The sequence below is a fragment of the Ruditapes philippinarum genome, unplaced genomic scaffold (genome assembly GCF_026571515.1).
Source record: "Ruditapes philippinarum isolate M1 unplaced genomic scaffold, ASM2657151v2 ctg518_1_1_1_1, whole genome shotgun sequence".
Lineage (NCBI taxonomy): Eukaryota > Metazoa > Mollusca > Bivalvia > Venerida > Veneridae > Ruditapes > Ruditapes philippinarum.
Window position 1 is genome coordinate 343,962 of NW_026866182.1, and position 72,089 is coordinate 416,050.

Sequence of the window (72,089 nt, forward strand, 5' to 3'; positions counted from 1 at the left end):
AAATAAATCAGTTGATAACGCCTCATAGTTAAATGACCCTTGTTAATCTGAAATATTAATCATCATCACAAAAATAATGATATTGAAAACGGTCGTCATACATCATATGATTTTTATATATGTAACTCGCGTATTGACATCGTTCAGTCATTTAAATATCTTGGTGTTCATTTGTTTAAAAACGGGAATTGGAATCGCACGCAACAGAGAATCGCTCAACATGCTCAGTTTTCACTTCACAATTTATTTATTGTTTACAACCAATTAGAACTACCTGTATCCCAAAAAATATATCTTTTTGATTCTCTTGTAATGTCTACTCTTAATTACTGTGCGGAGGTATGGGGTCATCACGCTGGACCAGATATTGAGATTGTACATACGAAATTTTGTAGGAAAGTCCTATGCGTAAAACGCTCAACAAACGTAGATGCTCTATACGGCGAATTAGGGAGGACACCAATGAATGTGTATCGAAAAATTATATTGATAAAATACTGGGTTAAACTAATTACTTTGGATAATCAATCACTACTATTTAAAACTTATAATATGTTGATGAGGGATGCTGAATTAGGAAATACATATAATGGTAATAACTGGGCTAGTCAGATTAAAGAAATACTTTATAATCACGGTTTAATGTACTTATGGCAAAATCAATTTAACATTCAAATTAACGTAAATATGATTAAACAACGGATATTGGATGTGTATTATCAACAGTGGTACTCATCAATAAATAACTCTCCTCGTCTCGAAACGTATTGTTTATTTAAACATGAATGTAAATTAGAAAGTTATCTCGACTTTATTCAGGAAACAAAGTTCAGAATATCTTTAACGAAATTTCGTACATCCTCACATGATTTGGCAATAGAACGCGGACGCTACATAAATATTCCTAGGACGGAGAGAATCTGTTTAAATTGTAATTCTAATATGATCGAAAATGAATATCATTTTTTACTTATATGTCCAAAATTTAGAGAACTACGTAGAAAATATTTAAAACGTTATTATTATACCTGGCCTAACTTACAAAAATTCAAAAACTTGTTAAGTGAAACTAACCGAAAAATTATTCAGAATCTATGTAAATTTATGCTAATGTAATGAGAAACTAACAAACATTCTTTTATGTAATAAGCTCTTCAGAAAACTTTTGTTAATACTTTTTTCTATAAACATAGGTAAAACCCATACATTTCCATTGTATTTTATATATTTTGTTTGCTATAAATATGTCACATGTTTTATGCAATAAATATATTGAATTGAATTATAAATACCCCAAATTATCATATTTGATGCCACCCAGGTATTCTTAGGTACCACATGACACAAGCGTACGTGATGGTCCCAATCTTTGATTACCTTTCAAATAAAATAAAATCAAAATTTATTTATTTCTGGCATATATATTTATAACATTTCACAAAACATAAGCTATGTATAGCTTTTGACCGACATACTTGCATATAAACATTAAACTCATAAAAAAGCACAAATGATAATCTTTGACAGACAAATGGTAAAACAATTTAAATTAATCGTAATACTATAATGTGGGATATATGTAGACACTACATGTAATAAATAATAATAAATAATATTGACATTTAAATTACTGTAATATAAGTGAATAAAATAATATATATCTAAATAAAAATTGCTGAACACATTATATTTTTTTTAATTTAAGTTAAGCGTCTTCAAAATTTGAGGGATATAAGGTCTGAAGGGTGAAGTGTCTTGTTCCTATTTGAACGAAACTATATTGTGATAAGATTGGATCAAATATTGATTTTTGTTGGAACTTCACGTGCTACAAAAGCTGAAAGTGCATTGGTTATATTTAATAAGGTGTGAAATAGCATAGCACTAATGATTTGCTATTTTTAACTTCTCAGTTTTCCGCTTATTGAAATATATTGTGTTAATATAAACAAGCGCCTGGAAAACTAAGACCTTCTCATTACATCAAATTCCACTTTCGATTTTGTGCAAGCTGTTGATACGAAGGTATTGTATTGCATTCTGTTGGATAAAATTAATGATTATGACATATTTTCAACCTTAATCATGAGCTGACAAAGTTTGATATTTTTATGAAATCCATTTATTTTGTATGTCTAGATTTCAATATTTGGATAGAACATTTTCGGATAAGTTGCAAAGTGAAACCGAAAGAAAAACAAACCATTGACTCAAATTTCTTAGACCTCTGTATCTGTTTGAAAATATATGTTATACAACATACTCTTTTTATGTTTAATTTGTAAATCCAGTAAATAGGTAGGCGCTGCTGTAGATTATATTTTTTTAATTTCTTTTTCTTTGTTTTTTTTTTATTGTGTGTTTGGGGGGGGGGGGTCCCATGACAGTTCACACATAGATGTTTCACGTCCCAAAGTTGCAATGAAGCTTCTTGAAGACTTTTCACACCCTAATTTTATGCCAAAAAGAAAATGTTATTATATGTAACATTTTATTTTATACAGTTGAGTTCAAACTAAAGACTTAAGTTCCCACCCTTGTGCTCATGGTGTGGTTATTATAATGGATATCAATAAATTTGGTTCATACTTGGACAAAAAGAACACATGTACATGTATATGACAAAACAAACATGTTGAATTATATGACCTTGACCTTTAATTGACCTATGTGCCAAGGTCAAATTATTGAAATTTGCTTGAACTGTCATAGCTTTGTTATATATCTATGGGTTTGATTCATTCTTTTACAGAATAACAAATATGGCAGAACCCAATTTCATGGTGATTAATTGAATTGTGACCCTGACCTTTAATTGACCTTGAATGTCAATGAAAAACATTTAATTTCAATTTTATTTCTTACAAAAAATGTTTTGTAGGAGTGTTCTTTACTATAATATTCTTCCTCTGATGTGTTTGACTTGAGCAGGGTCTTTCAAATAGAATGGTCTGGAAACACGCTATGTAAACCCTTCTCGCTACAATTAAACATGTCTCGGTATAAATCAATATAGTTTGCTATAAACAAATTATGTAAGTGTTCAAGAAAAGGGCGAATATTAAATACAAGAGCAAAAATGAAAATTTTAACGACATGATGTTATTTAAAAATCTTTAAACTTTTGAAAAAAGGATAAATATTTCAGGAAATGATGTTTTTTAAAGCCATATTTGTTAAAAAACATAGACTGTTTGCTCAGAATATTTGCCGATAATCGGCGCCATTTTGAAAATGCACCAAATTAAACATCAAATATTTGCAAGTAGTATCGTGAAATATTATAATATTTTTACATGATACGATTAAAAAACATTTTTTTCTCTGTAAAATCAATTTCTATTTTGTCATTGAACAATGCATAAATTAAAAAAAACAGCTTAGAAAACTCAATCAATTTTCAAATATGATCAGTTCATTTTCACGCGGGGACGGAAAAATCCTAATTTCATTTCAAGTCTATGAAATTGTTACTTTTTAAAGTAAAAAACTGATAATATAATGTAGTCAGAGTTAGTTTATAGTAATTTCTTGATTGATTTAACAAAACATTATCTTATAATGTGATTTTTGAATGGTGATGTGCTATGCCATATCACGGTCGGTAGATAACCCAATCACGTGACTCAACCGAGACAGCATTTTCGTAAAATTGGTCTGTCTCCAGACCATTCTATTTGAAAGACCCTGACTTGAGGGATAAGAAAAAGTTGAGTGTGGCCCCCCTCTATGCAATGGCTCTTGTTAAATGACTAAGAATAAGTAACAAGTGCAAAGTACAAGTTTCTTTGAACATATATGTAATATATGTAATTCCATATCTGAAATACTTTATGTTTATATGTTTATAAACTCTGTCATGTAGGTTTTCTACAACCAGTTTCTACATAATGTATAGTAAGTAAATCCAAGTCAATGTAATGGAAACGGCATACCTATAAAATTGATGGGGTAGGGTTTGCACAAATTGAACATACAAAAGTAATTAAAAGGTTAATTGTAAAAGAATGAGTTACAACAAATGACACATACACTCATTTTCAATAAGCAGGTGCATCAAGGAAGTATCAAAGACAAGACAATCAGTGATTTAGAATGCTTTATTTAGCATTTTAATCGAAAAATATAACCTTTAAACAACAACTTTGTGAAATATTTTGAACATAACATAAGTTATTGTTGCCATATCCTCATTTGACGAAGGAGAGTTGTGATGTACAAATTTTGTCATGAAATGTTCGCTACAATAACTTTAAATGGTCACTTACAATAAATGGTTGGTAAAAAAACACATTTAATTAGTTTCACTACAAGAAACAAAATGTTATTCTTTAGAAAATTTAGAAAAACATTTGTACGAAATAACAATATTTAATTGTTATGTGCTTAGTTAAACTGTGTATAATTTTGTTCAAGTAAAAAATGTGATCTATTATAATAAAAAAGATTATAAAATTTTTTTCAATCTGTTCCTCGTTTATTCTTCTATTTAAATCTTACACCTGAGCCTTTTCAAGATTAAATGCAACCAAAGTATTGACCAAATGTGGTTATTTCACAGGAATTGTATCAAAAATACAAACAGAATGATATATGAAATGTTCGTTACTAATATTATAACCAAATCAAAACAACAATTATCTGTCTTGAAAAGGCAGATATTTAAAACTAAGCAACTATTTTAACATCATAACAAGTGTTAAACACGAAACACACATAAAAATGATATTATGTTAGTGTCAGTTGTTAGTTAAATCACATGAAAAGTAGTTTTTGTAACATGCAGTGTTTCTGAAATATCCGTTACATAAATGTCATTTTTACTTTTTTCAACTGAATACATGTCTATATAACGCCAGAAGTAATCATCAAATGCAACTTGTATTATATGAACAATAAACTATCAAAAAAAAAGATGAAAACAATATCAACAGCCACCTCAACGAAGATGCTGGTAACGGACATGTCTTTTTGAATCATTACTAGTTTACTTGATCAAACACTTGTTCAACTCTTTCAAAGTCACCATCTCGTAACACTAACATGCGTTTCGACTTGCCGCTTGCCAAAGGTGTTGAAACCTTGCATAGAATGTCCTCGTAATTCACCCAGATTTCATCAGGTCTTGTCGGCCACTGAAACATCCGTTTGCGTTTTTGTAAGAAAGTTATTTCGAATGTGTTGTCCTCATCATCACAATTGATGATCTTGCCAATGTACCAGTGGCCTAAGTATGAAGCTGCGACGTAGTCGTCAACATGATAGGTTTCTTTTGGATCAATATTGGGTTTAGCGACAGAAATGTGTTTAACTGTTTCAACTTGGATATTTGATATTTTATCTGTGTTTGTAGGTTTTGAAGACTTTGGGACAAGTGTTTCTTCTCTCCAAGTACCGCATGTTTCACTATCATCAGATACGCATATTTTACAGAAGCAACTAGTGTTTCGAACTGAGACGCTATTGTTGCCATTTCCCAGTACTGAGTGTATTTTCATTGTCCCAGTTATAGGTTTGAGATGCAGTTTACCTGTTTCTACAGCTTTCTTCTCACATTCTTCCGAAGACACAAACACAAAGCTAATGTTCTTCATGGAACAGTTTGATGATTGTGACCAGGCATAAAAATCAACGGGATCTTGAATGCCCACTTTGCCAGAGTTAACCGCCTCGTCTGCCATACTCTTAACTCTACCACCTAGACCATCGCATGGCCCCTTACCATGCCCCGCTTCCCAATAATTCCACCTTGCATGAATACCATGTATATCGTTGTGGTTTGCTATAAAGTTGAAGATAACCTTATTTCTATACTGCGATGTAGGACTGTCAGTCCAATAATGTACCCATGTTACCCCTGGGATAAGATCTTTAATTGTTGGTACAAGTTTGTCAGTGATTGCAAGGACTGTATTGGCATTATGACCCATCTCATCGGATATAAAGACGTAACTCTTGTGCTGTATTTCATCAGACCCATCTTTTCTATAGTATACGATCACAGGGTGAAGAGTCACGGCGGTCTGGTTCCAGTAGGCTGATTGTATCTCCTGAACCGACTTACATGAATAGTTTTCACTAAAGTCCATGTGTATAATACAGTGGTTATCAGGTAAGTTCTCTTTCAGATTCTTCATTTCAGAGTATTGGGTCTTTATTCTTATTACATGTTGGTCAAAATCTTCTATCTGGGTTTTAAGGTGAGACATGAATTCTTCTGGTTTCATTGTAATGTTCACAACTTTCATTACATTCTTCTTTTGACCTTTCACCTCTGTCTCAACACGTTTCCATTGGCCAACAGCTATATCACTTGACAATGCTTTCTCAGTTTCTTGTATCAGCCTTTCCTTTTGATCTATCATCTTTTCTCCGTTGATTGAGCATTCAATATTCACAGATTTCAGTGACTTAAGTGTTAGAGACATGTTTTGATGTTTCGTGCATAGACAGGTATCTCAAGTGATCATAGATGTTAGACGTATTCTTGCCGGTCTGATTCTAGTGAAAGAAGTAAATGATAATTTGGCATCTGGATTTTCGGACATGAACTTATGATAAAGTGATGATAGATAATCTGTTAACACACGTGTTTTTAGCTCACCTGTCACAAAGTGACAGGGTGAGCTTTTGTGATCGCTTTTCGTCCGGCGTCCGTCCGTCCGTCCGTAAACTTTTACTTTAAATGACATCTCCTCATAAACCACTAAGCCAATTTCATCCAAACTTCACAGGAATGTTCCTTTGGTGGTCACCTTTAAAAAATTGTTCAAAGAATTTAATTCCATGCAGAACTCTGGTTGCCATGGCAACCGAAAGAAAAAACTTTAAATATCTTCTTTTAAAAAACCGTAAGAGCTAGAGCTTAGATATTTGGCACGAAACATCTTCTAGTGAGTGTCTACCAAGTTTGTTCAAATATAAGCCCTGGGGTCAAAATTGGCCCTGCCCCGGGGGGTCATTGATTTTCCCTATATACATATAGTAAAAACTTATAAAATCTTCTTTTAAAGAACCAAAAGAGCTACAGCTAAGATATTTAGCATGAAACATGTTCTAATGGGTGTCTACCAAGTTTGTTCAAATAAAAGCCCTTGGGTCAAAATTGGCCCCGCCCCAGGGGGTCATTGATTTTCCCTATATGCATATAGTAAAAACTTAAAAAATCTTCTTTTAAAGAACCCAAAGAGCTATGGCTAAGATATTTAGCATCAAACATGTTCTAATAGGTGTCTACCAAGTTTGTTCAAATAAAAGCCCTGGGGTCTAAATTGGCCCCGCCCTGGGGGGTCATTGATTTTCCCAATATGCATATAGTAAAAACTTAAAAAAATCTTTTTTAAAGAACCAAAAGAGTTAAAGCTAAGATATTTAGCATGAAACATGTTCTAATAAGTGTCTACCAAGTTTGTTCAAATAAAAGCCCTTGGGTCAAAATTGGCCCCTACCCCAGGGGGTCATTGATTTTCCCTATATACATATAGTAAAAACGTAAAAAAATCTTCTTTTAAAAAACCGAAAGAGCTAGAGCTTAGATATTTGGCATGAAACATCTTCTAGTGAGTGTCTACCAAGTTTGTTCAAATAAAAGCCCTGGGGTCAAAATTGGCCCCACCTGGGGGGGGTCATTGATTTTCCCAATATACATATAGTAAAAACTTAAAAAACCTCCTTTGAAGAACCAAAAGAGCTACAGCTAAGATATTTAGCATGAAACATTTTCTAATGGGTGTCTACCAAGTTTGTTCAAATAAAAGCCCTGGGGTTAAAATTCGCCCCGTCCCGGGGGGTCATTGATTTTCCCTATATGCATATAGTAAAAACTTAAAAAATCTTCTTTTAAAGAACCAATAGAGCTAGAGCTAAAGATATTGAGCATCAAACATGTTCTAATAGGTGTCTACCAAGTTTGTTCAAATAAAAGCCCTGGGTCAAAATTGGCCCCACACCAGGGGGTCATTGATTTTCCCTATATGCATATAGTAAAAACTTAAAAAATCTTCTTTTAAAGAACCAAAAGAGTTAAAGCTAAGATATTTAGCATGAAACATGTTCTTATAAGTGTCTACCAAGTTTGTTCAAATAAAAGCCCTGGGGTCAAAATTGGGCCTGCCCCGGGGGATCATTGATTTTCCCTATATGCATTATAGTAAAAACTTAAAAAATCTTCTTTTAAAGAACTTAAAGAGCTATGGCTAAGATATTTAGCATCAAACATGTTCTAATAGGTGTCTACCAAGTTTGTTCAAATAAAAGCCCTGGGGTCAAAATTGGCCCCGGGGGTCATTGATTTTCCTTATATGTGTATAGCAAACACTTAAAAAATCTTCTTTGAAAAAACCCAAATAGCTAGAGTTAAGATATTAAGCATGAAACATCTTTTAGTGAGAGTTTACAAAGTTTGTTAAAATAAAAGCCTTGGGGTCAATATTGGCCCCGCCCCGGGGGTCATTGATTTTCTTTATATATGTGTATAGCAAAAACTTAAAAATCTTCTTTGAAAAAACCCAAATAGCTAGAGTTTAGATATTAAGCATGAAACATCTTCTAGTAAGTGTCTACAAAGTTTGTTCAAATAAAAGCCCTGGGGTCAAAACTGGTCCGGCCCCAGGGGTGTCATTGTTTTTAACTATATGTGTATAGTAAAAACTTAAAAAAAATCTTCTTTCAAAAAGCCCAATTAGCTAGAGCTTAGATGTTTAGCATGAAACATCTTCTTATGGGTGTCTACCAAGTTTGTGCAAATAAAAGCCCTTGGGTTAAATTGGCCCTGCAACGTTGGGGGTGGGTGGGGGTTGGGGGCCTATATACAGGTGAGCGACCTCAGGGCCATCATGGCCCTCTTGTTTTTTTTTCTCCAGTTTCTGACTTTGTGAAGTCACCTTTTCCAGGCATATTTCTTGAGTTTTCATCTCCTTCAAGGAATTCGATTACTTTTTGTCTCATCTTTGTGGTTTCTCGTATACGCGTCAGACTTCCGTTGTTCACACTCTTGCTTCTTACTTTAGATAACTTATTACGACTCATGCCTGTTTTTTCTCCAAACTTCTGTAGCAATTTGTACTTTTTTAGAACGTTACCGGCTACCAGATTTTGCAAGATTTTTCTTCGCTTTTACAGGGGCTTTATGGGCGGCAGATCTTATTTCATCGCATTTAGCGTTAGCAAATACCAACTCTTTTCGCACGCTTGTACTTTGCTCTCTTGTTAGATTCAGCTTTTCAACCAGTCGTTTAGCTTTAGATTTTGGGGTATCTTCTTGTTTGTCAGTTTTCTTGTTCTTTCTTTGGATAGACCGCATGGTGCTCCTATATTTGCGTTTAAGGTTTTCATGGGTTTCTTTCAAAGCTTTCAGTTCTTGTTTTGTCTTTCTAAGTTCTTTAGCAACTCTCATTTTAGGTCCGTTGGCTCTGTTGTGGAAGTTCAGTCTCACATTCAATCTGTTTTGTGGTTCAACATGTGCACTTTCATACCCACTTGATTCAACAACATCTTCTTGATTTCTATTATTTTGCTGCACTAATTCTCTCTTTCGTTGCCTGTACAGTCTCAAATACTCTCTATTTTTCTTGTTCCTCTCAGCTCGTTTTTCTTCTGATAGTAATTGGTTTTCTACATAGGTTCTTCGTCTTCTCTCTCTTTCTTTAGAAAGGTACTCATTGTTGTTCTTTTCTTTAAGCCTCTGACGATATGCTTTTTGAATTTCTGCCCTTGATTTCACCATACCTATAACAGAAAAGAACAAAACAAATGATGAAATGTTCGTTACTTATCTTGACATGTTCATTACTCAATATTCATGAGTGTATCACTGCAAAAAAGAATAATGTTTTGAAACGGGTTTGTGCGCTGCTTAGCTATATGTCCCTCAGTTTTATTTTCCTCACATGTTTCTTAAACTAACCTAAGACAGGAACAGAATATTTATTATTTGGTCACACAGGGGTATGAAACAAAATGAAGGTATAATAGAATAAATACGATTTCTAAAGAAATCATGCTTAAGGTAACTTTAGACATTGATAAAAGGTGAAAATAAGGAATAAATAATATACTTTAATTGGAAAAACATCTTAGTTATAAGTTTGACTGGTACAGTGACTCGCAAATGCAGCATACATGTTCGTTACTTTTTAGTAACGAACATGTCATTCTTTTGTCATGCCCAACATTTTGAACCCATGTAAGGCATCAAATAATACACACAATATATTCAAATTTCACTCCAATGTCAAAAGATTTATAAAAAAAACATGTTAAAAAAATAAATTTTAAGCAAATGTGTGGCTTAAAGAAAATGAACTCACCGTCGTTTTGCAAGATCTCCTTTTAATTTTTAAAACATGGAAGTTGATCTTCTCTGGTAGCCATATTGGGAGTGATGTCATCAAGTTTAATGACGTCACAAACGGAGAGATAAAAAAACTGCGCCCCAACCGTTAAATCATGCAGTATCGATATGTCAATAACAAACATTTCAAATTACGATTTTTTATTTGATAATCTTTCAGTAATATCAAATGAATATGACGTTAACATGTTCATTTGAGATTACAAGCGGCATTAATCATTTCACGGTAAGTTAATGTCTCACAAACGGTACGGTATTTTAGAAACTTAATGTAACGAACATGTCAATTAAAAGTCAATTTAGAAAAAGTGTTTACTTTTTCCTTCTATACTGTCAAAAGTACTCGAGTTCATTATTTGAATTGAAGTATTATGAATTATAATAAGACTAATGTCTATGATGATAATCAAAACGATAAATTTTATGTGTTTTTCTGTGAAATACTGCCGTGTAAAAACTAAATAACGAACATTTCGTACAAAAAACAATTTCATAAACCTACACTTTTTATAAGCTTAAAACGATAATTCACAATTGAAAGTTGATGGGAACTATATATGATATATTTAAGTAAGGTTAATTTTCCTTAATTACACTTAAAAAAGTGAACTAAATTGTTTTATTTAATTTGCACATGTGTTCAAATGCACTGCATATTGATCGGCGACAGTAACGGACATGTCAAAAATATATTTTATATGTTAAAATTTTCGCAAATTTGATGAGATAACATTTTTTTTAAACTGTATTGTAGTCGGACTACCGCAATGGTATATTGTTAGGTTGATAGACCAAACTTAATATCTTAAGGGAACGAGAATATTAACCAGCGACATGAATGCACCTGCTTATTGAAAATGAGTGATAATGAAATTTTTGATCAAAGCCATTTTGAGAAAATGGGAATATCTGTTGATTGGGGATAGGTCTGTTTACAGGACCTGCCATCAGAATAGAAATAATTGTTACATACTTGAAATAAAAACAAATTTAAGAATAGAAACATTGTCTAGCAGTTTACAATAATTTCTAGTATTTCTATTGTTTTCTCTTAATCAGTTGAATTGAAAGAATATTGATTTTGTTTAAAAGCAACAATATTTTAACTGGTGTTACAGTTTAAAAAAGGAATGCCCTTTCTATGAAACAGAGACTGTGTTCATTTTACATTTTTTGTACTAAACATTAGCCATCATTTCTAACCTTAATCGCATTCACAGTCCTTAGTGAAATAACATGGAACCAGCATAGAAGAATTTTTATGTGTGTGTGTTTTTATAGGGCAGTTGCAAAAATAACAAGACCTATATTAAATGCTTGATGAAAAGTTATTAATACATTACAATTTTATTTAAATAAACAGCATTATTCTATTTCATTTATAACCCTTGCTCCTATGTTGTGGAATGGATTTGTCCTCGTGTATTTTTTTTGTCCAGATAAAATCTAAGTGAAAAGCTTCTTTTTCCTGCATTTATTTTTTCTAGCATGAAAGACTGAACTAAGTTTAATTGCTTTTTGTTGGACTGTTCTCTATTGTCTGTTTAGTTTAAAAGTTTTCTTGTGTGAAACTTTTTTATCCTATCCTATCCTACATGTATCTTATTCTTCTATCCTATCCTTCTATCCTCTCCTTCTATCCTATCCTTCTATCTTATCATCTCCCTCTATCCTTCTATCCTATCCTATCCTTCTATCCTATCCTTATATCCTCTCCTTCTATCCTTTCCTTCTATCCTATCCTATCCTTCTGTCCTGTCCTATCCTTCTGTCCTATCATATCCTTCTATCCAATCCTTTCCTTATATCCTCTCCTTCTACCATCTCCTTCTATCCTCTCCTTATCCCTCTCCTTCTATCCTCTCCTATTCTTCTATCCTATCCTTTCCTTCTATCCTATCCTATCCTTCTATCCTCTCCTATCCTTCTATCCTATCCTATCCTTCCTTCTATCATATCCTATCCTTCTTTCCTATCCTATCCTTCTATCCTCTCCTTCTATCCTATCCTATCCTTCTATCTTCTATCCTATCCTTCTATCCTATCCTTCTATTATATCCTTTCCTTTCCTTCTATCCTATCCTATCCTTCTATCCTATCCTTCTATCCTTCTATCCTATCCTTCTATCCTCTCCTTTCCTTCTATCCTCTCCTATCCTATCATTCTATCCTCTTCTTCTATCCTATCCTCCTATCCTATCCTCCTATCCTATCCTTATATACTATCCTATCCTTCTATCCTATCCTATCCTTTTATCCTCTCCTAATCATATCCTTCTATCCTATCCTATCCTTCTATCATATCTTATTTTATCCTTTCCTTCTATCCTCTTCTTCTATCCTATCCTATCCTCCTATCCTATCCTTATATACTATCCTATCCTTCTATCCTATCCTATCCTTTTATCCTCTCCTAATCATATCCTTCTATCCTATCCTATCCTTCTATCATATCTTATTTTATCCTATCCTTCTATCCTCTCCTTCTGTCCTTTCCTTCTATACTATCCTATCCTTTCCTTCTATCATATCTTATTCTATCCTATATTTTAATTCTATCCTATTCTTTTCTATCCTATCATATCCTATCCTTTTATTCTATATCTATCCTATCCCATCCTTTTATTCTATGTCTATCCTATCCCATTTTTCTGTCCTATTCTATCCTATCATTTCCTATTCTATGAATAAAAATAGAGGTTAAAAAGAAATATTAAATCAAATGGCATGAATATGCTGACGGATTTTGAACTGCATTGGTAGCATGAGTAGATTCAGTTGCTGTCAGCAGGCTAAGTTTCCATTACACAAGACAATTTTCAAAAGCTTAAGTGTTTAACAACTTAATGTAAAATCATTCATAATATAAACTTCTTATAATCATATTTTTATATCTTTTTTAGCTCACCAGAGCCGAAGGCTCAGGGTGAGCTATTAGTATCAAAGGGGGATGCTCCGGCGTCCATCGTCCGTCGTCATGCGCCAACAATCGTCTTCTTCTCTGAAACTACTGGGCAGATTTACTTCAAATTTGGTCTGTAGCAACCTTGTGACAGTTACACTTGAATTTGCTCATGTCAGTCCAAATGGCTCCTTTAAGAGGTCAGCAGAGCTAAAAATAGAAAAACCTTTAAACATCTTCTTCTACAGAACTAATTGATGGATGATCAACAAACTTTGTCTGTAGCATTCTTGGGTAGTCTTTTATCAAGTTTGCTCATATTAATTTAATTGGCTCCTTTTAGGGGTCTCTAAGCCTAAAAATAGAAAAACCTTTAAACATCTTCTTCTACAGAACTAATTGATGGATGATCACCAAACTTTGTCTGTAGCATTCTTGGGTAGTCTTTTATCAAATTTGCTCATATGAATTTGATTGGCCCCTTTTAGGGGCCGCTAAAGCTAAAAATAGAAAAACATTTAAACGTCTATTTCTACAGAACTAATTGATGGATGATCACCAAACTTTGTCTGTAGCATTCTTAGGGAGTCTTTTATCAAGTTTGCTAATATTATTTTGATTGGCCCCTTTTAGGGGTCTCTAAGGCTTAAAATAGAAAAACCTTTAAACATCTTCTCCTACAGAACTAATTGATGGATGATCACCAAATATTGTCGACAGCATTCTTGGGTAGTGTTTTATCAAATTTGCTCATATTAATTTGATTGGCTCCTTTTAGGGGTCTCTTAAAGCCTAAAAATAGAAAAACCTTTAAACATCTATTTCTACAGAACTAATTGATGGATGATCACCGAACTTCGTCTGTAGCATTGTTGGGTAGTCTTTTATCAAGTTTGCTAATATTATTTTTGATTGGCCCCTTTTAGGGATCTCTAGGGCTAAAAATAGAAAAACCTTTAAACATCTTCTCCTACAGAACTAATTGATGGATGATCACCAAATTTTGTCAACAGCATTCTTTGGTAGTGTTTTATCAAGTTTGCTCATATTAATTTGATTGGCCCCTTTAGGGGCCACTTAAGCTAAAAATAGAAATACTGTTAAATGTCTATTTCTAGAGAACTAATAGACAGATGATCACTAAACTTTGTCTGTAGCATTCTTGGATAGTCTTTTATCCAGTTTGCTAATATTATTTTGATTGGCCCTTTTTAGGGGCCGCTAAAGCTAAAAATAGAAAAACCTTTAAACATCTCCTACTTCGGAACTAATTGATGGATGATCACCAAACTTTGTCTGTAGCAATTTTTTCTTGGGCAATCTTTTATCAAGTTTGCTTATATTAATTTTATTAGCCTTTTTTAGGGGCCACTAAAGCTAAAAATAGAAAAAAAACCTTCAAACATCATTTCCAACTGAAATAATTGATAGGTAGTCACCAAACTTTGTAGCATTGTTAGGTAGTCTTTTATCAAGTTTGCTCATATTAATTTGATTAACCCAGCTTAAATGCCCCAGGTCATGGCATTTTTCAAATTGTTGTTTAAACATATTCTATGCTCAAGTTTAATATGAGAATATATTGACATTCCAACACTGAAAAGCAGTTGTTTCTGGTGAGCGACTCAGGGCCATCATGGCCCTCTTGTTTATCTTTTCTAATTATCTAAATGGTGTCATATAGTTGGTGATAACATTATCTTTGTTTAAATCTGTTTCAGGCAACATGTATGACGAGGAGACAAATTTTGCCGGAGAATTCTCTGGGTTTTCAGACAAAGAGATACGACTGGGTAAAACTAGATTGAATTTGAAACTAATGCATTGCTGTCAAAAGTTAATTAAAAGTTTTATTTTTTTGTTGAAAAATCAATTTAGTGTTGTTTCAAATTAAGTTTTTCAGTAGTTTTACCAAGGAAAAGTGCATCATCATCACTGTTAAGCATTCTTCAAAACAGCACCCTGAGAACTTTTCATTATTAAACGTGCAGTGATGTTCGTTTTCTAAAAATAGAAGATTGGGAAACAAATCTTTAGCTTTACTATTTTACATATAGAGAGTGGACTGGTAGATTATAGTATCGATGGTTTCCTTATTGTTTATGTATTTTATTGATGACAAATTTCATTTTACACCTTGATTCTTTTGATTTAACAATAATATATGAAAGGATTTATCAAAAAATAACATATTTAACATTTAGAACAGCTGAAGGCCACTTGAACTTTTTGTTTAAATAGACGATAAATTTTCAAAAGTCTATAACAGTTTTCTTCTGTACATTGTATATTTAATTTATATTCTGTTGTCATGACAACATTTTGAATGTCACATATCACACTGTCAGACCCATATATTGACATCCTTTAAACATTGAATGGTTTTTTCATAACCGTAACAAAATTAAGCAGGTTAAGGGTTGAAAAAATGAATATTTAACAATAATACATGTTGCAATATTATAGGTCATACGGTTACCTAGGCTCATATTATTAATTTTTTCTATTTTAAAGGGATTCCACTGAGTTTTTTTGACATGATGGGACTGAAATAGTTTTTTCCAGATAAATGAACCATTTGATGTATGTTTAGTTCTTTAACCTTTGTGCAAAATTTCAGATCATTCGCGCACTTCGTTTTTCCAGAATAATTATTCAAATTGTAAAAAATGTACCAAAATGAAAAACGTTTAAACGCTTTTCACTCAAATTAGGCAAAGAAAGGCATAAAAATACGATTTTCAATTTATTTCAAAGTATATTTCTTAACTATCTTTGCATATATTTCTGTTTAAAGTGCTCCAGCTCATTTATGTAAGAAATTCAAATGTTATGTTTTTAGACTTTTAAACCTCAGTGGTGTCCCTTTAAAGAAAAGCATTCGAATTCAGAGCTAAACTTTTTGTCATAAGTTTTAAACTTTTCTTACATTTAATCACATAATTTCACAAAACTTGGTCTTAGTTGTTATGGCTACAATTATTATTTTCCAAGAATTTTATTGGTTATTAGTACTGTATATGTTTTAACTAGTTTAACATTTTATTCAGGATTTATCAGGAAAGTATATGGAATACTCCTGTCACAGATTGCTGTTACCATAGCAATAATGAGCATCTTTATATATGTGTAAGTTTATCTTTACTAGTTGAAATGTTCTTAAATTAGTGGTCTCTCAACCCAGGTCTCAAGGGTACAAGCTGTATCTTTTTCATATGCTGGTACCAGTCCTGGTTAATACCAGGGAACTAGACTTGACCCTGATTAATGTGAGTTTAAAGAAGTTTTTGCACAATCAGGCTTGTATAATAAGTAGTAATTAATAAGTTACTAATGTATGATTTAACTGACATAAACTTCTTTACACAAGATTGATCATGGGGAAAGCTTTTAGCCTGTATGAATGATTTTGTGTGACGTTTGGTCGCATGGCCGAGTTGTTATCACATCGGACCAGTAATCTAATGATGGCTGTCTGCATGGCTTCAAACCCTGTCAAGGGCAAGCCATTGTTTCCTTGAGCAAAAAAATTTCACATTCATTTGCTCAGGAAAACAGATTCGAGTGTGTGTTCTATAATCTTTAGGCTTCCTACACATAATCAAACTAAAAAAAAATCTGTATAAACTAATGCTTTTATACAAGCTATTTGGGCTAACCAGTATGAGTGTCATATCAGAAAATGTTGTTTGAACCCCAGCAACCAATGAGAATGGCTAAATTTGAAATTTTCTGACAATTTGGATCACATTAACTGCCCTAAATAACATTTATTTTACAATTTACTTATTATGTTGCATCATTAATTTATTGATTTATAAACACTACACGGACCTACCAAAAGTAGTTCAAGAACTAAGTTTGTTAGAAGTTTATAAGATAATAATGAATATTTTAAACAGCCAAAGTTGCTTCTACGTTTATGCATTTGAGCTTTTTAAATCATCAGACCTTACTTATTAATGGAATATATCTTATTTTTAGACCTTATTTATTTTTAGAAGTTTATCTATTTTTTAAAAGACCTTATTTATTTGTAGCAGTTATTCTATTTATAAAATTTCTTTATTTTTAGACCTGCAGCAAAGGAATACTCTTATGCTAATCCATGGCTGATGATTGTTGCTATGTAAGTATTATCTGTCATGGTTAAATATTAATGTCACAGTAGCTCAGTCAATTTTTTTTAACAGTACTTAGAGATCATGTTTCCAAACACACAAGTATTTCTTAAATTCTTCATGTGGACTGAAATATTGTTTTATTTCATTCACCTTATAAACAAACTGCTTAGTTTAGTAATTTTTATGATGTTAAGTGTCTTGCATAGCCTGTTTGTAATTTATAATTGAGTAAGTGAAAAACTGCTAAATCATAACAAATTTGGGTTGTAAATCTCTCTCTATTTCAAAATTGTCACTGTTCATTTATAAATTGCAGAATATGGCAGAAATACATGTACAATATATGTACATGTTAGGTAATTTTGGCAATAATATACATGTTTTCACCTTAACTCATGTAAAATCATATAAGGAGTTAACATGTAACTGCACTAAGGTGATGATGTATATACAGTAACTTTACATGTTTACGATAAAATTAATACCTTTATTTTTACAATTTTTTCTTAAAATTCTATGTGAAAATTATGTAATTATTGCTGTGTTTTTCAGGGTTTTGACCTTTGGCTTGTTGATTGCCCTGGCATGCTGTCCAGATGTCAGACGATCTTTCCCAACCAATTTCATACTTCTTGGTCTATTTGTAAGTATTACACATCACCTTAGAATCACATGCTGAGCAAAATATTCATACATTAAGGTTATAAAAAGGGTATCATTATATAGAATTCGTTTTTGACTTGAGTAGATTTTGCTAGACTTGGATCACAAGAGGCTGTTTTGTATCAAGTGTGATCCATTCTATTAAAATCCACAGGAGACACACAGAAGTTGAATCAAAACACTCACAATTACCGTTTGACATGTATTATATAATTATCCCTTCCTGTTTAAAGTTTATATTCAACTAATGTAACATTGTGACATAGCATTAGCCATATTAACTTAGAACCATCATTCCAGATCATACTTGTATACAATACAGTGTTTTCATTTCATCAGGTCATATATGTATATATATTTGAAACAAGTAGTAAATACAATGTTTAGCTATATGAACAGGTAAATAATGAATATACTTACTTATCACATACATGCCTTTGTGACTGTAAAAATGGTATTGCACAGTTGTGCATGTATTTTGACATGACGTCATTTGCATTATACAAACATAGTGTAAAGATGTGCTGAATGTCAGCATTACAATATAAAAGTGTCAATAAAAAGCAATTCTTTTTACTGTGAACAGTTCCTATTTTGGATAATGTGATAAATAAGATATTATATTTGTGTACTTTGATAACTAAATTTATTGAACCCCTTGATTTATTAAATATGCTCGCCAGAGACTCGCATAATATAACTTTATTCAACTTGTTCAATAAATTAAATATTGAACCTACAATGGATTCTTATTATCAAAAGCAAAATGAAATCAGAATCTAAAATTTCTTAATCAACAAGTATTGCTGCAAATGATATTGCTGTTACATTGAAACATTTGAAGTGAATGTTACCATAAAAGCCATGCTACATGTAGCGTTGGCTCAGTATTTGTAATAAACACTGGTTTAATTGGCATAAGATGTAATTTATTGAATTTACTTCCAGACGTTTTTATTTCAATCAATTTCAATAAATATAATTTATACATGTATCTCCTTGTTAAGCAATAGTGCTTAAGATAGACTTTTTCTCTGCATATACAAAGTCTGTCCTTGGATTCAGGTCAGAATTCTTTTTTGTTTCAAATTTACGCTGTCTCACTACAACATAGTAATTATCTAGTTTATAAAATTCAAAAGGCAATATTTCTTTTATTTCAGACTTTACTGGAAGCCTTCATGTTGGGAGTTGTTTCAAGGTACATTTATACAGGAAAATACATATACTCTAGATTTTAATTTAATTTGAAAATGTATCATTAACACTAAATAATTGTCAGTATTAAAAGAGACTGTGAATTCTAGTGATGGATGGTATAATGATGCCATAAGTTGGAGCCAAGCAAGCTTTCCTATTTATACAGTTTGACCAAGTCCTTAACTGTTAACTGCTTGTTATTATACTTCCATTTGGGTATGGGAATATAAATTGGTGGTCCAAGACTATTTGTAACACTCTGCCATGCTGGCACTCTGTCTGTTTGTCTGTGCATAGACTGATAAAAAAAAATAAAACAGTAAAATGTGAGGGTATCAATGTCTATCAGTGACACATTTCTAGTTTTTATTATCCCCCGCCGATGGAATAGGGAGGGGGATATAGTTTTGGCATTGTCCGTCCGTCCGTCCGTCCGAATTTCGTTTCCGGAGTAGTTCTCTGCAACTACTGGCTAGAATTCAACGAAACTTTATGGGAATCATCAATATCAAGAGGAGATGCGCATATCGTCTGCTTGTTCCGGTCCGACCCTTTAACTCTGAGTTATGGCCCTTGATTAGTAATGTAGTATGCATATAGAGTAAAAATCGTTTCCGGAGTAGTTCTCTGCAACTACTGGCTGGAATTCAACGAAACTTTATGGGAATCATCAATACCAAGAGGAGATGCGCATATCGTCGGCTTGTTCCAGTCAGACACTTTAACTCAGAGTTATGGCCCTTGATTAGTTATGCAGTATGCATATGGTGTAAAAATCGTTTCCGCGCTACTTCTCTGCAACTACTGGCTGGAATTCAACGAAACTTTATGGGAATCATCAATATCAAGAGGAGATGCGCATATCGTCGGCTTGTTTCGGTCAGACACTTTAACTCAGAGTTATGGCCCTTGATTAGTTATGCAATATGCATATGGAATAAAAATCGTTTCCGGAGTAGTTTTCTGCAACTACTGGCTGGAATTCAACGAAACTTTATGGGAATCATCAATATCAAGAGGAGATGCGCATATCGTCGGCTTGTTCCGGTCAGACCCTTTAACTCAGAGTTATGGCCCTTGATGAGTTATGTAGTATGCATATAGAGTAAAAATCATTTCCGCACTACTTCTCTGCAACTACTGGCTGGAATTCAACGAAACTTTATGGGAACCTTCAATACCAAAAGGAGATGCGCATATCGTCGGCTTGTTCCGGTCAGACACTTTAACTCAGAGTTATGGCCCTTGATTAGTTATGCAGTATGCATATGGAGTAAAAATCGTTTCCGCGCTACTATACTGCAACTACTGGCTGGAATTCAACGAAACTTTATGGGAACCTTCAATACCAGGAGGAGATGTGCATATCGTCGGCTTGTTCTGGTCAGACACTTTAACTCAGAGTTATGGCCCTTGATTAGTTATGCAGTATCCATATAGAAAAATATTTGTTTCCTCGCTACTTCTCTGCTACTACTGGCTGGAATTCAATGAAACTTTATGGGATACTAAGAGGAGATGTGCATATAGTCGCCTTGTTCCAGTCAGATACTTATAACTCAGATTTATGGCCCTTGATTAGTTATGTAGTATGCATACATCTCATTGGCATTTCCAGATTTTACTATTTAACACAAAGTTATGGCTCTGTTATTGCCCTGAATATTTATCAAGTTCAAAGAATATTACTGTTTATGCCATGATTAATATATAAATAAAGCCTTATGTATTCAGTTGTTGTGTTAATAATAACCAGTACTCGGCGGGGGATATAAATTCAACGAATTTGCTTGTTTAACTATTTAGAGCAGGGCAAGTCTTTGACACAAACAGTAAAAGTGAAACTATTTAGAGCAGGGCAAGTCTTTGACACAAACAGTAAAAGTGAAACTATTTAGAGCATGGGCAAGTCTTTGACACAAACAGTAAAGGTTAAACTATTTAGAGCAGGGCAAGTCTTTGACACAAAAGATAAAAGTGAAACTATTTAGAGCAGGGCAAGTCTTTGACACAAACAGTAAAAGTTAAACTATTTAGAGCAGGGCAAGTCTTTGACACAAACAGTAAAGGTTAAACTATTTAGAGCAGGGCAAGTCTTTGACACAAACAGTAAAAGTGAAACTATTTAGAGCAGGGCAAGTCTTTGACACAAACAGTAAAAGTTAAACTATTTAGAGCAGGGCAAGTCTTTGACACAAACAGTAAAAGTTAAACTATTTAGAGCAGGGCAAGTCTTTGACACAAAAGATAAAAGTGAAACTATTTAGAGCAGGGCAAGTCTTTGACACAAACAGTTAAAGTGAAACTATTTAGAGCAGGGCAAGTCTTTGACACAAACAGTAAAGGTTAAACTGTTAAGAGCAGGACAAGCCTTTGACACGAACATAGAAGGTTAAACTATTTAGAGCAGGGCAAGTTTATTTCACAAATACAGCAGGGTAAGGTATTTAGAGCGTAATAATTTGAAAGACAAATACAGCAGGGTTTTTTTTAAAGAAAGGGCAAACATCTAAAAGAAATTTTCTTTGGGTAAGTGTAAATTAAAACGCTTTTTGACTTTAAAACAGTCTTTTTCGAAGCTAAATGGATTTCAGTATCAAAATATCAACAGTATATCATAGCTTGTTTAGATGGCATGGATGTGCAGGCTGGCTTGGATCTTTACTGGTACCAAAGACTAATCACTGCTATTCCAACATGTAAGTGATTCAAGATAGCTTAACCTATATAAAGCTGTGTAATAGGCAATCAAAATAGAATTCATATGACTGTTGCTGATACACGAAAAACATGATTATTAGTTGATAAATGTGATTGTTATTTTCAGCCACTATGACACTGAGGCTGTACTCATGGCAGTGGGAATAACTGCTGTAAGTTCATTTTTCTATCACATTTTTAGCTCACCTGTCACAATGTGACAGGGTGAGCTTTTGTGATCGCTTTTCGTCCGGCGTCCGTCGTCCGTCAGTCCGACCGTCCGTCCGTCGTCCGTAAAATTTTACTTTAAATGACATCTCCTCATAAACCGCTGAGCCAATTTCATCCAAACTTCACAGGAATGTTCTTTTGGTGGTCACCTTTAAAAATTGTTCAAAGAATTTAATTCCATGCAGAACTCTGGTTGCCATGGCAACCGAAAGAAAAAACTTTAAATATCTTCTTTTAAAAAACCATAAGAGCTAGAGCTTAGATATTTTGCATGAAACATCTTCTAGTGAGTGTCTACCAAGTTTGTTCAAATAAAAGCCCTGGGGTCAAAATTGGCCCCGCCCCGGGGGGTCATTGATTTTCCCTATATGCATATAGTAAAAACTTAAAAAATCTTCTTTTAAAGAACTCAAAGAGCTATGGCTAAGATATTGAGCATCAAACATGTTCTAATAGGTGTCTACCAAGTTTGTTCAAAGAAAAGCCCTGGGGTCAAAATTGGCCCCGCCCCAGGGGGTCATTGATTTTCCCTATATGCATATAGTAAAAACTTAAAAAATTTTCTTTTAAAGAACCAAAAGAGTTAGAGCTAAGATATTTAGCATGAAACATGTTCTAATAGGTGTCTACCAAGTTTGTTCAAATAAAAGCCCTGGGGTCAAAATTGACCCCGCCCCAGGGGTCATTGATTTTCCCTATATATGCATATAGTAAAAACTTAAAAAATCTTCCTTTAAAGAACTCAAAGAGCTATGGTTAAGATATTTAGCATCAAACATGTTCTAATAGGTGTCTACCAAGTTTGTTCAAATAAAAGCCCTGGGGTCAAAATTGGCCCCGCCCCGGGGGTCATTGATTTTCCTTATATGTGTATAGCAAAAACTTAAAAAATCTTTTTTGAAATAACCCAAAGAGCTAGAGTTAAGATATTAAGCATGAAACATCTTTTAGTGAGTGTCTACAAAGTTTGTTCAAATAAAAGACCTGGGGTCAAAATTGGCCCCGCCCCGGGGTCATTGATTTTCCTTATATGTGTAAAGCAAAAACTTAAAATCTTCTTTGAAAAAAACCAAATAGCTAGAGTTTAGATATTAAGCATGAAACATATTCTAGTAAGTGTCTACAAAGTTTGTTCAAATAAAAACCCTTGGGTAATAACTGGCCCGGCCCCAGGGGTGTCATTGTTTTTAACTATATGTGTATAGTAAAAACTTAAAAAAAATTTTTCTTTTAAATAGCCCAATGAGCTAGAGCTTAGATGTTTAGCATGAAACATCTTCTTATTGGTGTCTACCAAGTTTGTGCAAATAAAAGCCCTTTGGTTAAATTGGCCCTGCAACGTTTGGGGGGTTGGGGGGGCCTATATACAGGTGAGCGACCTCAGGGCCATCATGGCCCTCTTGTTTTGATTAGCAGGATTCTTTTTGTAGCTGTATTTATTTAGTTTATATATTACCATATTTAATAAGCCGACTTTAAAGCTACATTAAATAAATATGTAAAAATATTTTGCAGTAGGCCTAAAAATCAAACATTCTACAGTTTCATTAACCTGTTTAACAGTATTGTTGTAAATCTCATCAAATAAGTTCATAAATTTTAAACGGAAAACCAGGATTTTAAACGGAAAACCCCACGGTAACACTAAAGTTGGTATACGAATTTTAACATGCAAATGAAGACTGTAATCAGCTCGTGTATGCGCTACGTCACAGTTTTATAGTTGCTATCCGGGACACAGCAAATATGATATTTTCTTGTGCAAACACACTTTAACCAATTTAGCTTCACGGTGCACTAAACCTTGGGTTCAGTAAAAGTAATCATCTTGTGAAAAGATTAAATTTGTATGAAAACATCCATTACAATGCGGAAATATACCGTTAAATTAGGACTGCTACTTATAGTCATGTTTGTTGATTTAATATTGATGTACGGATGATCCGAAGGCAGAGTTTCTCATGCAAACAGAGCTTGTACTTCCCATTTCGCCACCATGAGGGTACCCATTTTTATGCTAATAAAACTCATTTTGGTTGTCTGGACACCAAAATAAGACCTGGAGTCGATATAAACCCCAATTTATTAATGAATTGTCGCTATTTAGTTTTTTATGAAATTTATTAAATGTAACTTTAATACATGTAATAAACTATGGATTTAACTCAATGCATGACTGGAGCAGTACCTCTAGATGCTTGCAGAAATCATGATCAATAGATAGACAAATATCTTTCTTTTCATTGACTTTTTACATTTTTCATTCATTATCATACATAAATCGGTGTGAAAAGACGAATAAGACCTTTTAAAGTTCATTCCCTTGGGTGAAAAGGCGATATTATAGCATTTAATCATTCAAGCGCCTTTTTCGGTACATACCGGAATACAGTATTAAGTGTGGTGCTCCAAACCTTTTTTTAGTCTCACGCATAAACTATCATTAACACTCATAAACTATCATTAAGCATTTAACCTTTTTCCCCATGAGCATATTGCGAAAAATGGCCGTTTTCATTGAAAAGCCTCCTGTAACAAGTTCAAACTGCTATGAAACTATGAAAAATGCTTCAATACTGATGAAACTTGGCACAAATGTTGACTGGACCATAGCCTCTGTAACAGCATGCTCAATCTTAAATTTCCTGTTACCATGGCAACGGGGGACGTCTCAAAATTGCCAAAAATCACTATTTTGCATTTTTTTTTTTCCATCAAAACTGATTTCAAAGTGCTGCAACTTCTCAATGGATTGAGATAGAGTAAAAGGCTTTTCAGCGTTGGTTACACGTTACCTTAAGATCGACCTGAGGCCATTTTTAGCCTGTCACATGTCCAAAATTTTCTTGGCAATGAGAGGGCCTCCGCCCCCCTTCAAACCCCACAAACAGAAGGGGGCACATCCCCCTTCTGGCAACCCCCTGATGTAACTTTTGGATGGGGGACGGCGCCGAAAAAGTGGTCACTTTTTTAGCTCACCTGTCACAAAGTGACAGGGTGAGCTTTTGTGATCGCTTTTCGTCCGGCGTCCGTCCGTCCGTCGTCCGTCCGTCCGTCCGTAAACTTTTACTTTAAATGACATCTCCTCATAAACCACTAAGCCAATTTCATCCAAACTTCACAGGAATGTTCCTTTGGTGGTCACCTTTAAAAATTGTTCAAAGAATTTAATTCCATGCAGAACTCTGGTTGCCATGGCAACCGAAAGAAAAAACTTTAAATATCTTCTTTTAAAAAACCAGAAGAGCTAGAGCTTAGATATTTGGCATGAAACATCTTCTAGTGAGTGTCTACCAAGTTTGTTCAAATGGTCAAAATTGGCCCTGCCCCGGGGGGGGTCATTGATTTTCCCTATATGCATATAGTAAAAACTTAAAAAATCTTCTTTTAAAGAACCCAAAGAGCCAGAGCTAAGATATTTAGCATGAAACATGTTCTAATGGGTGTCTACCAAGTTTGTTCAAATAAAAGCCCTGGGGTCAAAATTGGCCCCGCCCCAGGGGGTCATTGATTTTCCCTATATGCATATAGTAAAAACTTAAAAAATCTTCTTTTAAAGAACTCGAAGAGCTATGGCTAAGATATTGAGCATCAAGCATGTTCTAATAGGTGTCTACCAAGTTTGTTCAAATAAAAGCCCTGGGGTCAAAATTGGCCCCGCCCCAGGGGGTCATTGATTTTTCCCTATATGCATATAGTAAAAACTTAAAAAATCTTCTTTTAAAAAAACAAAAGAGTTAGAGCTAAGATATTTAGCATGAAACATGTTCTAATAAGTGTCTACCAAGTTTGTTCAAATAAAAGCCCTGGGGTCAAAATTGGCCCCGCCCGGGGGGTCATTGATTTTCCCTATATGCATATAGTAAAAACTTAAAAAATCTTCTTTTAAAGAACTCAAAGAGCTATGGCTAAGATATTTAGCATCAAACATGTTCTAATAGGTGTCTACAAAGTTTGTTCAAATAAAAGCCCTGGGGTCAAAATTGGCCGCCCCGGGGGACATTGATTTTCTTTATATGTGTATAGCAAAAACTTAAAATCTTCTTTGAAAAAACCCAAAAAGCTAGAGTTTAGATATTAAACATGAAACATCTTCTAGTAAGTGTCTACAAAGTTTGTTCAAATAAAAGCCCTGGGGTCAAAACTGGCCCGGCCCCGGGGGTGTCATTGTTATTAACTATATGTGTATAGTAAAAACTTTAAAAAAAATCTTCTTTTAAAAAGCCCAATGAGCTAGAGCTTAGATGTTTAGCATGAAACATCTTCTTATGGGTGTCTACCAAGTTTGTGCAAATAAAAGCCCTTGGGTTAAATTGGCCCTGCAACGTTGGGGGGGGGGTGGTGGGGGTGCCTATATACAGGTGAGCGACCTGAGGGCCATCATGGCCCTCTTGTTTAACAATATTTCTCAAACGAAAAACCAGTGTTTGGGGCCTAAATAGGGCATTTTTTCACTGTTTGAGGCCTCAAAAAGGGGGGGGGCAAAAAGCCGTCGAAACACGCTTATATCAGGGAAAAGGTTAAGTACTTTTTGTTGGAGGGGGGGGGGGAAGGTGGGAGAGTATTCAAAATATTAGAAACAATATGTTATGTCAACATTGTCTGTAATGGAGACAGTGACTTGTATTGCTCTCAGGTATTCTCTGAAAACACATCAATTGTCAATTTGCAATACCATCATACAAATTTGCAATACCAGCATACAAATGCAAGAATTAAACAGAAGTTTTCTATCGGTCTGTATTCAGAGGTGGTCATTAGGGAAGGTTATGATGAACGTTGTGAGGGATATTTATCTTGTTATTTTACCTTAATCCTATATTTTCAGGTTGTTTCACTGGCTTTGACAATCTTTGCTTTCCAAACCAGGGTAAAACACATTTATGTTAACATTCTTTTGCCTTGACTGTACTGTTTGATTAATAGATTTTATAACTTTAACACGGATCTTTATGGCAAAATGGTTATGGTTGTTGGCATTGATAAACATACTCCCCACTGCTGTCATTTTTACTTAAGAAATCTTTTATATGAGGAACCAGCTAGCTTGCTACTAGGAAGATTGTTGGTCATACTCAAGTGCCCACTTTTGTCAGAAAGAATGCGCCCGAGGTCTTACTATATCAGTATAGCTAGAAATTTGCCATGCTAGTGTTACCTTAAAAGTGTTATGTGACTTAAAACTGTTTAAACTCAACTAAAAAAGGAAAAACCCAAACAAATAAACACTTAATAATATTTATTGTACTTATATTTCAGTGGGATTTCACCATGATGGGAGGAATGTTGTTTGTGTTTCTCATTGTTCTCTTCTGTTTTGGAATTCTGTGCGCTATTATACAGAGCAAGGTAAAATACTTTAAATATTGCTATATGAAGTGATGGCGTAGTTGGTTAGGTATTTGCCAGAAAACCCAATTGGTGGGATTTCAAATAATGTTACAACCAAGTTTCTTAATTTAATAGGAGACTTATAATAGAAGGAAATATTATCTCGTTAGTCCAGGAACACAACTGAAAAGTTCTGAACAGTAGATTAAAAGTATGACAATTACGCTTTGTTATGTATTGCTGGCAACGTGGGTTTAAACCCCTACAGTGGCAATCTGTTGTTTTTAATGAGGAACTTGACACTCATTGCATAGAACTGGTTGATTCCTGGAACAGATTCAGGTATGTGTTCATAGTCTTACTGTTTGACTGATGGACATGAAAGTTAAACCTCAAACTATTCTCTTTGTTTAAAAATATCACTGTTTATTTTATTTTGCTTTTCAGTTTGCAAGCCTGGCCTATGCCTCCCTTGGAGCTCTCCTTTTCTCTGCTGTAAGTAGTTCTAAGTGCAACTTGTTATTAATGAGCATTGAATGTGGGACAGTTAAACTGAATAGTTTAGTTACCATGGTTACTGGTGCCAGCACTGTCCAGTTAACTCTATAGAGTGGTGGACTGTGATTCAGGCAATCTGGGTTCAATTCTCGTACAGTGCAGGTATTTTTTATTGTGATTGGTCATGAAATTCTTTCTATGTTCATTTACACTGTACCAGTCCTCTGCTCAGAAGTTATCAGCTCTTGCAAAAGTTGAGGCAACTAGTACTGGTAAAATGCCCAGGAATGATCCAGAGTGAAAACTACCAACACCACCACTACTGGTGCCAAGTCATATGCTAGTTAATCTTTATTTATTAAATGATTGTCTGAAAAATTATATGCTTAAACACTTCAGATTTTCTTTCATGTAAAAAAGAAGGAAAGTGTTTGTGAAGAATTGTTTTAAGTGTGTGAGTCTTATAACTCAACAAAACAAATCATTCCACAAATCATATTTGTATTTTGATTATGAACTGTTTTATTTTCAGTACCTGGTGTTTGATACCCAGATGATGATGGGAGGAAAGCACAAGTACTCAATTTCCCCTGAAGAGTACATCTTTGCTGCCCTGAACCTCTATCTTGACATCATCAATCTGTTCCTCTTTATTCTGTCCATAGTAGGACAGGCAAGAGATTAGCGTACCAGTCTGTAAAATACTAGAGTTTTGTAAACCAGTCTGAAATATACCTAGCTTTTCATTGGTTGATTTTAAATGTGTATGTGTAATAGGCCAATGGTAAAAGTTGAAGCTTGGACTGGTTTCCAAAAAAAAAAAATCCAGTTTTATTGAAATACAGGACTGGAATCAATGAACTCTTATGACACCAACCAAAAGGAACATTGTTGCACAATCGTGTTTTTGACATTGTAATATATTACTTATGAATTTCTATATGTTTGTTTACTTTGTGATGTACCAATAGATTTTGACAGTATGACATTTATTGTTTATCCTGTAAACAATTATATAGTGGTTAGAGGGTAAATTTGTTTTCAGCAAAGTTTCAAATTTGTATAGAATGTAAAAAGCAAAAAGACATACTTGTAGTTTACTTTAATAGTGATTTAATGTATCTTTTTTAATTTCAAATTTTTGTTCATTTATAATTTGTGGAAAATTTTGGGTAATGTAATTTGTTATAAAAAGGTAGGGAAAAAATGGTTATCATAAAAATATGTTTAATAGATTTGAGTGTTTTTGACATTGTGTAATTAGGGGTTAAAAACTTTTCTGTTTAAGATAAAAAGGTTGCTTTGTTAGTGATTTTATGAATTTAGTTATATGTTAGTTCTGAATTTGATTTTTAAAGGTTTTTTTTTTAACCTGGCTTTGCTATTTTATGATTTAGAATTTATCTATAAATCATGCTGTGAGTTACCAAGTTAATTTCTTATTTGTTGTGTAATATTTCACATATTTTCTGTTGGGGTTTCATATATAAGTATAATTATCCTGTCACATTCCTTGTTACTTATATCTTTACATTAATTTGTGAACATATCTTTAGCCTTAAGCCTGCTGACAGCAACTGATTGTACCTTTGCGAAACAGTGCAGACCATGTTCAGCTGGCACATGCATGCCATCTGATCATGGTCTGCACTGTTTATTTCTGGATATGTTTCCCTTAAATGATGAATGGGTTTGTCTGGATTGAAAGATGGGCAAGTCCATTTCAAATATTTAGTGTGGTAAGGGTTAAACAGTATAGAGTTGTCATGGGCTGACTGTGATCAGTATAGTTATTGTTAGTATCTTGCTGAAAATTATACCTTTGAAAATGAAATATGTAAATTTCAGTTGAGTCATTACCACCCTAATTATCTTAAATTGACTTGTCCATCTTTCAATATGGCTTATTTTTAAGGGAAAAAATTCCAAATAATGTACTGACTGAAGAGTGCAAACCATTCTCAGACAGTACTGGTCACATGGGTAGAATCTGTTTCCTAGCAGGCTAAAGTTTTATTGGGTGGTGCATGTGTGAAATCATCACTAAACTGTGTGAAATGAAAGCACTTTTATTAGTATTTCATTAGTGAATATTTTATTCTACTTGCACAAAAATTATTCATATGCATAAAGTAACAACACCTTTTGCAAAAACTCACTCGAGATGCATTTAATAATGATGGTAAAAATATGAGACCAGAACTATTTTATGGTTTTTAACATATTTATATATTTTGTCAGTTATAACTTTACACCCTTGATATGTTTAAATCCCACCTAGGGCACTGAATGCGTTCATTTGAGGAAACTACCATACCAGTTTGAGTAAAGGGGCATTGGTGGTAAAGGGGCATTGGTGGTAGAGAGGTTTTTACTTTGTCAGGACCTTAACTTCTCATCACAGCTGTGGGACTGTGGGTTTGAATCCTGCCACAGACTTGATTGTGAGGAAGAAAATCAGTTAGCTGAGGAAAGATTTGGTGGTTCTGTTGAGGTACTAGCTGGTTTGTGAAAAAATGCACAGAGGGCACCTGAGGTCCTCCTTCCTCCACCAGTAAAGATAAAACGTGGTCATATTATCTTTATCATATGTCTGTTCAACATAGAGGAAAAGATCATGGTTGTTTGATGGTTCTGGTGCTTGTTTTTGCTTTAAATAATTTAAGAGGAGCTGCCCATATCTTCATTTCTTGGACAGGACATAAAGTTTGGTTTGCTTATGACTGCTGGATAAGAAGGCATCGCATTTTGAAGGGGGTAATATTTTCAACTTGTATTTTGGTATTGGATATGAATGATAAAATGATATGATGATAAGAAAATTGTTTTGTTGAAATTGTTAAATGTACCACATAGAGACAAACACTTGAATAAGCAATGAAAATAGGACCAAGTAGCTATATTTGTGATTAATTCTTATAAATTTTCATGTGACACTGCTTGTTCAATACTGATGTTGAACCCTGTATAGGTATTATACATGTATGTGATAAGTGTAAATATATTTTTGTTTCACAATTGACAAGACATAAGACTTTGTTAAAATCTTAAACAGAAAATCATGACCAAATATCACTTAGTCTGTGTTAGCTGTGAATAGTTTGTGTACAAAAGTGAAATGATAAAGTTTGAAGCCTGTGTATATATAATGAACCAGTAGTTAATTGTTGCTGTTTTTGTAATTGAATTATGCTTTTTTGTGCCCTAGTATTGATAGATTTTTGGCATGTTGTTTGTGCTTTATTTGTTTGTTTGCAGTCAACTTTTAGCGTGACTTTAATAATTATGTTATATAAGTAAGGGCCATCATAATTTGGCAATGCGTACTTCTGAATAAAAGCTTCAATTTGATAAATTGAAATGTGACTAAGTTAACAGTCAAGGTAAAGTACTTTCATTCAGACAATTTTTACCATTACATTATCATTGATTTACACATTTTGGACAGGGGAATTTGTGTTGTATAAACATAACTTTTTTTAATGGAAATGGTGAAAGTAATCTCTAATTTTTGATTGACAGCTGATTTTTAACACCTTTTATTACTTTATGGTTATTACTTACATCTAGGAAGACTTTAAGACTTAAAATTCTACCCATGTTGGATGCAGTCATTATGATTATAATTTTATTTAGATTGTTTGACTCCTTTATTTTTGTTTGTCTCAGATTTTTTTTTTTAAACAAAACCATCCTTTTTAAACTGCGAACATATAAATATACTGTAAACAGTCTCAAACTAGTAACTTGTATATTAGTTTAAAGGCACATTATGCTTCAGAAATGAAAAAAAAAATTTTTAAAGTAAAGGGCAAATATGAGTTTTTATAACGTTTAAATGATTGTTGTAGAGCATTTTAGATGCTTTAACACCTAGAAAAAGAGGCACTGAATCTGAATTTACTTGTCATAAAAATAGCAAAATGTAAAAAATATATTAACTTCCATACAAAATACTCACTGTAACTATTCTTATTTTGCTAAAAAGCGACATACAAATGATGGATCAGGATATTGGCCAATGTGTAACTTTTTCTTGGAAATTATAAAATGAAATAGAAAATATAAAGCTTTTTAAGAAATGGGCATAATGGGCCTTTAAACATACTTTATTAAGCAAATATACAATTTATCAGATACTATACCATGTATTTTACATATACTGTATACAAGTACCAGCCATAATAAACCTAGTCATTATCTTTATCTTTTGTTTTATGTTTTTGAATTACGTTTATGTATTCATGTTTATTGATAAGTTAGAGATTTAATTTTTCTAAATCAGCATTGGTTAAAAATATGTGTAACTGAAAAAAAGTCTGTTACAGTACAAGTTTGAAACCATGTGCTAGTATCATCATCGGATTAAATGGAGGAAAAAGTTTGAGGTTCAGTAAGAATGCTCCTTTTTTGGGGGGGCTTTTTGTCATGGTAGTATTTGAAGCTTATACCGGTTTTAGGTTGTTATACATGTATGTATATATATACTAGTATATATGTAATAGTTATGTATTCTAGTGGCAAGTCAAAAATAAACTATCAGTTTATTTTCTATAAACCAAAAAAAGAGAAGAAACACATTTTAATATGTCAACTATATATTTTCTATTTAATATTTAAAACTTTTTTTCTTAATTCTTAAATGAAAAACTCACTTTTTTAATAGGCTGGATTGTCTTTTGAATGGCAGGGATGATAATGAAAGACTAAGACTAAAGGTCACTGGCAGTATATAGCCAGGCTAGCTTACATATCAGTACAGTCTGACTATAGGCTCTATACTGTTGGCTGACCAACTTCAAATTTTTATTTTGAAATCTCAATTATGCATAATATACAGTTCCAAAAATATGCTGGACAGGTCCATTGAAAAAATTCAGGAATCTCAATTTTAATTCCCCTAAGTTTACATTGGACTCTTCTATTTCTAAAGAAGGGCAAGTCCATAACTACAGTAATGTAAAGGTCAAGCAGATGACCTCTTGAGGTCATGGACACAAAGCTATTTTTGGAATGATTTTAATATCTAGCCCACCACCTTCCATGTCCATTTTGGTAATTTAAACATTCTTTGACTGTTTCTCAGAATATAACATAATGTTTATCTTTATTGAAGTTGTTGTTTCCAGATTGATTTTTGCAACTTTGTAATCATTTTAATTGTTAAACATTTCCATATCATTTGTGTTTTGACTTTGTAATATATGTATATAAGTTATTTATGTTAATAATATGAGCACACAATTCAGTTGACAATACAATTTTGTTGTGGTAAAATACTCTTAATGATGTAAACCAAGTGTGAACATGGTGAAAAGTTGAACATGTAAAGATTTTATCAAACTCTTTCATGTGAAAAACAAATTGTTTAAGAAGAATGAACTGCATTCATTCATGTTGAAATCTAGGTAACATAACTCCATTCTTTATAGATGGAATTATCTCCCTTGTATAAAAATAAAATGAACATTTGGCTACATATGAAGATATTTTAACAAATACAATATACAATCTTTACTACATACAGTTTCTTTTATGTGATAAGTTTGTAATTAGACTTTTAAATTTTTAATTTAAGGTGTTATACCTGTAATAACAATCAATTGAACAATTTTGATATTCCTGAAACTTCAAGGTATCTTTATGTACTAATTATGTACATGCTCTTAATGTTTTCTGTCTCTTTAAAGACACAGTATATATTTTGCTCAAATTGGCCTTGCGCAGTGACTATTTTTGGCTTCAAAAGCTATATTTCTGTATTACATAAAAGATAGTCTCACCAATCTGGCTCCCAAATTTTTCTTTAAGGGCATGACTGCTACAGGTCATACTGGGTACTCACAGAGCAGGAAAAATAGATAGGCACTTACTAAATATAACAATATACAAATGTAATCAAACTAAGTTACATGTACTTATAGTAAAGGTGGATGGAAGATACTACTTATAATACAATGTAAACAAGTAAATTTTATAAAATTTTGTAGCCTCTATTGAAAAAAAAATTGCCAGCTAGGTAATGATTTTGAACATTGTATAATTATTAATTGCATGTAAAACAAGATCATATCCTTCTAAATAATAAATTTCTGATCCAATGTATTTTGTTGCAGAGTTAATTTTAAACGATTGAAGATAAAATACTATTTTGTATGTTGTTGTGTTTTTTGCAGGTTTGTTTTATTTCGCAATGAAATCTTTGCATTTACATTTGCATGTATTTGTTATTCTACTGTATCTTTAATGTTAAGTATCTGAGGATCATTACAGAAGTGTAACAAAGTGAACCTAATTAATGTGAGATTAAAAAAGTGTTGGAGCCCCACATTAAATACTGTATTGCGGTATACAGCGTACAAGGCACTTAGGGCTTGAATGATTAAGCCTTTTCATCCGCCGAAATGAGTGAAAGATGTTTTTTTTCATCTTTATACATCAATTTATATACAATAATGAATGAAAAATGTAAAAATCAGCAAAAAAAGCAAAAATTTTCTTCTTTGTGATCATGATTTCTACAAGCGTCTCGAGGTACTGCTCCAACACTAAATCCAATAAAAATACAGTTGATATTCATAAACTACAGCATATTATTGTCACAAAATGAAAATAAAGTTTCACAGGTTATCTGATATGATTGTATTGTATAAATAGGTTTTACATAGTTACTTGTTCACATAATGTTCAATAAATATCAATTGAAGTTTAAATCAGTATGTCTTGCTTTTGTATTCTTTTAAATCTTATGATAGTAAAACCTGAGCTAAAGATGTTCCATTTTCTGTTGTATAAATGACTGCTGTCACCTGTACTTAAGATAAACAAAGACTGTAGTGTACTATTCTTTACAGTTACACATGTACAGTTCATTGTATTATTGCTTGTACCATGGCTTGGGGACCTTTCTGTTGAAAATGTGTCAAAGTTAAATCGTATACATATACATGTACAGTGCGTTACCTGGAGTGCATGTATCAGTTACTGGCACTTCTTAGCATGCCCATCGAAAGGCTCATTTTGTCTGGGGTTTATTTACTGAAACAACACAGAAAGGGATATCAATAAAAATATTATATTCAGTTGCCTGTTCATTAGTTACTTTTTTTCTGGGGTTTGATATTGCGACAACAGGGAACAAAAGAGAAAGATCAACAAAACACTTGGCGATCTGATTTATGTTCCTCAGAATTTATTGTATAAATGCATACAGTCACACCTAAAGATAGAACAGATTATTGTATTGCTCCTTACAGTAACACCTGTGCTTAAGGTTCCTCAGGCTTTATTATATTATTATGGACGGACACACCTATGGTAAAGATTACTTAAACTTACTCAAGAAGCATCAGAATTTATTGTATTAATACCTATAGTTACATCTGTTTTCAAGATGTTGTAGGCCTCGTTGTATTACTGCCTACAGTATAAACTGTGCTGAAAATGCTTCAGATTTTTAAAAAAAAAAAGAGTATTAAAGTCTATAGTCACATCAGTTCTATCTTTATTGTATTTATGTCTAAAGTTGTAAGGGCATCCATTGCCGAGTGGTGAAAGGTTGTTGGCTTCAAACCACTTGCCCCTCACTGTTGTATGTTCAAAACCTTCCTTGGACTATGGATTCTTTCATGTGAAAAGGCTATCCAGCTAGCTCACATAAAGTCGATGGTTCTATGTGGGTGCAACCAAGGTCTTCCTTCACCAGTAAAGCTGGAAAATTGCCATATGACCTCAACATTGTTGGTGCAAACCAAACCACCAAAAAAATCTACAGTGGCAGCTGAACTTAAAGGCACCTTAAAATAAAACCTTTACCACTTGCCCCTTACTTCTATGCATTTGAATCCTGCCAAGAACTTTGGATTATTTCATGTGAGGAAGCTATCCAGCTATCTAATGGGCTATCAATGGTTCTACTTAGGTGCTGGATTGTGCATGAAATTATGCCCACAGACAGAGGCACCCATGGGCTTCCTTAACCGCACTGTGTGACCTTTACCATGTTAGTGTGACTAAAAAGCCAATCAATCAAACAATTGAAATAAAGACTGTATATAGAGATAATGATTCATTTTTGTTTGAATTGTTTTGATACTGTAGATTTTTTTATTTATTTCATTTTTTCCATTTTTTTGGTCAAAAAAAGACATGGGTTTAGTACTCTTGTTTAGTACAATTACTACAGTGGGTTTGAAAATGCTAAAGAAATCAATTTCTTACATGCAATAAAACAATTCAGACAGATTATTTACAGTTGATGATTTAAATCAGGTCCTCACATGTCACAGGCATAGCAATACATACTTGTTCTAAATTCTACGAAGTCATATGAGTGTAATGGTACATAAATTTTAGTTTTAAAATACACAAATAAAACATACACAAAGTACCTGCTTCTTTTTGTGTGTATTTTATTTGTGTATAAATATGTTATTTAAAATGTGTAATGTATATATTGTTATGTATAGCTGAGGCATACATGGAAGATCAGGAAACTGAATGTGTTAGCCTCATTAAATAAAGTCGTTACTTTACTTATCTTTACTTTACTCTTTACTCTACTTTACTTATTTGCCCCATCTGTTTTGAGATTTGGAAAAACAAATAAAATAAAACAAGAAAAGAAAACTAACCAACATTTAATCTGAAACTAATGTCAGTATGAATTACAAACACTTCATGGCAACTCAAATAACAGACATGTTAAACAATACTATATAAATACTAAATAATACAGTAAAAAACACTAATATAAATTAACTTCCTACGACATTAATTCAATATTGCAAATACTATATCAAAACTACAAATCTAAAAACCCTGTATACAGGCACTGCATCATGTACATAATTGTAAAACTTTTTGATGATTATTCAATATCAAACCATACAAAAAGCAATTAAGAAAGGATGTGCCCCTTCTGTTTGGGGGGTTTGAAGGGGAGCAGCAGTTCCCCTCATCACCAAGAAAATTTTGAACATTTGACAGGCTAAAAATGGCCTCAGGTCGATCGTAAGGTAATGTGTAACCAACACTGAAAAGCCCTTAACTCTATCTCAATCCATTAAGAAGTTGCAGGACTTTGAAATCAGTTTGATGAAATAAACAATGCAAAATAATGATTTTTGGCAATTTTGAGAAGTCCCCCAGTTGCCATGGTAACAGGAAATTTAAGAGTGAGCTGTTACAGAGGCTAAGGTCCAATGAACATTAATTTTGTGCCCAGTTTCATCAATATTGTAGCATTTTTCATAGTTTCATAGCAGTTTGAACTTGTAACAGGAGGCTTTTCAATGAAAACAGCCATTTTTCACAATATGCTCATGAGGTAAAGGGTTAAATATTTAATTACAGACATACTTATTTACATGAATTTCAAAGACTTATCATTTGACTATTATTCTCTGCAATGTATCAAATCATTTAGCAAAAACATAATATATTATTGTGAGCAACATTAAATATGCGTGAATATGTACTACCAAAACTGGATTTAACTACGACAGTTAATTTTTTGGGAGCCCATTTTAAATAGCCAAATTTAAGTTAATCTAAAACACTCCCTACAGGATGATGCGACTTTGCATGAAGTTTGAGCAGAACATTCTGTTTGAATGCCTTCCCACACTGCATACATTGATATGGAGTATCTCCCGTATGTTGACGTAGATGTGTCTTCAGATTCCAGTTATTTGTGAATGATTTCCCGCAATACTGACATACGTACAGCTTCTCATTGGTGTGAGTCTTTCTGTGCCGGTTCAGACCGCTAGCTGCGGCAAAACTCATACCACAATCTGTACAGACATATGGACGCTCGCCTGTGTGACGGCGGAGATGACGCTTTAGATACATGGATTTCTTAGCTGAAATTTCAAAAAGATGTCCATTATTAACATTGGACAAAGAAGAACATATGTTAATTGATTCAAAAAGCTTTTATTCTGAAAAAGTTATGTTTATATTATTGTGATTTCAATTCTAATACAAGACTTATAGTGCTGACCTGGAGTTTGAAAGACATGATACACAAAAATGTGTTTTCCTTATCTAAGACAAAGGCAAAATATAGTGCCCTATCGCCTATCTTCTCGCCTACATGTACATGTTTAATACTAATTATTTTAAAAGTGAGGTCTAAAGTTTGCATTAAAATCAACAGTTTTGTGCTTTAACTTTCTGCTAATCTTTTTTTAATAAAATATTTCGTCAGTTTAGACATGGAAAGAAAGTTCATGTAATATGGAAAACACCATAAAACTAATAATTACCTGCATAACCACACACATGACAGACAAAAGGCCTATCATTAGAATGTACACTCATATGGTGCTTCAGGGACTCTTCCGTTTTAAACTTGACAGCACAATGTTCACATTCAATTTCTGGCTCTCGATTACAATGCAACTTATGTTTCTTCAGCCGGTTATGATAATAGAACGATTTTCCACAATGTTCGCACTGTAAATCTCTCCGCAGATTGTGACGTCGTAAATGATTCTGTAATGACAGGGGACTTGTGAAAGTTCTCTCACAAACTCGACATTTCAATTCATTCTCATTCCTATGATTTAACAGATGATCGGTTACTTCATTTCGTGAATCGAACCGTGTCGTACATATCAGACACATGAGAAATTCATTCTTCTCACACTGACGCATATGTGACGCACATGATTTAGATCCTGGAAAGGTCATACCACACCACCTGCATTGCTTTTCACTGTCAATAGTTGTTTTCTTGTGAACTTTTCTCATATGATACTGCAATTTAACTTTACTGACATATTTGGTGGCACATATATTACATCTGTTATTAATTGAGTTTTCATCTTTATCGATTCCTTTTGTGTTTTTATGTGGTGCTTTATTTTTTGGTGTTTGATTTTGTTTCCACTTTAATTGACTTTGATGAATTATTTCTCTGTATTTAGAGGTTTTACTATCTTCAGTGTCATTTATTGAGGTGAAGTTTTCCTGAGCATCAGAAGTTTCTTCAATCTCAAAGGTCACATTTTTATTATCACTGAAAGTTAATTCAGACTGACCATCATCATTTTCTATCCCATCTGTTTCCATAGTCTCTGTTAAATTGTTCACATTTTCAAGGTGCTTATTATCATCTGAGATCTTTTTATCAGGTTTTGACTCTTTATGGTTTCTGCTGTCAATCTGAGCTATATTTTCCTTATGAACATATATCTTATAACTAGGATTTTCTTTTGTGTTTGTCACAAACTTTCGATCTAATTCCATTTTACCACTCTTGTATTTAAGTTTCTTTTTCTTTCTTCTTTCCTTGCTCTTTTTAACCTTCGAAGTTTCAGAACTATCCTCATTATTGATTTCAATTTCTTCTGTTCCAGCCAGTTTTACAGTATTCTTGTTACATATAGTATCAAACCCAGCTTCCAAATGATTACCATCAATATCGACAACTTCATCATTTTTAAAATGAGATTGGTCCACTTCTAATAAATAAGCTACATCAGTCTGAGTAAATTTAGAAACATTTTCAAGCCTGGGAAATCCTGTTTTTGTTTTTTGTAAGTATGTATATGACCCTGTATGGTGCTGCTTCTCGAAATGGTCATGAAGTTTGCAAAGTGTGACAAACCTTATCTTACAAGAACCACATATGTAGGTAGCACAAGTGATGCTTTCTTTTTCCATACAAATATGCTTACTTTTAGGAGTAACAGTGACTTCTTCTGATACATCAGTTACAATAATTCCAATCTCACCAGAGTTTATATCCATTTTGTCACATTTCTTGCTATCATTTTCTCCGGTTTCTGTAGAATTGATCACATTCCTTATTTCACAGATATTGTTTGTAACCATGTGGTTACTGGCTAAATAGTTTTCAATTGAAACTTTTGTAGTCATGCATTCAGAGCCACTGTTGTCTTTAACTTGGGTAGCATTGGATATTGGGGAGTTCTTGTTATAGTCAATATGTTTGGTATTATTAGTATATTTCAGCTGTTTTGATCCATCTTTTACATTATCTAAATCATCATTCTTTGGCGAGAGAGTCCTCTGAACGTGTTCACTAGTGTTTAAACAAATATCAGATACTTTGGTACTAGGGCCGACAGTGTCTCTAAAATTTGAGAACTGCTTTAAAACAGCAATCTCTTTCGTGCTTTTAACAATTTTAACATCTTGCAATTTTGGCACATTTGATACTGAAGATGTCACATAAATATGTGACTTTTTTACATCTTCACCCAAACTGTTTGGTGATACATTTTTATCTGTATCCAATTCAAAATTTGATTTTTGGATCTGCACAGGCAGTTGGTCTGTTGTGACAGACTGAAGTAACTGATCTGGACCTTGTATGTTACTGCTGTTTAATTTTGACTGTTGTACCTGAGGAGATAAAGAGGTATCTTGGTGTAGAAAGAGTACAGGTTCAAACGTCTGAGGGATGGACTCTATTAAGCAGTTTTGTTCAGATTCAATGCCATCTTCAATTAAATCAGACTCAATGTTACCAACATTTTCCATCTCTGTAATTAATAAGAATGAAAGTTATTTTCAAAAATAACCCAACAACAAAAAACATGTTAAAATCTACATTAATATGAAATAGTTATATTTAACAGGAAATGAAATTATGATACTAATATGTAATAATTATGATCTATATAAATATGACATTTAGCTATTACATTTACATATGAAAGTAAATGAAATTATTATTTAATTGTGAATTTAATCTTTTCTGTAAAATAAAATGTCTCTTTCTAGAAATTAGAATATATAAACCAGAAGTAATTATCTCTGTTTCTCATATGATCAGGATATTTTTTTGCTGAAAATATCAGTAAATTTTAGGGAAAACTTAAAATTTTTAAATTTAAATATATGTAATCCCACCAAAATAACCCAAGCAATTATGTTGTTGCAAAAGTTGATCTTTGACACCAGACCCTGCATACACTACAATGCGTATTATAATTTATACCGGCAACAGCTCAAAATATTTAATAAACTATTGGTGCATTTAGACTGGCACAAATGATTTGAACTAATTTGTAGAATGGAATCATCACATTGCAACCAGTCCTAGCAACCCATTCAAGTCACTAATTAGGAGGATGAAGGTCAGTATTTACAAATTAAAAAGAAAATCTTGCCTCTGTTCACAGTTGCAATATTTTCTTTGTTCATTATGTCTTTAAGATTTCAAGTCAACTCCTAGAAGCAGCCATTGATGCTGCATGCAATATTGAATAGGTGCAACTAATTTGTTCATTAGCTAGGCATGTTATAGTGCATCCGGACCTATAATATCCAGACATTTGGATAGGTAAGTCACCTACTTTATCTTGAAAGGTTCGACATGTCAAAAAAGATGACAAGATGACATGACATCGTATTTTTCTCTGAATTTGTCAAAAGATTACTACATAGAAATGCTACATTAAGTTCATCCACTTTAGTTAAGTTCTTCTTAAAAGTTTGCCCTTTGATAATACGAGAAAACAGGATATATTATAGGCAGAATACTTGCAGTGGAAGGAAAAAATAAAATATCCATTAATGACTAGCTATACTTAACTAGAAGAAATACTAGGAATAAACGAAATGGAACCCAAAGTATCTTCAGTGATACAACTGTCACTGCAGAAAATGGTTGCTATGTGTATTAAACTGTCAAGTTAAGAATATTTTAATTGTATATTCAGAGATTTTTATTCTTACATAGATATCTAAACGTTTTATGAAAATTAGCCATTTGCAAATAAAAATAAGAAACAGATAAAGACCAATCTTACCTTTTAAATTGGACTACATAACAAATAAACAACGATTTCAAGTCGATAACACAGAAACAATTAAATCATTACAAATAGTAAAATTAGATAAAAGGGAGGTAACTGTGTGGTGTTCAATATACTATCAGAAAATGGCTACAGACCACTATTTAATTTCATTATTTTTTTTTTGATATTTGATGAATTTAAAAAAAGTAAAACTAACATTGTGTCTGACCAAATATTAATTATTTTAAAACAAACTTGTTGTAAACCAGACACTGTGTAATCATAGACCTATTAAAGTCTGCTCCCATATTAAAATTTTGTGCAACTGGTTCTTTTTGTTCCAGGCTGTTTTTCTGGTAAATTATGTGATTTGAACACTTTTCTTTTGATCATTGCTCATCTGCTGATCCAGCTATCAGACTTTCTTAGATAACTTAACTAACTAGTAATCACCAATTTCTCCACAAGTGACAGACTACTTATCCACAGTGTTCGACACTAAGAGAGTCCTGCTGTCCAAAGAACACCGAACAAGAGCTGTCGGTAGAACAGCAACGCTCGACTATTCTTAGTGCTTGATAGTAAAAAAGCCTTGATAATGTAAAATTTTCTAAGTAAAGAAAAGGGTAAAATTTTTCTTTAAATCCATATTACAGATATAGACCTTAAAGAGAGTCCTATAATGCTCTCAAGGAAGAGTATAAAATTTCAACTTGTTTCAAAGCCATATGTCAATGGATTTTGAAAACATTTGAGGTATAACAAAAACTTAAACGTAAATTCTAAGTCAAAAAAGGGGCATAATTCTGTCAAAATGGTTGATATAGTTACCTCCTTCTGTCTACAGGTTGGGGTCATGATGATGAATAAGTGTGCAAAGTTTCAAAGCCATATGTTTATGTACTTTGAAAATATTTGAGGTATTACAAAAACTTTAACGTAAAGTCGAAAAAGGGTATTAATTCTGTCAAAATGCTTGATACAGTTACCTTCTCCTGTCTACAGGTTGGGGTCATCATGATGAATAAGTGTGCAAAGTTTCAAAGCCATATGTCAATGGACTTTGAAAATATTTGAGGTACATGTATTACAAAACTTTAACGTAAACTCTAAGTGAAACTAGAAATGTGTCCATAGGACACGGATGCCCCCACACGCCACTGTTCTGTCAATCTTATGACTCTAGGTCAAATATTTTTTGGACTACATGTGCCACAAGTTGAAAACTAAAAATCAACAAAGGGCCATAATTCTGTTAAATTTGGTCACAGCAAAAATTCCTTCCTTTACTACCATGTACACATTAAGGTTATTCATCCCTGGAAGTTTAAGCAAAATCTGCCATCCGGTTTAAGAGGAGTTGCGTTCACAAAATTTCTACATAGTATATACACATGTAGTGAAAAAATCAACAAAGGGCCATAATTCTGATAAATTTGGTTGCAGCAAAAATTCCTTCCTTTACTACCAACTACACATTAAGGTTGTTCATCCATGGAAGTTTAAGTACAATCTGCCATCCGGTTTAAGAGAAGTTGCGTTCACAAAATTTCTACATAGTATGTAGTGAAAAAATCAACAAAGGGCCATAATTCTATTAAATTTGGTCGCAGCAAAAATTCCTTCCTTTACTACCATGTACACATTAAGGTTGTTCATCCCTGGAAGTTTAAGCAAAATCTGCCATCCGGTTTAAGAGGAGTTGCGTTCACAAGATTTCGGGACGTACGGACGGACACTCAGACGGACAAGTGCAACGCTATATGCTCCCATTCTGTGGGGGCATAAAAAGGGGCATAATTCTGTCAAAATGCAGGTTGGGGTCATGATGGAGAACAATTGTGCAAAGTTTCAAAGCCATATGTCAATGGACTTTGAAAATATTTGAGGTATTACAAAAACTTTAACATAAATTCTAAATCGGAAAAGGGGCATAATTCTGTCAAAATGCTTGATACAATTACCTCCCCCGTCTACAGGTTGGGGTCATGATGGAGAACAAGTGTGCAAAATTTCAAAGCCATATGTCAATGGACTTTGAAAATATTTGAGGTGTTACAAAAACTTTAACATAAGTGGTTACGCTGACGCGGACGCCAACGCCGACGCTTGGGTGACTACAATAGCTCTCCTTATTCTTATCGAATAGTCAAGCTAAAAATGGGCAAGGGATTTTTGAAGTCCCAAGACAGATGTTATAAAAATCCCACATGTTTTCTGTATCACTAAGCAGTAAGACACTTTAATGACCATTAGACCCAATGTCACAAATCAATTGTCATGAAGAAATTATGACTCGTCAGAGGTTAAACAGTAGCTTCTGCTAGACATAAAGATGTTGATAAAGGCTAATACTGGTCCAGGTTATAATATAGAAACAGAAAATCAAATTGATACAAAAGTCAATATATAAGGTATTCTTGCCTTTATATTGTTCAAGCAAAGCTTAAACGGTTACAGCAAAAGACATGTTATCTTGACATTGTGGGTTCGATTCTTAAGCCGCAAACTAAAATTACTAATCTGTCTTTCTGACATTAAATCAAGGTCCCGTGCATCAGTGCTGAAATACTTGGAACCAGGCAAAGCTTCTGTAATTTGGGCATCTTTCTGTATCTTGCAGTATCCTCCAAAATATAAAATGACTAATACTCTTCTGGAGTACTAGCACATGTGGGCAACCGGTGGCGAGTATAAATAAACTCAAATACACACATATTGCTCAAGTACATAATAGTAGAAGGAAAATAAAGGAAACATTTAATCATCAATTTTCAATATTTATTACTTTAATAGAAAACATTCAAAAAAGTTTTATCAATACTTGGAATTAAAAATCCATAAACTTGTACTTCCTGTTCAATGTAAAATTCTAAATAAATGTTCACAAAGATGTTTTTGTTCAAATACATAATCAGAATATCAAACATATAAATAAACTTCAAACTGTTTTTCTGAAGTTAAGCATTCCCTACAGAAAGAAAATGTAACAAACAGTAGGTGAAAGATGATATTTCAATACATCCATAACAAATTAGTATCTTTTCTACATATTTCAATACATCCATCCATAACAAACCAGTATCTTTTCTACATATTTCAATACATGCATAACAAACAAGTATCTTTTTCACATGTTTCCAAGACCGAAGGTCGAGCGAGATATCAATTTTCCAACGTTGCGAGTAGAAAAATACATAGTCTCAGAAAGCTACTACAACATAATTTTCCTTTTATTATATACCTTTTCGTTTTATTCAGAAAATGAAATGTAGTTGTCAAGAAATAAATTATGACTGATGGATGAATATGTAATTCTTGCAAATAATTTTGGTTCCCGTTTCCAAATGCAACATTATACAAAGCTAAGATCGGAACCAACGTCAAAAATAGTCCGGCACTTCCATATATGGTACCGTATTTGTCACTAACATAATACGGAAATTTCTATCCGTTGAAGCGTATTTGCGCTTCAATATTTGCGTGTATTTTAGGGAGAAAATTTATAGGTATATAATAAATATATATACAGATATTACTTGACCAAGAAACATACTACTACGACATAGGATAAAGTTTAGGTAAATAAAACTTAACTTTAGAAGAGCTGTTGTTAGTTATAAAACATTACAATAGATCAAGGAAACTATGTGAGATAAATGCTCTTCCAAATGTAAATTGCAACAGGCCGAAAAATTGCATGTCATATTCATTACAAAATACTTGTATAACTCAAACACTATCATTATTTTCACTCAATAACTATCTTCCTTTGACTCAAGCACTATAATCTTTTAACTCAAGCACTAATATATGCATGTATAATTATGCTTATGACCACCTACCAACAAAAAATATACCGGCATATGTGCAATGAACATTTTATCACAAACACAAATTTAACAAAATTTTGATCACAGTTAACATGTTAAAATATAACAAGATGGTGTAAAAAAATCTGAAAATATAGTGTTTGCATAAACTCTGTTCATTAACATACTGATTTGACTCTTTTATCTATCTGTAAACATTTGTTTTCCTAAATCTTAAACAATAAAATCAAGTTGTTTCCATTAGGATCAACGTTCATGAGTTGAAACATTGAATGTCTATGCTATTTAACAAATATGACTTTTTTAAGTAATTAGAATAAAATATAGTTTGTTTTGTTTGTTTGTTTCCTTTTACGTCTTTTTCCAACAGTATTTCAGTCATACAGGCTGGTAGTTTCCTAACCATCGTTCCTGAAGAGTTACACCAGTACTAGACTACCTTCCTCCATGCTAAACTACCAAAGCATCTCCCGGGGATCGAACCCATGCCAGAGAGGTAACTGGATTAGAAGTCATCGACTCTAACCCCTCGACCACGTAGGCGGTCATAAAATATAGTGCTATTTTAAAGGTACTTATGCCCCTGAAACAAAATGAATAATTTTCACTTTATTGTATGTGTAAATGATAGTTTTAAAGCATGGTAGATGCTTATCACCTGAAAAGAGTAGCCCTGACTGTGAAATTACTTATCATAAAAAATGCAAAATGTAAACAAAGTAGTTTTTTGACTTCAAGACAGAATACTAAATCACTGTAACTGTACTTATTGCACAAAACAAATTACAAAAACTTGATGGTTCAGATAATTAGAAAATGAGTAACTTTCTGCATAAAACAACAGGGCACCAAAATTAAAATGCTTTTGAGAAATAAGAATAAAATGCATTTCTGGGGCATAATGGGCCTTTAAGTAGCGTTTGAACCATTAATAAATGATTAAGCACATGTGTCCTTTGGTTTTAGGGAAATATACAAACAAATAACTGTCAACTTCTGAGACTTTGGAACTATTTTTATCAAAATTTAAATAATAACTTTGTTAACTACAGACATCACATAAATATATAGCTTTATACACTGTAAATTTTAAGGTAGTACTAGTAAAATATAAAGTTGATCTAATTTTAAAAGTTAGATCAAAATCTTTTTTTTCCAAGTCAATATAAGTGACATTTTACATGCTGACCCCATCAATATGAGATTTTCTCCCATCTAGCATTTTGCAAAAAGCAACAAAATTAGTCATTCCTCTAATTTTCATAATACAAAAACCAAAACTCATTTATTCCATGTAAATATCTTAAAACAATTTACATGCCAAACATCAAATAACAAGATAAATCTAAAAAACATGTTCAAATAATCACAAAAATCTAAGAAAGCTTGTGTTACTAGATATCTAGATAATTATAAATACTAAAACAAGAGCCGGTTGAACCGGGTGATGCTCCCTGAATAGGTTTTGGACACAGGAAGGTATACCTCTTGTAGTGTCAGAGTTATGTCACAGACAAAGTTCAAAGTGTAAAAACAACCCAAATGTTGCGCGCGACACATTGTCTCAATATGGTGATCATTTCTGTGAAATAGTTGTAAAATCCGACTTCAAATAACAAAGTTATGGGCTGAATACAATTTTGCTGCAAGGTCATGCTGTGACCTTGACCTTCAAGGTAGCGACCCAAATGTTGTATGCGACAAGTCGATTCAATATGGTGATCATCTCTGTGAAATAGTTGTTAAATCCGACTTCAAGTAACGAAGTTATGGGCCGGACATAATTTTGCTGCAAGGTCATGCTGTGACCTTGACCTTCAAGGTAGCGACCCAAATTTTGCAGATGACACATCCTCTCAATATGGTGATCATTTCTGTGGTGATCATTTCTGTGAAATAGTTTTAAAATCCGACTTTAAATAACGAAGTTATGGGCCAGACACAATTTTGCTGCAAGGTCATGCTGTGACCTTTACTTTTAAGGTAGTGACCCAAATGTTGCGCGTGACATGTCGTCTCAATATGGTGATCATTTCTGTGAAATAGTTTTAAAATCCAACTTCAAATAACGATGTTATGGGCCAGACACGATTTTGCTGCAAGGTCATGCTGTGACCTTGACCTTCAAGGAAGCGACCCAAATGTTGCGCGTGACACGTCGTCTCAATATGGTGATCATTTCTGTGAAATAGTTTTAAAATCCGAGTTCAAATAAAGTTATGGGCCAGACACGATTTTGCTGCAAGGTCATGCTGTGACCTTGACCTTCAAGGTAGCGACCCAAATGTTGCGTACGACACGTCGTCTCACTACATGTATGATGATCATTTCTGTGAAATAGTTTTAAAATCCGACTTCAAATAACAAAGTTATGGACCGGACACGAATTTGGGACATACGTACGGACGGACTGATGGACGGAAGGACTGACGGACAACCAGACGACTATATGCTCTCACAAAATTTTTCGGGGAGCATAATAAGCCCTTTTAAAGAAAGCTGAAATAAGAAAATCTGACAAAATACACAACATTTGTTGCAGTAAAATGTATGAAAAGGTAAATTTCTGCAACATTAGTCACATCATTATCATATTATGTTAAATGAAATCATGTCCATTAAAAAATCTGGAAAGAATACACAAAATATTTATCCTAGAAAAAAAATCCTACACACAAATCCATACATTTCTGTCAAACTCTATACTTATTGCCAATCAAAATTAAATTTTCAGTATTAAAGCCTTTGGAAATAACAATATACTGTCCTTTATTCAGAAAATTGGCAAGCAGATAATAATCTATTGCTTTCTGAATAAGAATAAAAAGACTTTAGGTTACAAGAAAAAAGTTCCTATTTTGCTATGCTCTATTGCACAAAGAAAGCATTTTAACTTAAATGTGGTTACAAAAAGAACAGTAAAAAATTATTCAATAATGCTCAAAATGTTTCAATTTAGAATTTAGAAATGACAACTATAATGTACAAGCTAAAGGCCATATCTAACATCCTGATATTTATTTACCAGTTACAGAATAAGTAATAAGAATAAATTTGTTCAATCATCATACACAACAAGTCAAGTAAAATCGCATTCTACATATATATAGATCATGAATCATCATAAAACAAAGGTTTCATTCTACATTTTAATCATGAATCGTCATAAACAAAAAGTTTCATTCTACATTTAAATCATGAAACATCATAAAACAAAGGTTTTATTTTACATTTAAATCATGAATCATCATAAACAAAAAGTTTCATTTTACATTTAAATCATTTATCATTATAAACAAAAAAACTCATTTACACTTAAATCATGAATCATCATAAACGAAAAGCCTCATTCAACATTTAAATTATGAAGCATTATAAACAAAATGTCTTATTCTACATGTACCTATGGATCATCAATGATCACAAACAATGAGTCTCGTAAATTGAGTGCATCATGAATCACCATAAACAACAGTCTCATGCTTCATGTGGATCATGAATCATCATAAACACCTGCAGCATGGCTTTATCCTCATTAACATAGCCATTGTCTGGATCAATAAAGTCCTTCCATTCAATAAGTTTCTGACAGCCCCAGGTAAAACTTACTGAAGAGAAGGTAACATCTTTCAAGAACCATTCTAGATTCTTCTTGTCTTTGGCTAACAATGTAAAAGTGCCATCTGCAAAGCACATCATATGAGGACGATCAGGCTCAAAAGAGACCCAAGCCGACAAGTAAGTTTTACCATCTTCAATAAACTTCTCTGCCTTAAGGGTCCAACTCAGCTCCTCAATTTCCTCCTCGGCTCTATTCTTTGCAACAGCCTCTATTACTATCTGTCATCGTAGTCTCCAGTTGTCTATTTTCTAATTTTGCATCAGCCTTGGGACAGTGCCTAAATTCTTCCTCTTTATCAAAGTAAACTTTACCCGTTCTTGTTCACTCTTCGCGTCAAAGACAAGTTTACTTTTATAAAGTTCAAGATCTGTTTTTAAATTTCTTTTCTCTTTTTTCAGTTGTTCAATTTTCTCATTAGCAGATTTAATGTTTTCTTCCAGCTGCATATTAATTTTGATCAGCAATTTGTTCTTGCATTCTAAAGGAAGTGGGTATGAATTCTCGCCAATATCTATATCCCTCTGAGGTTTATCACGTAATACCTCTATACACTTCTCTTCCAGTTTTTCTAACCCATACAATGCAGCTTGCTGGAGGTAGCGACAAATAGAAACACAACACTTAACGCCAAATTTTAAGGTCAGTTCTTGGAGCAAACACTGTTCACAATCTTTTCGTAGAGATTCAACCTGGTACTCGTCAGCTAGGGGAAGAATCTGAAATACATTCTCTATGGCAACAGGTTTCCTTGTACTCGGATAAATGCTTTGCAGAAATTCAACAACATCCCCATATTTCTTATCCTTCAACTCGATTTCTTCTTTATGTTTTTCAGCAAAATCAGACTCAAACATTCTTGTGAAAACAGGTGATGCTAATGCCAACACAGCCTTTGAGACATACATCTTCTTGCCTTCAACAACCAGTGTAAGATCTTCTGTCCATGACTTTTTTGTAAAAGCCTCCTCATGTGTTGATGCAGATGGTGAATCAGCTATAATATATACAGAAAAAAACATTTAGAAATGAAAGAGAACAATAAGTATAGTGAATCAAATTATCTGAATATAGTTTCTTATTTATCAAAATGAAAATACATGAATTCTTAATTAAATGTAACACATGGAACATACATGTTATATAATGAGACCACAAAGTAAAGACAAGACAAGCGATTTCAGAATGATAAACACGACAAATGATGGCATGCATGACTGATCAGAACAAGAGCTGTCACCCAAGTGACGAATGCCCCCGAAAAGGTTTCTTAAGCATGCAGGTATTATGAAAGAGAATGAAAGTAAGTAATTGCTTAATATTGTTTTTTGTATTATAGTACCTGTAATCTCTAATTGTGATAGCGTAAGCCTTCAAATTATAAGTTTGGCCTTGACCTTTAAAGAAGGGATGTGGTTCCTGGACGAGACAGAATGTTGTTATGTGATAGACATTTGTGCCAAGTTATTTCAAAATCCATCAATGAATGACAAAGTTATAGTCTGGACATGATTGTTGTTTAAGTGGGGACACACGGACAGGAGCCTTAGCCGCGACACATTGTCTTGATGTGGTAGACATTTGTGCCTAGTTATTTTAAAATCCTTCCATGCATGACAAAGTTACAGTCCGGTTTAAAATCCTTCCATGCATGACAAAGTTACAGTCCGGACATGAATGTGTATCTTCAAACTCTTCTCAAGAGAATGAGTACCTTCAAACTATATGTGTGACCTTGACCTTAAAGGTAGGGACATGGGTCTAAGTCGGGACATGTTGTTTTGATGTGGTAGACATTTATGCCTAGTTATTTTAAAATCCTTCCATGCATGACAAAGTTACAGTCTGGACACAAATGTGTGAACCTATAAACTCTAATTGTGATAAAGTGAACTTCAAAATGGCAGTGTGACCTTGACCTTTGAGGTAGGGAAGTAAGTCTTGGATGCGACACATTGTTTTCATGTGGTAGAGACCGTAGACATTTATGCCTAGTTATTTCAAAGGGCAATCTCCTGGATTAGACCCCTATGGAAATTTCAGAAGTAAAACTTGTATATAATACACTAAAGTCAAAAGAAAACGGAATGAACCTTATATATACTCCTGGTTTAGACCCCGGGGTCTATTCCAGGATATAGCCTTTCAAAGTCCCTCAATGTATGACAAAGTTACAGTCCAGACTCAAATGAAGTGGGGACACACAGACAGACGGACAGACGCTGCAATTTTAATATGCCTCTTTTCGGCGCCATAAAAAGATACAGTGCTAATTTGCAATCCGGTCAACTCGTCCCCTGGTCAACTCGTTACCTTTTTGGTCAACTCGTCCCCTACTTTTGGTCAACTCGTCCTCAAAGAGTCAACTCGTCCCTAATATGGTCAACTCGTCCCCTACTTTTGATCTATTTGTCACTTTTATGTTGTAAATCAATGTCTTTAAATAGTTCTTTTATGTAAAATTGATATCGAAATATTAATGAAATAACGTCTTTTTTACGTTTAATTTTAATGATCTTTATCTAAGCGCACGTGCATAGCTTTGATGTCAAACTACAAAGACAGGTAAGTTTGCAAACATTCAATGAATGCTTCATTAATCGGAGTTTTAATGATAATTAAAACTAAAATTAGGTCCAACTCTTTGAAGTTACCACCTCCCTGAATGGATTAAAGACTGACGACAGATTAACAGAAATTAGAAGTGCTAAAAACTTTATGTCGGTGCGTATTGATCTCATTATAGAAGGATCATGTCAATTAAAAACATAATAATTGTTTGTTGTGAAATTGTCAATATAAAAGTTGCCCTGATAAATATAAGATTTATTCTTAAAATCACATTTGCGTTGTATGTTATATCAACATTGGATTATTTTATAGTGCATATTAATCATTTCTTAGAATTCCATATTGTTGGATTATAGACTGCATGTGAATGGTGTATGTGACAATTTTAATTATTTGTGTTGTTGATTGTGACTTTTTTAATTTATTTGTGTCGTTAATTGTGACAATGTACCCCTGCATTGATTGTAGGAAACATGTGCGGAAGAATCAGCAAGCACTTCAGTGTGAGCGAATTTGAGAAATGCCTTCATGGATTCATACATCACCCCATTAAGAGATAAATATATAATCTATTATAGTTGACGAGTGCCTATCTTATTGGTATTGTAATATACTTCTATTATTTTATAGGATGACATAGAAGACTGAATGGGAGGGCTAGGGGAACGCCTCCATTCTACCTTTTGGTAAAACTTCTGTAAAATGAGGCCCAGGTAGCAGTAAGGAACTCGGAATTGGTTAGTGAAGGAAGACTTCGCCGCTACCAACGGAAAAATACACCTTTCTCCAGGGACAGACGCACCAGCTGTGGGACAGGAATAAGGAGTTGTCATCAACGGGACTTCTAAGAGAATTCGGGAACTTATATAAGCCCCAAGAGTCGTAAGATGTCAAAAAAAAGACAATGAATATGTGCATGACAAAAACTATGACAGTGAAAATGAATATATATGACATGATATTGACAAAAAAGACATACTACTCGTATATGATATTTTATCATTGCATATGAAACATGTTTTTATACATTAAATGTTATTGCTATTGATCGTCTTCGTGTTGTTTTTTTCTGTATGTAATTTAATCAGAATTATGCATATATATATACTTATTATTAGATAAAAAAACTCCAAATATTTGTAATATTCATACAAAAAGCCTCAAATTATGTCCAATTCAGTAATTTTATAATATTTTATTTTAACAGTCTAATAATTTATGAAATATACGAATAACAAATAATAATAAAATATATGGGACGAGTTGGGGACGAGTTGACCAGAGGACGAGTTGTCCAAGGAACGAGTTGACCAAAAAGGTGACGAGTTGACCAGAGGACGGGTTGACCAGGGCACGAGTTGACTCTGAATCGCTAATTTCCCACAAATTATGAAATTTTACAGAAAACCTAGTTCCAAATCTCAAGGGAATAGATGTGACGTCTATGGCATAACCAGTAGATTGGAAATCTCATCAATAAGAGAAATGTTAATTTCTTTAACTTAACTTAATGTTACATAAATCACATATATAGTCATATTTTTTGTAGGCTTGCATTTTGGAAACTTATCCGAAAATTACATATCCGAAATATATGTAAGATTGTCTATTTACGCAGCAATTTCCTTTATTCAGAAGCATTGTCAGTTAAGAGTAAGACTTATACATTGATAATGATACTAAAAAGATTAAATAAAGTAATTACCACCCTTCCTTTTCCTTCCCATCGGCATTTTAATCGTATTTAGTAAACTTTCTTTTCGTTTCGTTTCGTCGTGATATCTGCTGTTTGTAAAAATTGATTAGGTGTTAATCGACTAAATTACTTCAATATTTTCGCACGAAATATCGTCGGGTACCCTAAATTCGTCCCTATCCTAATGTCAACACCATTAGTGTTTTTGTCACAGAGTATTTTCAAATGTTGGTTTAGAAAGAAAAATATCGAATACTTTTTAACATCAAAGTAAATTTTATGTATGTGTCAAATTTCTTCAACAAGTAATTGCTTGATATTGTTTTTTGTATTATTGTACATGTAATTTCAAATTGCGTAAACTTTCAAAATATAAGTGTGACTTTGACCTTTAAAGAAGGGACGTGGTTCCTGGACGCGACAGAATGTTGTTATGAGATATACATTTGTGCCAAGTTATTTCAAAATCCCTCAATGCATGACAAAGTTACAGTCTGGACATGATTGTTGTGTAAGTGGGGACACACGGACGGACAGACGGACATAAGCCTTAGCCGCGACACATTGTCTTGATGTGGTAGACATTTGTGCCTAGTTATTTAAAAATCCTTCCATGCATGACAAAGTTACATTAATATTACCCAAGTACTGCACATTTAATCTTTGAATAATGAATAATCACAAAATATCAAACATTAAGAAAATTTAAATTCAGAACAAAAATAAAATCAATAAAAGAAGCAACATTATATTCTATGGTTAAATTTCTCAAATTAATAAGCTTCCGTTGTAAACTTTGCATTTTTAATCCTCTTCCGCGTACGGAAAGGGGATTATGGGAATGGCATCCGTCTGTCATTCTGTCCGTCCGTTCTTACGTGTCCGCTCCACAACTTTTAAACCGCTGAAATTTTTTTGAAATAACTTGGCACAAGTGATCACCATAATGAGACAATGTGCAGAGCGCAATAATTGGGTTGCTAACCCCAAGGTCAAGGCCAAATGTTAAAAAGTCTTCATTTCATAATATAAATTCTACATTTTGAACTGCTGAATTTTTTTTTGAAATTACTTGGCACAAGTGATCACCATAATGAGACAATGTGCAGGGCGCAATAATTGGATTGCTACCCCCAAGGTCAAGGACACACTTAAAGGTCAAATGTTAAAAAGTCTTCATCTTATAATAAAAAGTCTACATTGTGTCCGCTTCATTACTTTTTAACCGCTGAAATTTTTAAAATATAACTTGGCACAATTGATCACCATTATAAGAACATGTGCAAAGGTTAAATGTATAAAGTCTGCATTGCATGTTCCCTCCATAACTTTTAAAAATCTGATTTTTTTTTTAAAATAGCTTAGCACAAGTGATCACCATTATGAGACGGTGTACAGATGGTTAAGGTCACACTTACAGGTCAAATGTTAGAAAGTCTACATTTCGTGTCTGTCCATAACATTTAAACCGCTGCAATGTTTTAAACATAACTTGGCAGAAATAATCACAATTATGGCACCATTGGCAGAGCACAATAATCAAGTCAAAACCCGGCCTCACACTCACACTCAAAGGTCCAATTTAAAAACATCTATTTTTCATATTCGCTCTTATTGACAATTCAAAGGTTTTAAAATTACTTGGTACAAATGATCTCCACCATGACACAATCTGCAGAGCTCAACATCCAGGTTGCTACACCCAAGGTCAATGTTATATGTTCTCCGTAACTTCTTGACTTTATGGAAGATTTTAAATAACTTGGTACAAATAACCACCATCGTACGGAATGCCGTCAGGGCCATCGCCTATGAATGTGTTGATCTGAAACGCGATAGTCGATAGTACGATGGTGAAAACGCGAAATCACGAAACTACGATGGTGAAAACGCGAAATTACGATGATGAAAACGCGATAGTACGATGATGAAAACGCGACAGTACGATACTACGATGATGAAAACGCGATAAACTATCGTGTTTTCACCATCGTACTGTCGCGTTTTCACCATCGTAGTTTCGTGATTTCGCGTTTTCAACATCGTACTGTCGAGTATCGCGTTTCAGATAAAACCATTCATAGGCAATGGCCCTAACGGCATTCCGGAATGCCATTAGGGCCATCGCCTATGAGTGTGTTGATCTGAAACGCGATAGTCGATAGTACGATGGTGAAAACGCGAAATCACGAAACTACGATGGTGAAAACGCGATAGTACGATGATGAAAACGCGAAAGTACGATGATGAAAACACGACAGTACGATGGTGAAAACGCGATAGTACGATGGTGAAAACGCGATAGTACGATGATGAAAACACGACAGTACGATGATGAAAACGCGATAGTACGATGGTGAAAACGCGAAATTACGATGGTGAAAACACGACAGTACGATGATGAAAACGCGAAATCACGAAACTACGATGGTGAAAACGCGAGAGTACGATGGTGAAAACACGATAGTTTATCGCGTTTTCATCACCGTAGTATCGTACTGTCGCGTTTTCATCATCGTACTATCGCGTTTTCATCATCGTAATTTCGCGTTTTCACCATCGTAGTTTCGTGATTTCGCGTTTTCACCATCGTACTATCGACTATCGCGTTTCAGATCAACACATTCATAGGCGATGGCCCTAACGGCATTCCGTACCATCGTGATATTATGTGCTTATGATATTCATGGCACAGCATAAAGGTCATGGTTGGTAAAAGGTAAAGAAGTACACATTATGTTCAATGCGGAAGGGGATTAAGCTGTCCTTTACGGAATGCCGTTAGGGCCATCGCCTATGAATGTATTGATCTAAAACGCGATAGTCGATAGTACGATGGTGAAAACGCGAAATCACGAAACTACGATGGTAAAAACGCGAAAGCACGATGATGAACACGCGATAGTACGATAATGAAATCGCGACAATACGATAATACGATGATGAAAACGCGATAAACTATCGTGTTTTCACCATCGTACTGTCGCAATTTCACCATCGTAGTTTCGTGATTTCGCGTTTTCATCATCGTACTGTCGAGTATCGCGTTTCAGATCAAACCATTCATAGGCGATGGCCCTAACGGCATTCCGGAATGCCGTTAGGGCCATCGCCTATGAATGTGTTAATCTGAAACGCGATAGTCGATAGTACGATGGTGAAAACACGAAATCACGAAACTACGATGGTGAAAACGCGATAGCACGATGATGAAAACGCGATAGTACGATGATGAAATCACGACAGTACGATGGTGAAAACGCGATAGTACGATGATGAAAACACGACAGTACGATGATGAAAACGCGATAGTACGATGGTGAAAACGCGATAGTACGATGGTGAAAACGCGATAGTACGATGATGAAAACACGACAGTACGATGATGAAAACGCGAAATCACGAAACTACGATGGTGAAAACGCGAGAGTACGATGGTGAAAACACGATAGTTTATCGCGCTTTCATCATCGTAGTATCGTACTGTCGCGTTTTCATCATCGTGCTTTCGCATTTTCACCATCGTAGTTTCGTGATTTCGCGTTTTCATCATCGTACTATCGACTTTCGCGTTTCAGATCAACACATGCATAGGCGATGGCCCTAACGGCATTCCGTAGTCCTTCAGGCTGCATTGTAACAATATTAGTTCTACGATTTGATGACATAATATTAATGAACTTTTGGACTGACGGCCAAGCATTATTTACAAAATGTTTATGTCGTTAATCATTATATTTATTACAGCATAATAAAAATGGTTCTCGGATCCAATTGATTGTGATAAACAAAGTTTACAGATACGATTTTATCTTTCAATGCCAGTTTATCTATTTACTTCAATTTCAAGATTATGTGCTGATATTATATATCTAGTGTTTACCTCTTTCTTTTACTGTTAGTTATGATGTCTAAATATTTTTCATAGCAGAAATCAACTTTAAATTGTGTATAGTATTCAAGTTTAGCTACATATTATGAATCTTTATATATGCTTCTCTCAAAATACAAAAAGTCAAAATCTAACCATATATCACTGAAACATAGACTGTTAATTAACGCTTTAATTTATTTGACCAAGCATTTACATTCGGAAGATTATATTGCTCTCTAACAAACATTTCTATACAGGGACATGTGTTGATTATTACGGAATGCCGTTAGGGCCATTGCCTATGAATGTGTTGATCTGAAACGCGATAGTCGATAGTACGATGATGAAAACGCGAAATCACGAAACTACGATGGTGAAAATGCGAAAGCACGATGATGAAAACGCGAAAGTACGATGATGAAAACGCGACAGTACGATACTACGATGATGAAAGCGCGATAAACTATCGTGTTTTCACCATCGTACTGTCGCGTTTTCACCATCGTAGTTTCGTTATTTCGCGTTTTCATCATCGTACTGTCGTGTTTTCATCATCGTACTATCGCGTTTTCACCATCGTACTATCGCGTTTTCACCATCGTACTATCGCGTTTTCATCATCGTACTGTCGTGTTTTCATCATCGTACTGTCGCGTTTTCACCATCGTACTGTCGTGATTTCATCATCGTACTATCGTGTTTTCATCATCGTACTATCGCGTTTTCACCATCGTAGTTTCGTGATTTCGTGTTTTCACCATCGTACTATCGACTGTCGCGTTTCAGATTAACACATTCATAGGCGATGGCCCTTACGGCATTCCGTAATGCCGTTAGGGCCATCGCCTATGAATGGTTTGATCTGAAACGCGATACTCGACAGTACGATGATGAAAACGCGACAGTACGATGATGAAAACGCGAAATCACGAAACTACGATGGTGAAAACGCGACAGTACGATGGTGAAAACACGATAGTTTATCGCGTTTTCATCATCGTAGTATCGTACTGTCGCGATTTCATCATCGTACTATCGCGTTTTCATCATCGTGCTTTCGCGTTTTCACCATCGTAGTTTAGTGATTTCGCGTTTTCACCATCGTACTATCGACTATCGCGTTTTAGATCAACACATTCATAGGCGATGGCCCTAACGGCATTCCGTAGATTATACATTATTTTTATCCAGTATTTCAAGTTCCTTTCTTTCATTAAAACTGACAAAGGGAAACGACCCAATTCTCCTAATAGCACTTAATTTGTTGATTGTATTCGAACTCCAAGAATATGTTTACAAAATTTTAAATGTAGTTTATCAATTTCGTTAAATTCGTAAATGTCCCAATTAAATCTCCGAGGCGTACGATAAACAGTTAGAAACATAGAACCAAACAGTGAAAGCTTAGTTTAAATATTAAGATTTATTCTACTAAATAATGACAGGAGACTATTATATGCTTTGGGAGTATGGCCAGAGAGCACCGTAACACATTTTTTTAAAAAATATTTCCAGTGTAAATAAAGTTTACACCTAAATAAAAAATATCTACAATTCCAATTTCACACCATTTATAAACCATTCAAAATAATTAGATTGTTTTCACTTTTCAAAAATGCATACTTTGGACTTTTCATATTAATCTTTAGGCCCCATTTAATCGAGTATTGATAGATACAATCAAGCTTGACTTGCAAACTGTCTGCATTTGTCGTAAATAAAACAATGTCCTCCGCAAAAATCAACATATACATTTGTACATTGATAACTGGTTCAAATCACCATCAGCTTAATTATTTAAATCAAAACAATTATTAATATCATTGAGGGACAAAATAAATAGTCAAGGTGAGAGTGGTTCCCGAGGAGACTGGTCCCCAAATTAAAGGCAGCTCGAGACGAAGGGAAATAAGAACAAACCTTACTTGACAAGTGACAAATTATTAATATCATTGAGGGACAAAATAAATAGTCAAGGTGAGAGTGGTTCCCGAGGAGACTGGTCCCCAAATTAAAGGCAGCTCGAGACGAAGGGAAATAAGAACAAACCTTACTTGACAAGTGACAAATTATTAATATCATTGAGGGACAAAATAAATAGTCAAGGTGAGAGTGGTTCCCGAGGAGACTGGTCCCCAAATTAAAGGCAGCTCGAGACGAAGGGAAATAAGAACAAACCTTACTTGACAAGTGACAAAATTTTCTTTCAGAGTAAAAGGCTTGTTTTATTAATTTAGCCTGACTTTACAGGTTATTAATTCTTAATGATAATAATACTTCAACGTTTTAGTTCTAATTTCTTTTGAAGTATCACATTCAAGTAAAAAAATAAATTCATTCCGAATTAAGTTTAATTTTTATTATAGTGTATTCAGAATCTAATAAGATTTATTTCAATATCAAGATAACGGCCATTTTTCTAAAGGGAGCAGGTGATTTGTAGAGTTACAAAAATATTTAATAAGGTTAGTTTGTAGCACATCTAAGTTTTCTTAGTATTATAAGTATTCTTCGAAGTTATATTTTGTTAACATGCCGGCAAACTTAACATTTAGAAGATGTATTAACTGAATTACATGTATACCTTTCCTGCGAATCCAATTTGCGTTTAATAATCATGTAATTCAGATGTAATAAATTGTTAACATTCTGAATAATGAAATAAAAAATACATTTATTTACTGTGTTCCTGGCAAAAGTCTGAAAAAATTAAGGGTGATCCCTCGGAAGCATTAATCACAACAAAGTAACACGAAAATTGTCGACTCGGTTTGATTGAGTCCATACAAAAGTCATAAAAATTTGCGTTTATTGTCATTTTGAAGTGCTAGAGCAGTATGATACACTATTTCACAGATCTTATCGTTTCTGAACAACAAAGTTTCGACCAGTAACAAAGCAATGGTGAAGAACTTTGTACTGAAGTTCAACACCTCATTCACCATATCTCACCAGTAAGGTGTCGATTGTTCTAGACCTAAAATCAGTTAATTCAACATGTACTTTATTTTAAAATTTAACATGACTTTAATATTTTCGAACCTCATATACTTCTCACCTGGAAGACGGAGAAAACCACACATGTCAAAATCCCGCACCTCAAAATCTTTGAGGAGTGGGCAAAACACCACACATGAATTTTATAGAGTGGACAAAACCTTACATCTTTAATCTTAAAGACATAACCCACACCTTCAGTTTAATAGAGTGGACTTATGTGGGGTTTTGTCCTCAGTACTTCACATCCATACATTAACATCGGATAAATCATGTTGAACAGAAATTGACATACCGATTTTCTCGAGACTTTAGGGATACTGAAAACATGGAATTTCCTGCCTGCTCAACCAATTTGGACTTGTACTTTGAGAATTTTCCATAATAATCAAAATGAATGTCAATCGTTTGACACTAACGTTACCATTGCGATAGTAAACGATAGGATATTTTGCAAAACTAAGCGCCGGTTCCAACATTTAGGGACAGTGGTGCGACATTAAGCGGCATTTAGCTGCCTTGCGACTTATAATGGCGCCACAATTTCACAATCTTATCGAATATCGAGTACATGCAAAAAATTGCCAGATTAACAAGAGATAGAGATATTAACGTCATGATGATTTACATAAATCACTGATCATACCCATTGGCTTTAAATTACGGTACATTGAACAGGTAGGTGCGGCAAAAGGGGTGTATAGTGACGCTAACTGATTGAGCGGTTCATTTACTTTTGGTCAGGTTATCTTGGGTCGGATTTTGTAACCCTGACCGGTAGTTCAGATCAAATCTTTCCACCGGATACATACTTATTGTAATATCGCACTTATTCTTAAAGCATCCTTGATATGTAATTCAATATTTCATATCAATATCATTTTTTCCAGTTCATATAAATAATTAAAGTCTAGTCAATTTCATATTTTTACTACGAAAAAAGTTTATTAAAAACTTTTTTTCATTCAATTTAGTTGTTGCTCATATCCATTCCAAATTGCTTGATTAAAAAAGACATGCATATTTAAAAAAAAGACATGTATATTTGGCAACGTATTAGTTATTGGAAAACGCACTTTAAGCTAAAGCAATGTTGTAACTTTTAAGGGAATGAATGGCAACTTACAGGTGAAATGAGACTTTTGTTTCAGGTCTCTTTGATATTTTTCAAATCTGTAAATATCAAAATATTGGTAACAGATTAAATCAGCGTTCAAAAACATAGTCTGATTTTAAATGACAACACAGAAACAACTCAAACAACATTATATCTTATGTTTTTCTATCACATGTATTTAAAATCAGATAAAGAAGATTGTATTGTTGTTAAAAAATACAACGCATAATGATCGTTGGAAATTAATATGAATATACTGAATTTAAAAGATATTGTCAAGATGACAAAATATTACGAAAAAAATATATTGTTAGGCCAAATCGGGAGTAAAAGCATCTAGCAAGTTTGTAAGATTTGTGATCCTTATAGGCCTGCAAGCACACCAAATATTTTGTTTAATGTATTCTTATTATTCCTTCACATTGTTTAATTCATCAAAACCAATGGTTAGCACAAAATTAGAGTGTCTAATCGCTCTCTTAACGTGTATTCTTGTCATCGCTATTTAACATACATTAATAGCATTGCCGTGACGGATCGGGCAAAGGCAATTAAACACCCGTACCAAAAGTGTGTTATTGGTTTACCATTAGAAAACAAGATACATAAATAGTATAGTATACTAGTAGTAGTGTTCTTACTCAAAACTTCAACATGTGATTCTCTGCACAATTAGTCCCTATCTACAGACAAAATAGATGTTTACAAACAAACCAAAAATTTCTGTTCAATGGCATTTTATTTTTCAAAGACAACAATAATGAAATGATGATGATGTTGGCATAACGTATAACGAACCATATTATAATTTAGTGATCCATAATATCTCCAAGCGAAACGTGTTTCCCTATTTTCATTTCATGACTTATCATAAGTATTTATCATGAAAACAATTGAGACATTCGGACATTATACTGGACTTCATGAAAAGATTTTAGGCCAGGAGCGTTGTATATCTTCATCTGTAGATATTAACTGACCGGATATACCAAATATGGTAGTCCAGATGTTTGGGGTTTTTATCAGTTGTTTTTAATTTTGAACCTAGATTCTGACGTAGTAAATTACATGTGGGTGTTCGCTAACTCACGTATATATACGACGACTCTGGAAGAAAATACAAGCAACAAGCTTCGGACTCGTCACGTGATCAACATTGATTGTACACAAGAGAAGATTGTCTAAAATATTCAACAATAATAAATAAATATAAATTTTTAAAAGAGTAGCGTCAGAATTGGTAAGTCATGTTTTCGTTATTTATATTTTTTTATTTTATTCATTTTTTTTTAGAATTTATATTTATTCTGATAAAGAACTCAACTTTAAAGCTTAGTTTTAGAAGAGAAAGTAAATGCATATCATATACAGTACAGTTAAATTTTATTCTGAATTCAATTCTATGTACGGGATCATATTCTGGCATATTCTAGCTTTCAAATTATTTTATAAATTAGTCATAAAATCAATTTTTAATGGCCCATTATGCCTCAGATAGGCTTTAATTTTTATTTCTCCAAAGCTTTTTTATTTTGGCATACATTTATATTTGCTCATTGTCCAATTATCTGAACTGTCTTCTTCTCCTGCTGCTGCTGCTTTTTGGCAGTTTTAACAATTACAGTGATTTAGTATTTGAATGAAAGTAAAAATACTATTTTGTTTACATTTTGCTTCTTTTATGACACATTATTTTATATTCATGGCTCCTTTCTTCAGTTTACAAGTATCTTACTTGCTATATCAGCATTATTTAAATGTTATGTAATTCATATTTGTTCTTTCTAAAGAAGTAAAATTTTCTTCGTTTCTGAGGCAATATCATTTCCTTTTATTCGTGATGCTAAAATTTGTATCTATGCATGGACACTAGTATACAGTTGTAAATGACTGCAACTAATTGCACTATTTTCTTTTCAATTTTCCAAATACATGTAGTTCTTCCTTACATACTTTTATGTATATGTTTTATGAACCTTAAAAGTAAAATGTAAAAATGATTTCAGAATAGACATGGTGTATATAAAACAGAATTTTCCTATTTTATAGATAACTGGCCAACATGTTTAAGTTAGTTGGAATTCTGCTTGCATGTTTAACGTCTGCGCACGCAGTAATAAGATTAAGGCCGCTAAGTGGAGATGTCGGTAAGTAAATTTTTCTTTTGCATTTCGCATATGCGTTATCCGCAAAGCTTAAGTAGACGCAGTTTATGTTGCTGTCAATGAATAAACAGAAATAGTTTCATTTTAAGTTGAAATAATTAATAATATCATTGTATAAAATTTTCTGTCTGAATTAAGCAAGAATATAAATAACCAAAATATGAATATTAAATATAGAATGCTCTCTTAATTATTTAATAAATTACAAATTTCTTACCACAGAACACGTGCAAATTGAACATTTACATTCTGCACATGCACGAGTTGAGAGGTCGGCTGAAGGTGTCTGCATTTTCCCCTACCATCTTCCTTTTCGGTTTGAAGTGGATGCGAAAGAAATCATTTTGAACTTACAAAATAACGACTTTCTTATGGCGCACGTTCCACTCTACAGTTCGAAGAACGGAAAACTCGTAAAGGAAGAAATTCCTGAGCAGAATGTAAGTCAAATAAAATAACTTAAATTGTATGTTTTAAAATGGGACGATTGCTGACAATAAGTATACGCACGGCTTTTATTAATCAAAGCCGTGGTATACACCATGCATAATCATGCTGAAGCAAAGTACGAATAGTTTAACGATTGTTGAATTCATTTACATGTGTACAGATTATAGGTAGATTTGAATTCTTTGTAAAAGACAAATTCCTCTAAAGTCTTAGTAGACCAGAGTTTAAATACATTACATTTATTATATATATTATATATTTTTACGTATGTAATTTTTCAACGTACAAGTTATAAGATAAAATATGTTTGAACATTGCCACGACAGAAAGTGAAGATATGACACTTCATACGTTTTGTCGTTTTCTGCAATGTAAGCACGAAGTTACAACGAGTCTATTGAGTCTATTTAGCTCATCACTTGCCGTCTTGCTTGCTGGATTTGCATAAGGGATTGGCCATTTATTTAACATCTGTGACACATGATTTATGTCCATGTTTATGGGAATTTAATACATGTATATAGAAAACTTGAGTGACCAAAAGTATATAGGCCGGTCGGACTGCATGGAAGTCTAACCCTATACTGGTGGCAAAGTCTCATCAATTTTTATCCCTCCAGCAGGTCGGGGGTTGATTTACCGTAATGCTTCGTACCGTCCGTATCTGATTTTAAAGTGACACATATTTATCATATTGCTCCCGGTCACATAAACGCTTATAGCATCTTCAAAGGATACGGAAACTGACGATACATGCCGATGATAACTAGATGATAACTAGAATATTGACAAAAATACAATGGACAATTTGTAATGAATAATGTTAGTTTGGATAAATGAAGTAACGCACTATGTGTCAATGAATGACGTCATTTATTGCAGGATTATGCATTTTATCACGACATTAACAGGGGTAGTTCAATGTTGGTCTCGTGCGAGGACGATGGAATGTTCAAGCTGGTATGATATCCTTATTTTTTTATTTATTTCCACCGGATAAATTAATCAAGCAGTACAACATAAATAGTTCAATTCTCCGGCTAAAAGTAAAAATAAAAAAATAAACATTTTTTATGGTTGTGCCGCTTTAACAATATACAAGTTGGCAAATGAATATAAAAATTAGCAATTAATAGTTACCATTTAACAAAAAGAGAATTATTTTCCTGTTTACAATTACATCTTGACAGATTACAATGAGAATTTTGTAAGAAAAACTACTACCTTTGTCATGTGACACAAGATTTGCGTTCCTTATCAAATTTACGATTACCTCCCCCCTTTTTGTAATTAAGCATCCGATCTTCTTTTATTATTCTAAATTTGTACTTTGTATTGACATTTGATGTTTTTTTTTGTCAACAGCATGGCTCTTTCTATTTCAACGATAAATTGTACCACATGAGCCCAGCAAATGTACCTGAGCTTACCCAACATCATTTTATACAAAGAAATGGACCAAACGAGAAAAGATATCTACATGACGCCAAAATTCCGTCGTCTGCTGCAGCAGAAGGTAAGTTAAAGTGTGTTTTTTTTCAGATACTAATGTACATGTTTGAGTGTAGTAAAATGTTATTGTTTCTATTATCTACATATTCATATTAACTCACGTGTTTTGTAAAGAATAATTAATGTTTTCCAACATTTAAGAAATTTACAGACACTTATGCTTAAAGTTTCTAATTACCAATTTGACCGAGAATATCTGAGCATTTGTTGTGAAAAGTATTGTAAATATCAAGAAAAATAAAACAATTATTTGAAAAATATCAAAAGGAATAAATTCATCGTAGGTATGTCTTTACTGTTACATAATTTGTACAGATATTTGACTTTTCAAATTTGAACAGAGTGAAAAATGTCTGTCAAACTTTTAAAGATATTTATCATGAGCAAAATATCAAAATTATTTTAGATATCTAAGGTGACAAATAATTAAGTTTCAAAAACTTTTACCACAATATTTATATAAAAAACAACTTTACATTACACATCCCATTGATTGAATTTGGTCTTATTTTGCACTTAATGGAATACAAATCATAAAATGTCAACCAAACGGTCATAGAGTTCGATTTTTTATACTATATTTATCAAATTTATATTAAAACTACATTTGCTACATAAAACTACATTTGTTTAGCGACTGCAGATTTTCAAAATCGTGCAAACTGTGCGAAAGACAAAGTAGGAATATTTCTAAAAACGTAAAATTATGTTATCTATGTACGTTCATGGCGGTATCTTATTTCGTTTTGGAGAACAAAGGAAAAACTGGTTAAAATATACGACAGTCATATTCCTCGCAAAGTTATTTAGTAATTTCATTTGATTTCAAGTGTATAAAGTTATATATCTGTTGAAAGGATGATTGCTGAAAAACAAAAACAAAACAAAAAACTGTACTTCGAAAATGTTTGTATAAATTAAATATTGAAGTGCATTGCATTAAAAGCAGAGGCACATGCACGAAATCATTGTTAAACGAATAAACTCTTAAAAAGCAAACTGGTAATTTGTTCCAGAAAATTTTATTCTGTTTAGGTACAATATTCATGTGTGTTAAAAAACAGAGACATTCTATATTACTAATCTTTGGAGAATCGGCCATAAGATTATTGAACAAATATAAGTTTTACTATTGATAAATTTTATAAAAATATTTCAGAAGATATAACTTTATTCCCTTGAATAAATAAACTGACTTTCATGACCATTTTCACACATACAAACAATGATTTACTTGGTAAAGACTTTAGTGACGTCTAACAAACTATACTTTTAGAGCAATTGCAAGGAATCATACGAAATCTTACGGAAACTTCCTATTGAGTTACTGTATATATTTTTCAAACACATATGGCTTCTAACATAAAATTTGTTTATTTTTTTATTTTATATTTGTAGGTAAACCAAATTCTACAGAATCTGGTCGCAAAAAGAGAGACGTCACAGCAGCAGACAATATCGTAGAACTGTTGTTTGCTACAGACGATAGCATGTTCAATTAGTACGTCTGCTTTTTTACGTGCATTATTTGTTCTTTATCATGTCAAAGCATATGTAGTTTATTCCCATGACATTGTTCTTCAAAAAGTCACAAACCACAGGAAGTTCTAGTAATATTAACCGTATTATCAAAAAATATACGCCCTTTATACTATATAGAGGGTATATCAAAAATATACTTCTTATATAATATTTATCCAAATAAACCCCCTATATACTATGTATTTTGAATAATTATCGATAGAATTTCAAGTTCCTGAGTGTCTAATAAAAAAAATAAATACATGTCCTAAAACTGAGTCTGTACAACTCCCACAATTTAAATGATCATAGTAAATAAATTTAGTTAACATCATAATTATGTAATGAAGAGATGTAAATTGTACACAGGAATGATACGAATACTACCTCACTAAAGCTAATAATAGATTTATATATGCAATGTATCTTTTAAAAGTGTAAAATAATATACGTGTTTTTCACTTCAGTTTTCTAGCAGAACAAGGATCAGACAAGGATGCAGCGAAAGTGGCTCTTGAACAGTACGTGAAACTTCTTGTTAACGAGGTTAGTTTGAAAGTTTTAATTCTTAACGTTCTTGTCAATGCTTACACTGGACCGGAATTAGCAGTTTGAATTGAATTCATTTTTGTCCAGGTCATGGCATGAAAAATTAATTATCATATGTATATAATTCAAGCGAGAAATTTAAGAAATAGCATATTTGAATGTAAGTTTCTACATGTATTTAGCTTTAAGCCTTTTAATTATCAGTATTTACTTGATGCCTTAATAAATCGATGCATGTAAAAGTGCATGAAATCTTTCCTACATTAACTAATAATAATAAATTGTTGACAAAATGGAAAGATATATTATTGTTCATAAATAGGGCTGGTCATGTGTAAGCCTGTTAAAGTCGACTTATTTCTTGGTCAGTGGATATATGGTGCACACTCACCCGGTGAAATGGAATTAATTTACAATACATGAGTAGTATAGGCGTCGGTTTAACGATGCCTAGACTACTTACATGGAACCATATATTGATTGCTCTGTCCAATATAAATGGTTTACAACGAACCTACATACACCGACGAAAAAATTTTTGTATAATTATATTCTGCCCCGAACCCACCTCATTTAAAAGAAGCATTGCCCCTTGTCATATTAGGTTGTTACCATTCTGGTGAAAAAAATCATGGATCTGGCGGTAATGTAATCGGCATATATTATTGAATTGACTTTGTGATGACGACATTCACCTGATGCCATTGTTATTTATATTTAAGATGGACTTACACTATTTGAGCGTTGCCATGACGGATTCTTCATTCAATATTAGGATGTATCTGTCAGGTGTAATTATTGCAGAGGTAAATATTTTTGTTTTCTTGATATCACATTTAACTTCATGGTATTAAATTTTTCATACATAGTTGTCAAAAAGCCAATCAAAACAGAAAATGCGTGAAAGGTCTATAAAGTAGTTTTGAAATTTGAGATCTTATGAATCGTAATGTAACTAGTAAATCATAATCAGGGTCAATATAAACAAGGTATGAGTCGCGAGAATGAATGACATGACATGCCTTGATATTATCTGGAGCATATCATTTACATGAAAAAGGAATCTTGAAAAAAACTTGAAACAAATATTCATCATCATGGGACGTAGTGTTGTTACACATGATGCAGGTTTCTATGTCAAAAGTCAAGGTCACACTTAAAGCTGCATTCATCCAGATGAGCAAAAATATTTCAATAATATAAAACTCATCAGAATTTAATATTTAGGAAAAGTAATATTTTCAAGATTCAAGAAATAGTTTACAGGTTATGTGCGATTAATGACTGACTTTTCAGCATTTATAAAAATATTTCTCCTGGGTTACTTACGCAGTAAGGGCTATTTTTGCATATTTTGTCCACTCTTTAGTAATTTACGTGGGTTGTAAGTGTCGTTTTTAATGTGTAAATTGCTTTCTTTTTATTATTTCACTAAATAATACTTTTCAACACATTTTAAAAAAAATCATGAAAATAAGCATGAATCTGGAGGCACGCTGCTTTGAAAGGTGTGAGGAAAAAAACGTACTGATTGTGGAACTTTCACATACATAAACGTTATTTTGTAAATACACGAATGGCGTTAATGTTCAACATTATGAAACATATTGTTCTGCAAAAAATTCAGGTCCTTTTGGCCAAAGCCAGTTACATGCAGAAGTATAAGGTCAGCTAAGAAAATAAAATATGGGTATTTATGAATAATGAGATTTGAATGTAAACATTCACTTTCATTAGACAGATATTTATGATGGTTTTACTTTGTAGCAAATTGGTACTGTTGCATGTTGTATTTTATCTAAGTAATATCGCGTCAATATATACCTCTGAGTTTTAAATATCATCTTTCAAATTATATATTTCTTATACATTATACTTTAATTTGACTTGCTTTAATCATTACAGACTCCAGAAGAAGCAACGTGGTCCACATCAAGTCGATCAGTGACAAGTGGTAATATAAACGATGAAGTTGTAAGAAAATCATATATAGACGTGGACGTGATTCTCGACAACATTGAAGCTTGGAGAAAAACTCAAGATTCGTTCCCGCAGCATGATCATATGATGGCATTGTCAATGTAAGTATGCCATGATCATGCATGTCTTTATTTTCGACACATTCGGAACGGCCTCGTCTATTGTACTTATCCGAAGACTGACGGAAAGGGCCGAAAAGTTGTGATTGGTTGCGAGATTCTATATATAAACATATCATTTAATGTCGGCAACTTGGACATCTTTATGTTTATTCATTAAAAGACTAGGTACTGTTACGTACAAACTATCATTAGAAAAGGAATAAGCATGTTAGAATATCAAACAAGCCAAAAAACGAACTGGCGTATATTCTCTTCCATAGTATTGGACAATGTGATTTTGCTCTTCTATCAGCAAAACTGCGGATTATCACATATGTAAAATACTTAATGTTCTAACATATTGAAATTTCCAAAAACATAGGTCATTGATATGCAAAACATTTTTTTTAGTCAAATTCCATGTTGAAATGACGTTGTGCTCGCTTCTTTATATCCGATGTGATTTACCGTTTTTTCTTATTCCAGGATTGATTTAGCTGATTTTGGTAGTTTCCCCGTGACAACAGGTGTTGAAGGAGTCGCTTATGTTGGAACAGTTTGTAATACAGACGACCAAAAGGTATAAGTTCTCATTTTGTTTTAATTTAAATGAATAGTCACTAATACAAGTCAATTTTTAAGATTTTGTGAGTATTCCATAAACTTAACTGCATTAATGCTATGTCGGTAGATCTTTATAACAAAAGTAAGTTATTTGCAATAAGTATAATTACTTAAGTCAATTTATTGTTATCAATTGAGTACCAAAACAAATCTGTACCATTATAATTTCTTGACACAGATTTCTTTTACGGAAGTAGACGGCTCAAGAGTTTCTGGAGTTGCCGCCCATGAATTAGGCCATGGTTTAAATTCGCGCCATGACGGCACACTTACATCCAGTTCGTGCTCGGCTTTTGCCAAAAACATAATGTCTTCAGTAGGATCAGCAACAACAACTAGGACATTTGCCGAAGCACAGTGGACATTTTCTTCGTGCAGTGTCTCAGTTTTCAAGTCATTTATTAACGGGTAATTATTCATGTTTTAAACTACTGAAGTCCATATATACGAGGATATGTCATTATCCTTTAAGAGTATTTATATAGGTTAGGTGTTAGCTTAATTAAATCAATTTCCGGAAAGAAATTATATTTCAGTTCGAATCCATTGCTCCTAATAGAATTTATAATCTAAAGGTTGTCATAAGCAGTTTGATAATTAAATACGTGTACTACATTGAAATCAATGTTTTAGTAAACATTGTATGTAGAGCTCGTTTTGAGGTTTGGTCTAATTCATAAAAGAATGGTTGGATGAACGATTACACATGTAGATTAAAGAATATCTTAAAGGTTTACTTTAATATTCTTATTCATTTTCAAGAATATGTGTATAAATTACTCTTGAACAGAATAATTCATTTTCAGAAGAAAGATCTACTTTATCATTTTTTTTTCAATCAGGTTTGCATTTCCCAGCATTTGTTAAGATTTGGCGCGGAATATTGATAGCTCTTACCACTAAATATTGATGTTACCCATTTTTTCATCCACAGATTATCCTTTAATTGTCTGCAAGACACCAATATTGTTATAACGCCAACTGCGCAACTGCAAGAAATACAGCAACTTCAACTTCCGGGTACTGTCTACTCTTTGGACGAACAGTGTAAAATGTACGATTCGACATCGTCGTGTGACTCTGTAAGTTTGAACGTTTCAAATCATTTTAAGACGTTACAGAACTTGTCACTATTTGTTTTAAAATATATACTATTAAGATCAAGGGACAGGACGAAAAGTGGTTGCACACTTGGTTCAAGCGAGCGAATTGGTTGCAAACTTGACAATATGGCTAACACGTGTATCTTCGGACTTGCGAACTAAACCATTTGTACAGCATTGACAGAAACATATTTTGTTATTGTTAAATGCAGTTCAAAACTTACAAATTCGAATAAATTAGGAGAAAAACCGACCAGAACAGTCACATGTCAAATTTCAAAATATCTACATTATCAGTTTATATCTTCAATAACTTTCTCAAAACAGAATCTAGGATGCTGAAACCTTTAACCGAGTGTGGCATATATATTGAATTATGGAATAGACATACTAATGAACTTCAAAATAACAAAGAAACCCACTTGCCTGGCAAAAATTCGTTCAACCGTTTCAAAAAATCACGCCGTGTTCGCCATATTGTCAAGTTTGCAACCAATTCGCACGATTGAACCAAGTGTGCAACCACTTCACGTCCTGCCCCTTGAAGATGTGCTTATTTGCTATTTTATCCTGGCGGAAGCCTGTGGAAAAGTTATTTT

General features: G+C 33.3%; 4 protein-coding genes across 6 annotated transcripts in view; 2 read left to right on the forward strand and 2 right to left on the reverse strand.

Moving 5' to 3' along the window:
* Nucleotides 1-1,925: 1,925 nt before the first annotated feature.
* On the forward strand, nt 1,926-34,716 carry LOC132731606 (protein lifeguard 1-like). 3 transcript variants are annotated; one of them, XM_060717813.1, is made up of 12 exons: nt 1,926-2,025; nt 3,866-3,897; nt 14,975-15,046; nt 16,304-16,382; nt 17,329-17,382; nt 17,930-18,020; nt 19,204-19,241; nt 22,068-22,113; nt 27,000-27,041; nt 27,431-27,520; nt 27,950-27,997; nt 28,533-34,716. In XM_060717813.1, the coding sequence occupies exons 2-12, from the start codon at nt 3,891-3,893 to the stop codon at nt 28,683-28,685; spliced, it is 720 nt and encodes a 239-aa protein (XP_060573796.1). In that variant the 5' UTR covers nt 1,926-2,025; nt 3,866-3,890; the 3' UTR covers nt 28,686-34,716. The 3 variants fall into 3 exon arrangements, with proteins under 3 accessions (XP_060573796.1, XP_060573797.1, XP_060573798.1); XM_060717814.1 differs by lacking the exon at nt 3,866-3,897 and having other exon boundaries at nt 1,930-2,025; XM_060717815.1 differs by lacking the exons at nt 1,926-2,025; nt 3,866-3,897 and adding an exon at nt 2,143-2,298.
* Nucleotides 34,717-36,688: 1,972 nt separating this feature from the next.
* On the reverse strand, nt 36,689-41,893 carry LOC132731607 (zinc finger protein 37-like). The gene is made up of 3 exons (XM_060717816.1): nt 41,791-41,893; nt 38,272-40,518; nt 36,689-37,866 (listed from the first exon to the last, which is right to left on the reverse strand). Exons 2-3 carry the CDS (start codon nt 40,514-40,516, stop codon nt 37,547-37,549), a joined length of 2,565 nt encoding a protein of 854 aa, XP_060573799.1. The 5' UTR covers nt 40,517-40,518; nt 41,791-41,893; the 3' UTR covers nt 36,689-37,546.
* A 7,195-nt stretch (nt 41,894-49,088) lies between these two features.
* LOC132731601 (uncharacterized) lies at nt 49,089-53,638 on the reverse strand. Its single transcript, XM_060717808.1, has 3 exons — nt 53,507-53,638; nt 49,545-50,227; nt 49,089-49,451 (listed from the first exon to the last, which is right to left on the reverse strand). The coding sequence occupies exons 1-3, from the start codon at nt 53,532-53,534 to the stop codon at nt 49,089-49,091; spliced, it is 1,074 nt and encodes a 357-aa protein (XP_060573791.1). The 5' UTR covers nt 53,535-53,638.
* Nucleotides 53,639-62,617: 8,979 nt separating this feature from the next.
* Nucleotides 62,618-72,089, forward strand: part of LOC132731614 (serine-rich adhesin for platelets-like) — a 12,123-nt gene continuing 2,651 nt past the window's right edge. The window contains exons 1-12 of the mRNA XM_060717826.1: nt 62,618-62,725; nt 63,535-63,632; nt 63,873-64,090; nt 64,983-65,060; nt 65,466-65,616; nt 67,011-67,113; nt 67,601-67,679; nt 68,405-68,488; nt 69,588-69,763; nt 70,250-70,343; nt 70,566-70,795; nt 71,322-71,469. Coding sequence (XP_060573809.1) covers nt 63,548-63,632; nt 63,873-64,090; nt 64,983-65,060; nt 65,466-65,616; nt 67,011-67,113; nt 67,601-67,679; nt 68,405-68,488; nt 69,588-69,763; nt 70,250-70,343; nt 70,566-70,795; nt 71,322-71,469 — 1,446 coding nt within the window. The 5' untranslated portion in view covers nt 62,618-62,725; nt 63,535-63,547. The remainder of the gene's footprint in view (nt 62,726-63,534; nt 63,633-63,872; nt 64,091-64,982; nt 65,061-65,465; nt 65,617-67,010; nt 67,114-67,600; nt 67,680-68,404; nt 68,489-69,587; nt 69,764-70,249; nt 70,344-70,565; nt 70,796-71,321; nt 71,470-72,089) is intronic.

What these genes read in the sequence shown, in the direction of transcription:
- LOC132731606 (XM_060717813.1), top strand. An exon ending in ATGAGCATCTTTATATATGT is followed by an intron (nt 16,383 to 17,328) that starts GTAAGTTTATCT and finishes CTTTATTTTTAG; the next exon opens with ACCTGCAGCAAAGGAATACT. An exon ending in ATGTTGGGAGTTGTTTCAAG is followed by an intron (nt 19,242 to 22,067) that starts GTACATTTATAC and finishes TGTTATTTTCAG; the next exon opens with CCACTATGACACTGAGGCTG.
- LOC132731607 (XM_060717816.1), bottom strand. Translation starts at nt 40,516, where the DNA reads ATGGAAAATGTTGGTAACATTGAGTCTGATTTAATTGAAGATGGCATT. An exon ending in TCATGTGTGTGGTTATGCAG is followed by an intron (nt 37,867 to 38,271) that starts GTAATTATTAGT and finishes TTGAAATTTCAG; the next exon opens with CTAAGAAATCCATGTATCTA.
- LOC132731601 (XM_060717808.1), bottom strand. Translation starts at nt 53,534, where the DNA reads ATGCCGATGGGAAGGAAAAGGAAGGGTG. An exon ending in GGGAAGGAAAAGGAAGGGTG is followed by an intron (nt 50,228 to 53,506) that starts GTAATTACTTTA and finishes TATATATTATAG; the next exon opens with CTGATTCACCATCTGCATCA. An exon ending in CGAAGAGTGAACAAGAACGG is followed by an intron (nt 49,452 to 49,544) that starts GTAAAGTTTACT and finishes CTACGATGACAG; the next exon opens with ATAGTAATAGAGGCTGTTGC.